The sequence below is a fragment of the Mercenaria mercenaria genome, unplaced genomic scaffold (genome assembly GCF_021730395.1).
Source record: "Mercenaria mercenaria strain notata unplaced genomic scaffold, MADL_Memer_1 contig_3453, whole genome shotgun sequence".
In the NCBI taxonomy this organism is placed as follows: domain Eukaryota; kingdom Metazoa; phylum Mollusca; class Bivalvia; order Venerida; family Veneridae; genus Mercenaria; species Mercenaria mercenaria.
Window position 1 is genome coordinate 1 of NW_026461592.1, and position 68,337 is coordinate 68,337.

The 68,337-nt window shown below is 34.4% G+C and overlaps 5 protein-coding genes across 6 annotated transcripts; 4 read left to right on the forward strand and 1 right to left on the reverse strand.

Moving 5' to 3' along the window:
• The first annotated feature begins 6 nt into the window (after positions 1–6).
• LOC128553076 (uncharacterized) lies at positions 7–5,009 on the forward strand. Of its 2 annotated transcripts, XM_053534184.1 has the most exons (5): positions 7–193; positions 1,191–1,313; positions 1,483–1,554; positions 2,443–2,524; positions 3,777–5,009. In XM_053534184.1, the coding sequence occupies exons 1-5, from the start codon at positions 13–15 to the stop codon at positions 4,468–4,470; spliced, it is 1,152 nt and encodes a 383-aa protein (XP_053390159.1). In that variant the 5' UTR covers positions 7–12; the 3' UTR covers positions 4,471–5,009. The 2 variants fall into 2 exon arrangements, with proteins under 2 accessions (XP_053390159.1, XP_053390160.1); XM_053534185.1 differs by lacking the exons at positions 1,191–1,313; positions 1,483–1,554.
• An 8,036-nt stretch (positions 5,010–13,045) lies between these two features.
• LOC128553080 (WSC domain-containing protein 1-like) lies at positions 13,046–17,004 on the forward strand. The gene is made up of 4 exons (XM_053534189.1): positions 13,046–13,207; positions 14,329–14,505; positions 16,108–16,226; positions 16,858–17,004. Exons 1-4 carry the CDS (start codon positions 13,156–13,158, stop codon positions 17,002–17,004), a joined length of 495 nt encoding a protein of 164 aa, XP_053390164.1. The 5' UTR covers positions 13,046–13,155.
• Positions 17,005–21,370: 4,366 nt separating this feature from the next.
• On the reverse strand, positions 21,371–22,114 carry LOC128553077 (uncharacterized). The gene has a single exon (XM_053534186.1). The coding sequence runs from the start codon at positions 22,112–22,114 to the stop codon at positions 21,371–21,373; it is 744 nt and encodes a 247-aa protein (XP_053390161.1).
• Positions 22,115–32,574: 10,460 nt separating this feature from the next.
• On the forward strand, positions 32,575–37,509 carry LOC128553079 (uncharacterized). Its single transcript, XM_053534188.1, has 4 exons — positions 32,575–33,251; positions 34,769–34,849; positions 35,444–35,537; positions 36,585–37,509. The coding sequence occupies exons 1-4, from the start codon at positions 33,185–33,187 to the stop codon at positions 36,814–36,816; spliced, it is 474 nt and encodes a 157-aa protein (XP_053390163.1). The 5' UTR covers positions 32,575–33,184; the 3' UTR covers positions 36,817–37,509.
• A 9,747-nt stretch (positions 37,510–47,256) lies between these two features.
• Positions 47,257–66,869, forward strand: LOC128553078 (WSC domain-containing protein 1-like; the record flags this gene model as incomplete). Its single annotated transcript, XM_053534187.1, has 5 exons — positions 47,257–47,284; positions 47,876–48,061; positions 48,434–48,549; positions 64,647–64,773; positions 66,806–66,869. Coding segments are annotated over exons 1-5 (521 nt in total), but the record flags the coding sequence as incomplete, so codon positions are not given.
• Positions 66,870–68,337: the final 1,468 nt, after the last annotated feature.

The following is a 68,337-nucleotide window of genomic DNA, read 5'->3' on the forward strand; positions in this document are numbered from 1 at the left end:
GATCAGGATGTTATGACTGTACCTGCTCCGACTCCTACAGGCCAACAGAACTTTGAATGGAATGTGGCAAATAATTATTGTTTTGATAATAAAGGACGGCCGACCTCATATGCGAGCTCATTGAATGTTACAAAAATAAAAAGTGTGTCATGGACGGGACTTTGTCGTAGTTTCATTATCTATTATTACTCAGGTATCATTTTGTTACGAAATTATCTTTAGAATAATTAATTTCCGTCGCAAAGACTTTCACGTTGTAAATGTACTGAACAAAACGCTAATCCGTCATTTGTTATTTTTCTAACACCTTAACAATTATTGAAACTAATTTCTTGAAATTAATAGTACGCTTAAAACAATCTGTTGCTAATAAAATTTAAAAATATCAAGAAAATCAAATATGAAGTCATTCATTTATTCATTTTACGACATCAATCCATTTTTGAAAAGTCGCAAAATTACACAAAATATCTAGAATTTACGAACTAACACTAAACGTTTTGAGGAAAGAAAATGACAACTAAACAAACAACAGGTCGTGTTGTACCCAATCAAAAACATCTTCTGTTATCTGTTTGATATTTTACCACTTTAAGTTAAAAAATCAAAATCTACATATCCGTATTCGTATAAATAATATACTTCCGTTTTCATAAAAACTAAGAAAACTGGATGCGGTAGTTAAATGAAAAAATGAAACACCTATGCGTAATTTAGTAGTTTCTTTGGATTTTAATTTGTCACTAACAACATAGATATATTTATATGTGTAATTTCAAAAAAGTATACTAATAAACTTTTAAGATTTGGTCTCAGTAGTAAATGGCCAGATTGTTGTATCGTGACGTAAATTTAAGACAAATTTTAAGTGTTAATGTTAACAACTGCCTCTTATTACAACTACGAACAGTTCTTGGTCCAATCCTTTGTTTGAGATGTCAAAGGCTCCAGGATTGGTTGTGACTTTAGAAATGACGTAGAAAGCTACACATGTAGAAACTCACCATATTATAGCCTGTAATTGCTTACAGGTCTTTGTAACTAAAAGTGAACAGTATGTCACGAACTGTTTAAGAAAATCGATGAAATTGTATTGTCACTTTACGTTCTAGCATGAGAACTTTCAATTTGGATGATATATCTCTTAAATTACAAACACCTCATGCATGTTTAATTCTCTTTATCCATAGAACCTCCCAAGAAAGAAGTTTATTTAGAATTTGGGTATTTAAAGAGATCTGTCACTTCTGATAAATTCCAACTCCATTTTACGGATAATAAAGGCGACAAAAAGAGGACTCTTTGCTCAACAGGTAAGGTTTCCACTAATACAATTTGATATTTATCCAGAAGAAAAGTTTTAAGTAATGAAAACATACCCTAAATCTGTTTCTATTTAGACGATGTAAATGATCACTCTGTTACAATTTGATAATTTAACTTTAAGATCATTTCTAAGTTCGACGGCTGAATCCATTACAGAAACAGGAAATCTTGTCAGTAGCAGCCAACCAACAAAGAAAGAACAGGCAGACATTGGAAGTGATAAAACAGGTACAAGTAATGCTTAGACAATTACGAAGTAATTCACAGTTTTTAAAAATCTTATACAACAATCGTTTACTATTAAACTACAAGGGGCAGCGATTAAGTTGCCCAACCGAGTGAGTAAATTTGTACTGCTTTAAGATATAGTAATTGATACTACATTGCGTTCAAAGTCAACATATTCAAAGTTAGGAAAGTAAAGCTGAATAAATTTATATATAGAATAAAACAGACACGGAGGACTTCAAACGTCAAAATAATGACGGTACACTTCTGACTGAATGCACTAGGTGGTGCTTGACTAGATTTATCATAAAGGGAAATGTACCCTTTCGAGACCTATTATGACACATTCTTGTTTGGATTGACATTTTTTGTTTGAGCAATAATTCAATATTAATTCCGCGGAGATCAGCGCTCAGGCTTAGGATGTAGGAAAGCTCAAAGGCATGAACCGTTCTTTTTGAAGACTGATAAAAACGATCAAATCCTATAAAATATAGTAGCATGAAGATATAACTTATAAATTAATCAAAGTATTTCCTATGATGATATCAACTTAAAATATTTAAGCACGTTTTGTGCAACAGAGAACTTGAAACAATGCTCTATGTATGCGTTCCGGTTTCAACAAATAAACATATTTGAAATGCAGGATTGATAATTTCGAAACGTAATCGTATCTTATTACATGTATTCTTCTTCGTTGCATTCTTTGCTTCCAAAGGATCTTTTTTACAGATTTTATTTATGTTTTTATGTTTATTGTTTGACAATTTTCATTAGACATGGTCATCTAAATAGATAAAGACTTTTAATATAAATACGTTGGTACAAAATTATTTAATGAAAGGCATCTGTATATCCTAATAAACATTGTTATTATTATTTCAGACGTAACTGCTGCTGTTGGCGCATCTGTTGCTGCAGTCTTTGTTATTGCTTTAGTGGTTGTTTTTGTGATACTACGAAAACGGTACGGATTGCATATACCTCTATGGTCTACCTATTTAGGCCTCTTACTTGAATATTGACCAGATATTTCAGCAGAACAGTCCATAATGTTAAAACTGCTAATAAACCTTTTTGTAACTTTACGATATTAATTCTCAAAAGTTTGGACTCCGATAGCCATTGTAATCTAAGACGTATAGGACAATAACAAACAAGCAACACATCGAGACTCGGTTTGATTAAATCTTTTTAAGATGTAATGAAATAAGCAGCGCTCAAAACACCACGTGCATAGATTAATTGGAAATGCATAGGTTTAATGGAAATAATAAAATAATTTTATAATCTTAAAGAATGGCCCATAAATGAAAGTAATCCTATTCTATTTATTGCATAGTGGTAAATTGAGACAACCTCTTAAAGTCCTGTTTTCAGGTTTTTGTTTCAGTGTTATTCTGAAGTACTAAAATACATTATTTCGTACATTTCTTCATATACCAAAATGGTGGTGCCCCGGTAAGATCTGTTTAAGACGGCTTATGTGAGCTGCATGCTTACACATGGAATTACGACACATTGAAGAGTAATAATGCGGAAAGATCTCATGTACACATTCTAGTTTTCCATTCCCTAAAGCGTCTCAACACTTAAGAAACAGTTAATTTCATTTTCAGATGAATCAATAAAAAAGGAAACAAAACCACGTTAGCTTAGACAGAATGTAGCGTTTAATACCACTTAGAATTAAATTGTGTACCAGTCAAACGAAAATATCACTGAACCTGGGTAGAACCACCTACCTTCCGTAAGTCAGCTGGACGGCTTCCTCACATGAAGGATTCAACGTCCCGAGTGAGGCCCGAACCCACATCGGTGAGGGGCAAGTGATTCGAAGTCAGAGACCTTAACCATTCAGCCACGGAGGCCCCAAATTAAAAATTGAATAAAGACTATAAATAAACTAGCATCATATGTGATTTTCTAGTGGTGCACAAAAATCGTCGTTCAAGCAAATCTGACATGTAATAGCAAAATGCAAAACTGACAGATTTGAAGTAGGTCAGGTTTAAAGATCATTCTGTGGGCTACCTTTCTATAATTTTCATAGATGCTACTAAAACAAATTTTCTCCTGCCCTTATTGAACAACATATAATCAACTTTGTCACGAAGGAAAATGGAGAGTACTGTTCATTAACAACATAACCTATTTTGTGTTGTTTTATTTTTTTATTCATAAGAATGTTGTTGACATCAAATTACTGTTCTTTACAGAAAGAAAACTCCAGAATTTTGCAAGGCTACCACTTCCTCAAAGGATTCAAATAACCACAATGGAAATACTGAATCATTCGATCATTTAGACGAAAAAACAAATGAGTATCATTCGTATGACCAAATTGGTGGTTCCTTCTACCAGGAGAACGCAGATTCAAATGCTGAAGCTTCGTCAAGTGACAATTATCATGCCCACAGATATTTTGTACTTGGGAAAGATGGAAAGGAAACTGACAATGCTAATGAAACATATGATTTAGCTGGGGCTGGAAAACACACACATGTTGAGGAAAGGATTGATTATAATCATGTCAAAATAGACAACAATGAAACGTATGACCATGCATATAATCAAAATAAGGAAAAAAATGAAACACATAATGAGACATATGACACAACGGAGAAGGCAGCTATGAAACCGAAGATCAGAGCTGCTAACGATTTGGATGCATTTGGTGGCACAGACGAAAATGCTTACAATCATATAAACGTTAAACTATTGAATAATAGCGCAACCGATCAGGTGTATAATGTGCCGTGCCAGCCGGAAACAGAAAGTTCAGATGTTGGCAATAGTCCTCAGAAGGAATGTCAGGATGGAGACACATATAGCCATATAAGAAATAAGCCTCCGAAGGGTAACAAAGCGGATAATCTTTATGGTGTACCTAAATGCGTCACAAGAGATTGACCTTTTTCCCAAAGCTGAGAATCTAGTATTTTGCATTGTATGTTTACATACATGTCTGACCTGTACACATTATTCTGTGTACCAAATCACGTACTCAGACGTAACTATATAATTCGTAAGATTATGTCGGGAAGAAGAACGTACCATTTTCTCTGGAAGTTTTGCCAAACAAAAAGTTACTTATATCAACACAGTCGACTAATCGATCAAAATGCCCAAAATGGTTCGAAATCGGAATACTGTGACTGTGTTTAAGGTGCTCTGTACCACCTGGAAATCTACCCTTACATTTTATCTTTTATGAAATCATTCATACACTACTGACTCATTTATTTAGCATAACTATACCATTTAAAAAATAATTCCTACCATGTTTTATGAGTCTATGATATAAAACAGGATAGTTTCTTTCATTATTTTTTTCAGAATTAAGGAAAGTTCAATTAAACATCTAAATATAAGTTAATTCCGCCACTTTGGTACATGTTGCTTAAGACCAAACTAGCTGTCATTTAATCATATATTATGGAAATATTCATAATTTTTAATCCGATTTTGATTTTTCTTTCACCGCCTTCAATGGTTTGAGAAACCAATCAGATAGAATCAATAGTAAAACAACGTTGCATTATCCATCTAAACTTTGACAGATCGAGGATCATGGAGAGGTATTTCTAGTTTGCGATGTTATAAATATGGTAATTGATTTGAACAAACTGGCTTCTAAAGTGGCATGTAATACTTTACAAAAATCTTCATAAGTTTGTATCCAGAAACTTTATACACCTATACATCTTTGAAGAGGTGTTTTAAATCTCTAAAAAGATTAAATAGAGTAACTGTTATGACTACAAAGTGATGTAAGTCACTAAGGAAATAAAATGTCTTATTACAATTATTGAACAAGGCTCACAATCAGATGTCAACCTGGAGCCCAAAAGTTTTACAGCATTTTATACATCCTTCCTTGTTTATTATCACGTCACATAATTTTATAAGTGCAATGACCATATACTGCCTAAACCACACAAAAGGTCATAGACTTTAAGTAAAGGCTTAAAACATGAAACTGTATCAAGGTTTCCTAAAGCTGTGAAAAGTGTGTTAAACACAGTAAAAGTTCACAGCTTATGTCGTTATAAGTTCTATGACGATTAGTGTCGAGCCCGCTTGCTGAGGCGAAGACATAGTTGTCCAAATGGCTGTTCGCTGTATGTGCGTGCGTCATGCGTTGTGCGGCCGCGCGCGCGTGCGTGCTTCCGTCCGGATTTGTTTGTCCGGACCATAACTTTGACATGCATGGAGCAATCTTGTTTATATTTGGCATGAATGTTAAGCTTAGTGAGACGCAGTGTCTTGTGCAAATCACAGGTTCCTGTCTAAATGTCAAGGTCACAGTTGGAGGTCAAAGGTCATGTCAAATCTTGTCCGGCCCATAACTTCCATTAAGGAATCTTGTTTATATTTGGCATGTGTGTAACACATCTGCGAATGTCTCTAAAATTGTTTTTGTACTTTTATCATGTGTAAATGTTGAGTTCTGCTTAACCCGGGGCTAGAGGGCGTAGACAGTAGCATGCATTTCCATTAACGTCCAGGAACAGGCTCAATCAATCCGAGCCTGCACCATTTTCGTTTTTGTTGTGTAGAGCTGACTTACGGAAGTTAGGAGTTTCCACTTTTTCTATTTTAACTTAATGAGTCGGAGTGTCATGTGCAAACCCAAGGTTCAGAAATCAAAGATCAAGGTCACAGTTAGGGGTCAAAAGTCATTTAAGAGCTTGTATAGACCAGAGCTTTGATAACTATGGGGAAATCTTTTTTCTTTAGCGTAAATGTTCACCTCTATGAGACAGAGTGTCGTGCGCAAACCTAGGGTCCCTATCTCAAAGATCAAGGTGGTCACACTTGGGGGTCAAAGGTCATTTTAGAGCTTGTCCGGGCTGTATTTTCGCCATGCATAAGGCAATCTCATTTTTATTCGGCATAAATGTTTGCCTCAATGAGACAAAGTGTTGCGTGCAACTCCCAAGCCCCTATCTCAAAGGTCAAGGTCATACGTAGAGGTCAAAGGTCAAAACGTGGTGCAGTTTTCCTTGTCTGGGCTGTAACTCAGCCATGGATAGAGGGTTTCTTAAATAACTTAGCACTATTGTTTGCCTCAATGAGATAGGTTGTCAGTAGTGAAAGGTCAAAGGTCAAAATTGATGCAGTTTCTTTTGTCTTGGCAGAACCGCAGTCAGTTCTGTCGCAGCCAAATAGTATCATAAATGTTAGTCCTTTTGACAGCTAGCGGGCTCGACATGTTACCCGTGGGCATCTAATTATGTTATCTGTTTATAAATTTATAAGACCTTTCCAAAATGTATAGGTTAAGTTGCATGGTAAATACGATGTTAAAGATACGAACGAATAAAGATTCACAAAGTTTTATAGGGCGCCTTAAGCAGGCAGATAATGTAAAATAAACAAGGCTAGCTTTTTTTGTAGAAGCTAGTCACCGGTTCGTTTGTTATGCTCAGCATAAATGAAACTAAAAGTTATATGAAGTGCATAGTACTGTTATGCCACTGAGCAGTTACACAAACTGAAAACAATTTTTATTTTTCTATGGAACTCTTTGAGACTCATTGGGTTTATTTACTGCAATAGCTGGTTCTCAGCTGGAAAATGTAGTTGCAATTTAGGCGGTTTTATTGTTCCATTAAACTTGGCTAATTACTGAGATCCAAACTTGTTCTCCCTTTTCAATCAAATTCGTGGCATGTAGATCTTGTTTTGTTTCACCTTCTTCGATTTGCAATTGGTTTTATTAGTTTATTACAGTAGCTCCAGTTTTAATCTAGTCAGATTTGTTCATTCTGTATTTTTCTTTGGTAAGATCACGTCAAAAAATTACGTCTTCGCTACTTTTGTTAGGATTAATACGGGCATTTATGGCACAGGAAAAATAATCATGTTCATCATTACGTAAAAAATTATTACTGAAAACCTCGTTTGCTTGTAAAAGTTTTTTATTTATGAGCACGTGTATCATTGCACGAGAAATATGAGGAAGTGAATCATTGCACAAAAGATTATTATTACTAATAGCATCATTGCTAAAGAAATTTTTATTAATTTTGTTGTTTTTCAAATAAGATCAAGTGATCATTGCAAGAAATTATTACCTAAAATGCTTTGTTTGCATATAAGAGCACGTGCACCATTGCACAAGAACTTTGTATCTGAAAATTTGATGTTTTGTTCTGAGATATCACCACGTGCATAATTGCACAAGAAATTTATAAATTGCTCACGTGCACCATCACACAAGAAATTTGTTAGTGAAAAACTAGTTGGCTTGTTGTTGTTGACATTTTTTGTTAAAATATGATCACTTGTACCACTGCACAAGAAACTTGAGCACGTGCATCATTGCACAAAAATATTATCAATAGCATCATTGTGCAAAAAAAATTGTAACTGAAAAACATTTGATATTTGCAAATGAAACATGGGCATCATTTCTCAATAAATTTGTACATTGTATGTATACATTTGGTTGTTTTCGCTTTTTTAGATATGACTACGTGCAGCATTGCACAAGAAATTCATATCTGAAAATCAGGTGTTTTTCTAATATACGATCATGTGCGTCATTTCACCAGTAATTTGACATTGATTTTTACTCTTTTCAAATACAATCTCGTGCATCATTACACAAGAAATATGAAAACGTGCATAATAGCACAAGGGATTTGTATTTTATACTAACTAAAATGCATTATCTAAAGCTATTACGCACGTCATTGCACGAGATATACGTTCAGAGGTTTTATTTATCCCATTTTCTTTTGTTAACGCGCACCATTGCAAAGAAACCTGCATATATGACTACATGCATTACATCAGAATAAACTTCACGGCTACTAAACCCTAGTGCCACCACCAAAAAGTGGTGATAAGGAAAAGAGCTATCAGCATTTCCGTGGTGCAGCTATCGCCAGTTAAAACTGTAAATGTTCTAATTGATAAAATTGATTTCAAAAATCGGAGAATGTAGTGCCGTGTAAAAACACTTTTACTACAGGATAATTGTAATTTCATTTAAATATTATAGAAGAAATGTGGTGTAATGAGCTTTTCTCCTGATTCGCCCAAGTGTACATTTTGATACATGTCTGTATTCGAGCTGTAATTTAATGCACACACTATAAGAACATTATCGCGCATGCAAATCGTCTTAATATGTACGATACTTACACAAGCAAACATTAGCAGTAATGAAATATCCCTTAAAAGAAATATGCCAGTATTTGTTTAAAAATGGTGGCGTTTTCGCACCAGTGATGACGCTATACAGTAGTGGTGGCGATGTGGCTATGGTATGTGTTTTCAGTTCAATTGCGGCTATCAACGTACATGTCTACCGTGTTTAAGATCTGAACAAATTGAACAGTTTTATTTCTCATATAACCAAAACATCTCCAATCAATGAAAATGTACACGCAGAAAAGACAACAGTTCGTAACTAAGCATTTCCGAAATGAAAGTGTCCGCCACCTAATATTTACTATGGCCATTTCCCCCCGGGAAATGTATCGTTATACATATCTAATCAGCTGAACACCATCTGTACTAAATCACTTTATTACATCTAGAAACTACATACAGCATGTGGAATTTTCCTAGCCGCGACTCTGAAATGACAGAAACTCAAGTTTTACATTTTCCTTTTCAAATATTTCCAGCATATCTATTAATACTTCTGAAATGCTTTTCTCTTTGTTGAAAAAAGGTGTCAATCGACTTATCTGCCTTATAAATGACATAGTCTTCACGTGCACCAAATTGATACAATTAAGTTTCGCACATCTCCATTTCGCTATTATTTTCAAGTACTTCTCCATATTCTTATCATGGTTAGAATCGTCTCATATCTTAAAGTGTTTCTTGATCTGAAAGTGACTGACTTGTCAAAAGTCTTTTTTACCTATGAACAAATTAAGCCCTTTTTGAGTGACTGTATTTTGGAGGAGTATGTGTTCTTGTTGTAGAACTTGCCTTCTGTGGGATGATTGTGTTCATTTGAATAAATCGCATCGGAGAAAAGGCTTGGCAAGATATTGTTCTTCTTTTAACTTGTCAGGAGAGGTCTACTTTTCCCTTTTCGCTTGTGACATCCCACCTGTAACGGATAAACAACGTCTACATGGTACAATGTACTTGAAGATATAAAAGTTTTATAATGTGATAAAAAATAAATCGTTCAATCGATATTCACACACGTGCTCCTCTTAATTCTAAAATAACTTTAAGAAATTAAATTAAAATAGATAAATGACAATCCCTGTAATCATACCTTATTTCTCATTAATAAAACTACTTATTTGTAGTCAGACGTTCTAACGCTAACCGTCCGCCACAGCGCTACCACTACTGTATGGCGCCACCACCGATGCGACAGCGCCACCACTTTTAAAAATGCTGGTGCATTTTTTTCACGGGAGATTTTATTAATACGAATGTATGTCTATGTGAGTATCATACACATTTAGACAATTTGCATGCGCGATAATGTTCATATAGTGTGTCTATGCTTCGAAATTTCGTTGGAATGCATATAGATGTCAAAATTAACAAACGTCGGAATCAGGACAAAAGCTCTTGACAGCACAATTTATATAACATCTTAACGAAATTACAGTCAGCCTATAGTGAAACATTCTTACGCGGCACTACATTCTCCTATTTTTGAAATAAGTTATATCAACGAAATTGTAACGTAAAATATAAATTGCACTCACCTGTTTACATTTTGAAACCGGTAATAGTTACACCACGGAAATGTCTTTATCATTGCTTTATGGTGGTGGCGCTAGCTAAACAGTTTTTAGGAAAACAGAGTTCATACAGTTTCTTGAAAATATATTCCACTAATATATCGTCACATACATTATTGAAAATGGATTACATGCATCATTGCATACACAATTGAAACTGGAAATCATTTGTTCAAATTTTATCACGTGTATCATCACATGCGTTACTCCACAAAAATGTGTTACTGAAAACCCTGGAAAATAATTTGTTAATCTCTTATCCTCTGCATTCATGAACTTTTAGATATACTTTTGTTGTAACGTATTTTGGCATATTAGCACAGAAAATAAACAAAAACCAAAAAAAAAAAAAAAGAAAAAAAAAGAGCCCGATGTATTTCAATTTCAGCCATATTTGGAATGTTTTACGGTCAAAAAGTTTTGTCAAACATTAACTAAATTACGAGTCCCATCACATAGATTGTTGGAAATTGAAGCTGGAAGATGGATTAGACCTGTAAGAACTCCTATTGGTGATGAAAGAAAATGTTTTGTTTGTAATCAATTGGAAGATTGGTTATTGAATGTAGTTTATTTATAGAATGTTATAAGAAACCAGTATTTACCACGAAAGCATTGGAATAGACCGAGTATGATGAAGTTATCCAGTCAGATACTGTTTAATCATGCATTTGTCTTAAGAGATTCTACATTATATGGAAATTATTGCTCATAGTTATATGTAAAATAAGGCATGGATCATGTTGATCATTACGTGGCCATCTCCGGTTCTGATACTGTTAACATGAATAAAATAACTTAAAAGAAATTGAAATTGGTTTACAGTTATTAGTTTATGCAAACGTTAAATGTTATAGTATACAAAATAACATATATGTAGTAAAAGTTCAATTTTAATATTATGATGTTAATAGTACTATTTATTCAAGTGTCCTGAAACACATAATACTGTACTTAGACGGACTGAAGTCACTGATTATGTCGATATGTTTTCACTGTTATGTGCATTATGTTGTTAAAGATATTTATGGCAAATGATCTATATTTAAATGTTACATGTTTTCACACTGTTTGTTCATCATGTATTATTGTGTGTTATTATCCTCATGTATTTAAAAATGCAATGGATTTAAGTATCTATCTACCCTTCATAATTATTTGAATTCTTCTACTGCAATTGTATTACCGTTTATTAGGCAAAATGAAATAGTAAATACTCAAAATTAAGTACTACTGGCAGCAATGTATATTTAGTATATTTCATAATATATTTTTGTAACATATGTAATATAATATGTCAATTTATTTAAATTTATTTGTAACAAAACAATAATTACACTTCCAGTAGATATAACAGAAAATATGAGGTATTTGTCGTGTTTTCGTGTCGACGGAGCGAAGTCACGATAACACGACAGCACGACAAATAAAGGACGTCAACACGATATGTTCAAACCCGAGAATAAAAAAACTTGACAGATTGGTATGCTGTGTCGGTGCCCTCTAAACGTTATATTTTCGTGTAATATGTGTTGAGTTTTCGTGTTTTTGTGCTGTTGCGGTTTCGCCTCGCCAACATATCAAGACGACATGGCAGAAATCAACCACCATGATATTTAGACCATGAAATGTATATGTGAACCACTGAAATCCTACAAAATCTTATTATATTTTGCTTTGTCGGTCTTGTTTTTGATCAATGAGATACTGTTTACCTGCATTGACTGAGTACGTGAAAATGCAAATACAACATTAACAAAATGGCGAAAAAATCATGATAATATGTTACAGTATTACAACAAATATTTTGGGAAGTCCATTCAGTAACAGTAAGGATATTTTAAATTAAAATCAGAAACTGTATTTTTATCGAAAGGGTAGTTTATTTATCATGCGTGAGTCTTTCTCGCTGTTCTGAATAAACAGTGTAAAGTCCGGTAGTTTACTTTGTACAAGGGTACCCTAAATATTAAAAAAGTCAGCTTGGATCAAACATTAAAATTGCTCGCCTGCCTGCAACCTAAATGCCAATGACAATGTGCCTTAAGTGAAATTTTGTGAGTGAGGGAACCTTACAATAAACATAATGTCTGTTTGCAGTTTTGTAATATTTGAAAGATACTGCTTTGTTGTCTGGGTAATAATTTGAGCACTTTACAGAGAAAAATGGTGTTACGAGGAAATCCAGTTTATTTATAAAGGCCACGAGCTGAAAAATGCGAGTAATAAGTAAGTAATTGGAAAGATATGAATATAAAGTATATTATGTTACCAGAAATTAACCTTTAAGAGGAATTTTGTAGCCAAAGGATAAAAGTACATGTATTGGTTCATAAAATTGCGTATTATTGGTTATATAAATCGTTAGGTTATATGAATCGTTAGTTAATTGAAGAAATAGATTATCTGCTCAGCTCATTCAGAAGGTGTATAAATGATTTCCTAATTTTCTTGGCATGCAAAGCAATGTTTAATATGACCTTTCTTAAATGAATCGTTAAATATAAATTAACAAGTCTTTATACATTTTTTAAAATCAACACATCACTTATTACTATTTCTTTAACATCTTCTCAAGATATCAGTGTTCGTCTTGAAATTCAATTTAATGTATATTTGAAGTTTGATAATGAATGACTGAAGCGGTGTTGACAAATGCAATAATGTCCTCATAATTTCATTGTAGCTATGAATTTTCTGTATTATTTAAACATCTGACTTCAGTTCATCATTAAGTTTACAGGTAAAGTTGCATGGTCACAAATCTTTATCAGTTTAGCGTGAATAAAAACTTCCGGGTATGACAAGTGTTTATAGGTCGACAAGAGTTATTTTGTGTGAATTTAGCTGAGTGAAAATTATGATTTTGGAAATACTTTTTACTTTGCTCAAATGTGTATTGGTTACAAAAGGTATTCCTACTGTTTTCTACATATATTTAGATCTATAAAGAATTTTATTTCCTTGTCAGTTTATGTATGCTGCATATTCAGTGTTGTGTAGGGAATAATCAGTTTCAATTCACAAACATGAAAGTAACTACATTTTCATTACTAAGCTATTACCTGTTACGACGTACGTGGTTTTAAAGTAAAAACTGAACGAATACAACAAAAGCCTTAACACAGTCAAGGAAGCTACACATTCTGGCTGCTTAAGACAGTTTGCTGCTTAGCAAAAGTTGAAATTACATCAAAAAGTCAATTAGAAAAGTTAGCCGATTTGTTGCTTAAGGCGTGAAGTTGCTTAATACAGAGGGTCGCTAAGGCATTAAGTATAGGTTAATAAATGGGAGAGCGGTGCCTTTAAGTGATAATGGCCCTGGGAAGGTGATAATAGCCCGAGGGCTATTATCTTCTTCCAGGGCCATTATCACTCAAAGGCACCGCGCTCCCATGTATTTACCTGTTTATTACATGTTTACCTATAATATAGTAAGAAATGGAGTTTTTGTGTCATTTATATGGGTAGGCCTACTTGCGTCTTCTGGCACAATAAATTTCAGCTTTTCAGTTTCTATATTATTTGTATAAGAGTCTATTTACTGTATAAAATCAAATACCTAGATAGTTTTACTTTCTTGCTTATTGCATAATTTAGGGAGAAAAATACGTTATTTCACGATGAATACACGATGTTACGCTCAAGATGATAAAATAAAACGGAAATATTCCTTGTTTTACCTCCATGAAACGCCATGACGTCATTTTTGTTTACGGACGTTAATTTCCCGCGCTAACGCCAGGGCCATTATCGATAATGGCCCCGGGGCTTATTATGATAATGTGATAATACACGACGCAATGCGATAATGGGAGAATTTTCAGCACAAATTTGTTACTATTTATAGGTACTCATGTAATAAGATCTGCTGTAATCATTTGACACCACAAACATCAATACGGATTCGATAACATAGTTCTACTTTACACAAAATTGTACATTTTAATAAACATTAATTACTATATCTAGTGCGTATAATATGCTATTTAAAATCTAACTGTTACAAAAATACAATATTATATTGTTTAAGCATACTGTGTATCAGACAAACCAACAACATGGATGCAAGCACGCAAAACACATACCCTTGCAACACCGGATATACATTACAACGGGCAGAATCTTTCAGTCAATCTTGACTTTGAATTGGACAATAAAACAGTTTGGATAGGATATATCAAGGCGCTAACAGCATTTGAATATTTTGGTATGTATGCTTACATATTTCAATCGTAATTTAACCGACAACATGGGATACTTTTTATTCATTTAGAGAAAGTATTTACATTTGTACTAATAAATATTTGTATAAGATTTGCTGTTAAAAGAGCACGTTGTTACAAATGAGTAGTTCAGATGTGACGGTATCATAAAATAAAAATACAACGCAATCAACGTATTTACATACCTAAAATGGCCCTTTCTACTGCAAGAAGTTCACAACGCCTTGTTCCCGGTAACATGGTATAATTTGAATGTTCTTAATAAACTGTGAGTTCATCTTGGTGTATAAAAATAAACAGCCTTTGGAAGCATAAAACGCAATTATGCAACACTTCTTTTACCTTTACCAACGGCTTAAGTGCAATTCTGTCATTGAGTGATCAAAACACTACAGAAAATATAACAACACTGAGACTAAGTAAGGAGAGACGCTTTGGTCGCAAAATACTATGTTGTGATAGCTAATACTGTAACAATTCATAAGAATATCAGCTACACGTTCTCAATATCACTTAACTAGCCAGAATTTGGACGTTATATACATAACCAATCAGCCACCGCATAAGATGATTTAGGTAAAGTAGATTTTCCTGGATGGGGCATACATTCCGTTCAACTGGACGAGGTTTTAGCTGTAATTCATGCGGAAAAGGCTATGAAGCCTGCGAGTTGTTAAAACAAATACCTTTCTTATTTGGTACTGCAAATTTTTCGATACAATTGTTCAGATATTTTGTCTGAAGACAGCATTGAATATCTATAATGATAAGTAATATTTTATATGTAGGATCATCTACTTGCTCAGATTTACAATATAATTGTCAGGAGAATGTTATCTAATACAAATAACTTTAGATATCTATTTATAATCATATCAGTTGCAAATCAACCTATATGGTCAAAGAAAAACATATATGCACAATATATACTTGGAGTGAAAATGACGACCGGTTCATTTAATACTTGGGGAGTTCGCTTCCGATTGGTATTTATGGCATTAAAGTAACGTCAAATCTCTAGATCTAATAATCTTTGCAGTTTGATCATAATTATTCTTATGATAATATGTAACAGTATATGATTTTTCATTCACTGTTTGGCTCGAATCTAGTTTTTGGCTAAATATTTATCTAGAAGTACGAGAGAGACACACAATAACATTTTATTACATGTTTTCAGTGATTTAGTATTATTACAATTGTCCGCAGTGAAAACTATTAAATCCAATTTTCTCTAGTAAGAAACTATAAAGTTATACAGAAAATAATTTTATTTCATATGTAGGATAACATAGTTAGAAGCTCACACAGTGAAAGATATCTTGATGTTACACTTAAAAAAAGAAATCTCCTCTATATATTTAACTTGAACAAAGCATATTATACATTTACTTGCAGAAAAAGCATATTATACTTGCAGAAATTTAGAAGAAAATCAAGTTTTTAAATTTCTTATTTTCAATCGGATTTTGATTTCGTTTGCTTTGCCGGATTATATTATTAACATTATTAATTTAGATTTATTTAATAAGAACAATACTTCGTGTCTGCCTATGTCTATGTCATTTTTGTATTTAAAATTTCAGGATGTATGAGAGAGGAAACGGGTAGCAGTTTAAAATCATTTAAACTAAGAAAAAATAGACCAGGACTTTGCTTTTCTGCATGTGGAAAACAAGTGTTAGTTGGTCTTCGAGGTAGAATGGTAAGATCGAATCGAAATCTAATTTGGCTAAATATTAAGATACATTTGATTTACATATCACTTTCAATTCATTAGGCCTTAGGTAGTTGGAAGCATTTGATGACATAATGGCAAATAGGCATACATCAGCATAACCATTTTTGTGACACATATTGATAAAGATAGCTAAACCACTAGCTATTTCTTGATCTATTATTTGATCTCCTCGAAAACGAAATGTTAAATGTTTTAATATGCGTTTATTGTGTAAGTGTTATCGTAAATATTTTTTCTTCACGCAGTCCATATTTAATGACAAAAGTTAGCTAGTTTTGTTTAAAGATAATGCAGTGTTCCGGGTCTTATGTTTGTTCAAAACTATGAATATAGAAAGTACAGGTGAGTTGTTTCGATTAACGTATTGCTAGTACTATGTCTCTGCTTGATATATAGACATTTAACAATATTGTTGTATTGTTCAGTGTTTATAACGGAGAAACGCGCAATGAAGGGATCTCCTTGTCACCTGGGAGAAAGAGATATTTCTAAATTATATTTGTATCACAATACAGCGGCTTTTCTTTCTTTCCTTGTTACAAATGATGTAACTATCTCTTTTACATTTACTCTTTTATCTTTTGACATATTACAGTGTTATTGTTTCGAAAATGAGACCATTGTAAATTACCGCTTGTCATATTGCGACACGGCGTGCGAAGCTGATGACGGATTTTTGTGTGGCGGAGCTAAGCATGTATCCCTGTACAAGGTCAATAAAGAAGGTATAACATTTATGTAAATTATTAATAGAAACTTCAATGACGCACGATTGCTGTGTAATGTAGAGCAGCAAATTTACAGTATGAGCTGAACATATTATTGAACTATATTGCAAGATATCAACATAAATGGAGCATAGATGGAGAGCATGGTAATGGCGAACGTTGCACATCAATGATGTCATTTCTATAGACATAATCATTTTATCAGTAAATTGTAACAAGCGTTAATCCTACCTTGCAACTCAAACCTGCAATGACGACCATACATTTTTTATGACAGATATTAATCTCTTGGTGCTATGTTCACAAAACATTTGCGGTCTTAGCCGAGTTTTAGATCTAAAGTTTGACAGCAAATTTGACCAGAACTGAGACAACATATACTGAATAGTCATTCTTCGAACATTAAAAAAATTACACAATGTCATTATACTTCTATATGATTTGGCATGTTATTTTGATGTTCAATGATGATTGGCTTTGTTTAACTGATTGTTATGTATGAAACAAGCATTAATTTAGTTTGCAATTTAAAGGTGCTGTATGTGTACTTAAAATAACAACCCTAAACGTAATTATTTTTTAAGTCAGAATAAAATTATTAAACATCCTTAAATATTTTTATGTAAATAAAACAATTAACAAATATGTCATGGACACAATTACGTTTAATCTGGATCAACCCTCACATGGAATGGAATGACAGAATTCCATTATCAGATGCTTTATACAGGGCTTCGGTCCTATTTTTACAGCCCTTCATATGCTTTATATTGTATAAGCTCAATTCTACCATATTGAACACAAGATTAAGATATATTGCACAGCGTTAAATGTTAATTTGATACGAGGACAAGGCAATGTTTTCTGATGACATTGACATCATTTCCTTCCAAAAACAGGTGATAAATGCGTCATAGAGCCGAAGGTCCTTTTGTTGGTTTTATTTATCCACGCCAGAAGTTGAAGCTAGTGAAATAATGTAAATTTAACATGTTTTCTTTCGTAGAAAAAATATTGGTTTGTAAAATTAATATGAAGTATAGGATTTGGATATTTTGCGCAGCCGGACGTGAACCTGATATTACCTATTTTATATAAATTTATAGACTTTCAAGCAAATATATTTTGTTAAACATTAATTTAAGTCTTTGATCTTTTGTCACACGCTATATTGCGAGGAGGAACGTCTTTGGAAGATAAGGCAACATATTATGCTTCTACGTCTGTGTCTGAACTGCTGGCTGAAATGAAAGTGAAAATAAATATTTCCCACTGTTTGCCCATAGACACTTGCATCTTGATTGCCCCTCCCATGCCCCTGTCAACTGTAAGTTAGTGTATTTGAGCATTTTAATACAAACTGACCATATTTGGTTTTCATAGAACATGTTTTATCACAATTTCAGCATGTTTTTAAAAATGTAATTTTTACTTCTCAATGCTCTTCGTACTAGAAGATGGGAAAGATAGAAACTGACAATTGGAAACAATAGTCGACTCAGCTTTACAGTTGGCACCTACCTATCCATGGTATCAATTGACGCGTCTGCAACAATTCTGTCAAATGCTACCGGTCCAGACCACTGACATTCGACATTCATTTGGAAAGCGATAACTTTCATAAACCGGTCAGTTTTCTTTCTATAGAACAGCTCCGTGCGAACATATACAAGCTCGGTCAATACCATTGGCCGGCGGAGCCGAGTACCAAAATTGAAAAACTTTAAGTTCCAATGAACCGGATAATTACTACACCTGGGCTTGTATTCATAGAGCTCCTAAGGGAAAATTTTCCCTAATGGACTTACTAAGGGAAAAGTTCCAAAGCATTTTGTGGACAATTGTAGAGAATGTCTAACAATATTGTCACATACAGTCTGGCATAGTAATGAAGACTATCAATAAACCTTATAAAGTCTGCTCATTCCTTTTGTGCTATGTTGTTCGGGAAAATTTTACAAAGTTAAGGATTTTTTAAGTTTTTCATTATGTGTTTGGTCATGCCACAATGTGACCTGCATATTCACTGTATTTGTTAATGGTAAACATGCATCGTGCCTTCCCCCATTATTACTAGTGGGTTTAGCGATATGCTGAACGGTAATGGTATTGTTCATTTTAACAACTGTCATTTATACAACTGTATAAATTTCGATAAAAATCGAGAAATTCAGTAGAAATATTGCTTATTCAGAAGTAATGAAATACACGTTGTGCTTACTATATACCACGATAACTTGACGTTAAACGTATCCACTAATAGTATCTCAGGACTAACATTTTAACAAATAAGTGCATACATACATGTATATTCTACCCATCTACATAAACAGACACGATTTCGCCATATTTATCCATAGTTATGCCTTTATTCAGAAGTTTATTATTTTAGTCTTTGGAGTTAGGCGGTTTCGATTTACATGTGATTTCTATCACATCCTTTACGTTTTATATTATAATAGTTTCTTTGAATAAATGTAACAGACTTAAAGATATCAGCCATGACACGCTTGTCATCTCAGTGTAAAAGACATCTTGCGACAATGGATGATCACCTAACACGTTGCTTTGTGAGCAACTATTTAAAAGTCCTGACTCGATATATTCATATAGGAAGTGTCTAGAGGTACGGATCCTTACAGTTAGAATCTGATTCTAGAGGTACCTCTAGACAATACTTTTAGGGGTTGTGTAAGGGTACGGGCCTCCATTTTCCAGATATATAGGGTTATTTACATCTTAAATTTATATGCCCTCCATACTTCATGGTACATATAGAGACTAGTCCTTAACAAAATCCATATACTCTACCCAACTACATTATAAATAGGCATGCATGATTTCGCTTTCAGTAACATTGAAATATTAAAAAAAAAAGAATTGCATGATTTACTGTATTTTTTTTCAAATCTTACTTTCCAATATTGTAAATATTCAGAACATAGACAGAAAGGAGTATATTTTAAAAACATGCTGAAATTTAGACAAAACATATTCTATTATCGCCACATATGACCAGTTCGTGTCAAGACGCTAGAATATGATAAAATCATATTAAAAGGCTAAAATATATTTACTTACAGTTGACAGGGGCGGTGGAGTGGAATTATCCTGTCCCCAAGTGTTTGTGTGTTGACCTACGCAGCATTAGCGTTTTATCACGTGTCTGAGTCATAACCGTGTTTTTCTTTGCCGTACTGTTAACTCCATAGTTTTGGTACTGGTCGTACAGACTTGAAATGCTGATTAATATTTTACACATTGTTATTTTTACAATGAACGTTAAATTACCGTATAATCTAGAAATGCTCGTATCGAACGTTAGAGAAAAATGGCAATGTAAAAATCTGAAAACCTAAAGAAGAAAAAGAAATGAAAGAAACGAAAAGGATTAAATTCGAAAGATGGTTAAAAACCATTCTTACATAGAAGCTGAAATCCCTTTAATTGAGAAGAGATACACGTTTTAAGGAAATACAAGTCTCTGAAAATCTGATTTATCCTAGTTATTGTTGAAATACCGTTATCACGTAAGTGAATTGTCTTTGAATTAAAGATCAACCTGGTTTAGTGGTGTTTAAACTTTATTTGATGCGTCATTGAGAAAGCACATGAACATGTTTTGTAAAGTTTGCTTCTACCTTTCTAGGCACTCATAAAATATATTAAATTGAATGTTCATATAACAGCTAATACTTCAACAGTTTATGAAATAACACTTTTTTGAATCTTTATGAATGTTTTACAGCTACTATGTCAAGACTGATATACGAAAGCGATAGACAGGATAACAAATGTCTTCGACTAGAGAACAGTGAAAGCGTAACTTTCAGCCAATGGCAACGTTGTGGATTCTCTTTTAAAACCTTGTGTACATTCGGTAAGTAGACTTACTGCTTCTTTGCTAATATGCTAGAGTACTTAAGGTACTCTCAACACAAATATTAAATGGTAATAAATTCAACACTTGAAATGGGAAATGATACATTTCAGCCTTTCTTGTCTTTTAGTTGACTTTGCTTAAAATACTAGCACCTACATTGTCGAAGTTCCAATGGACCGGTATCGGTCAACCATCCACCAAAGACACTTGTCCCAATAACACACCTAAGCATCAGGAGCAAATAAAGTCAGTCATTTGCAGTTGCTACAGGAACTTACTTACTTAATCCGGGACATAAGGCGTCAACGGTACATCTCCACCTGTCTCTGTCGTTGGCAGCGTGTTGTGCCTCGCCCCACGACAGCCGCATCTCTTTCAATTGGTGCGTCTCCATGTTGTTTAGGAGCGCCCTTGTTTCCTTCTTCTAGGTGGTGTCCATTTCAGTGCAATTTTGGGTGGCTGGGACTAGTCCATTCTGAGGACGTGACCTAGTCATCTCATTCTGCGTTGTTTAATTTCAATGGAAGTTTCCTGGCTATTTGTTCTCCTGTAGAGTTCTTCGTTGGCCAGTAAATGCGACAGATTCTCCTAAGGCAACCATTGTGGAAGACACTGATTTTCTTCATGTCGCTCAAGCACTCTGAACCATACAGCAGGACTGGCTTCACAAAACTGGAATAGAGCCTGAGCTTTATGGTGTTGCTGTATTGCCTTGACTTCCAAATTGGCTTGAGCCTGGCGAAGAAACCTCTGACTTTGCTGGGCCTGGTTTGTATCTCCTTTTGTGCTGCGTTGTCGTTGCAAATGACACTTCCAAGATACGTGAAGTCACTGACCTGTTCAAGAGGGGCGTCGTTTACAGTGATGAAGGTTTCATCAGTACTGTTGATGCTCAGGACTTTGGTCTTGGAAGAGCTGAGGGTAAGACCCACCTTGTTGGCAAAGTTGTTCAACCTGTTGGTTTTCTGTTGAAGGTTGGTTGCCTTGGTAGACAGCACCGTCAGGTCGTCGACGAAGTCAAGGTCTTCAAGCTGGGAGAATGGGATCCACTGGATACCTATGGGTCTGTCACAGGTCTTCTTCATCACCCAATCGATGGTGACTAGGAAGAGAATTAGTGAGATCATACATCCCTGTCGCACGCCAGACTTCACATGGAAGCATTCTGACAGTAACTGTTGTCCATCAACTCTGACACTGCATTCGAACTTCTGGTAGAAGAGTCGTATCAGTGCGACCATCTTTGGGGTAGATTCCGTAGTTCGCTGGAATCTGTCATAGGGTCTCTCGATGTATACTGTCAAATGCCTTCTGAAAATCAATGAAGTTGATGTGCATCGGGGTGTTCCACTCTATGCATTGCTATATGATGATCCTCAGTGTGAATATCGGATAAATGCACCCTCTACGTCTTCTGAAGTCAATCTGTTCCTGTCTGAGAATGTTGTCTATGGCTTTGTTGATTTTGCCAAGAAGAACTCTAGATACTTGGATGGAACTGATTGGAGCCAGTTACCACCGTTTTGAAGGTCACCTTTCTTGGGGAGCTTGACAATCAGGCCTTTGATCCAATCATCGGGGACAGCTTCCTCTTCGCATATGTCCTGGAAGAGGTCAGTCAGCAACTTACTGGAGTTGTTGATGTCGGCCTTCAGGATTTCTGCATGGATGGAGTTGTTACCATCTGCTTTCCCGTTCTTCATCGCTTTGATGGCAGCTCTGGTTTCGGCCTCGATCGGCGGGTTGGTATCGATGTCTAGTAGTTTGGTTGCAGTCAGGGGCTCAGGTGGATCATCTGGGCTCGGTCAGTTCAGTACCTCCTGGAAATGTTGTACCCATCTTGCCGCTTTCTCCTGCTCAGAGGAAAGATTGTTGCCTTTCTTATCTTTGACTGGCATGGAGTGGTTTAATGATGAACCAAGACTCCACAACAGAGCCCAGAAGGCATACAAAGCTAAGGATAAGGATGTCAAGAGAAGCGCCCGGGATGATAAGAGAGCTTAGGTGGAGGAGTTAGCTTGTGAGACGGAGCAGGCAGCCCAAAGTAGAGAAATGAGCGTGGGGTACAGGAAAACCAAACACAAAAAGCTTACTGGTACAAGCATCTTAGCTTTAAGGACCTTTCGCATATCTATCTGTAATTGGGTCAACATTTCCAGGAGGTACTGAACCGACCGGACCCAGATGACCAACCTGAGCCCCCGACTACCACCAAACTACTAGACATCTTCTAAGCTCATTGGTGAACTGCACCTTTACGTTTGTAGATCTCAGATTGTTGGTGTTCAAGCGCTTCCTGGATTGAGTCAGTAGGTCAGTCCGACGTAGCCTCAGCCTAATGCAGTGAGCATGTAGTGATCGCTATAGACATCCGCATCTCGATGGGTTCTGACTTCTCTAAGCGACCTCTTCCAGTTGCCTGTAATGATGACATGGTCAATTTGGTTGACGGTGCTACTGTCAGGTGACTTCCAGGTGAGTTTGTGGATATCTTTATGTGGAAAGATGGTCCCTCCTATCACACAGTGGTTATACAGGCAAAATTCAGTGAGACGTTCCCCATTATCTTTTATTGTTCCACAGCCCCCGTGTTTGCCTATAGCACGTTCCCTTTCTTGATTCTCGGAACCGACTTTGGCATTCATGTTTTGGTGACCAGTAGCATATCATGCTTGGGAACTTTGGAGACTGTATGTTGCAGTGCCCCATACCAGTCATTCTTGTTTTCTTCCTCCGTCTCATTTGTTGGTGTGTAACACTGTATAACAGTAAGTTTGCAGTGTCTGGAGTTGAAACGGGCTCTGAACATTCTCTCGCCGTGTTTTATGGCTACTATGAGGGCTACACCATGTATATGCTTGTTGTCATGCCCAGAGTGTAGAATGACCAACCCACTGCTGTTGATTTGTTATCAAGATCCTGTCCAGCGACATTCACTGACCCCCTGTATGTCCAGTCGATACCTTTCCATCTCTCGCATTATTTTAGCAGATCTAGATGGTTCAAACATGGTGCGAACATTCCACGTGCCGACACGAATTGTTGATTTGGGCTTAAGTAAACTATCTGTCGTACTCCTGACTTCCTGCTATAGGCTTTCATCTAGAGTAGTCGTGTTGTCGTTTAGTTGGCTCAAGTCTACTGGAGGGCTAGTTGTTTGGTATGCATTTGTATTTGTTGACGTTTCTATAACATATTTTGTTTTACATGATGGGGGTGTTAATCCCATGCCCAACCTTCTCCTTTATCCGGGCTTGGGATTAACAGTAGGAGGTGATCCAGACGAAGTTGCAACAGGAAACTAATATTTTACTCGTTTAAATCGCATAAACGAATAATGGACATGCTAAAATGACATGCAATGAAAGAGTTATAAATATCAATAATACGCGCGAACGTATTCCATACGATAAGCTAACTGTATTGTTAAAAACCGATTGAAAGTTAATTGCCCGACTGCCTCAAAATAAGAACTTTTATAATGTCACTGAAGTAAACGTGACTTGATTAATTTCAATTGTTTTGTAAATTGACCTCATAAGCAGCAGTATGATTCATAGTTCTAATATGTGCGTGTGTAAACAATGCCCCTAAAACATTAGTTAAACGATTATACTTTTCTGCCTGAGTCGACCTGTCCAAACAATGCTGGGCCAAAAATTATATCGTTTTAGACTGATATAAACATACAAAAATAATATGTAATTCTTGCACACCAGTCATTAACTTATCGCATAATTAATGTGTATTCGAAATAAACGACAGGTAAACCACAAAATACTTTGGTAACCTTTTCTGAACTTCCTTAATTTCTAACGTGGCCGTGTGCACATGTAGGCAAAAAGTAAGTATACAAAAATAGAAAGGTTTTGTATTCACAGCTTGAAGTGATGTATGAAGCTAGTCGTGTCATTTCGTTTGCATCTATTTGGTATCAAACTATCTATCAGCAGTTACTTGCGGAGTCGGGTTATAAATGGTATAGAATCAAGGAAGGCTGGTTAGGTTAACTGCCATTCGTAACGCAACTGATATGCTGTTGAAAAAAAGCGCTAAACACAAAACAAACATACAAACAAACTGAACAAAATATTTTCAATGGTAGTTTATATCATTAAATATATAACGTTGACAAAGCCATAAAGCGCATGGAAATTCTCTGTACATCTGGAAAAAAGAACATAGAAATACATTAACATAATATTGACACATGTAGTACAGATATTGGTTTACGATTCACCAATGATTATGGCTTATGGCACGTGAATAGAAAATATTGGAGGAAAACATCATAATTGTAGATTTATGTATTTATCTATATATTTCACTATTTCAAAGTTTGTATCTATTTATTAAACTGTCGTTTTATATTCTGAATAATCATCTTTTGACCAATAGTGTTGTCTGTCACAATCTTTGTTGATATCAATACATAAAAAGTATAAAATAACTTATATCTATTTATTAATCGTTAAATGAATAAATAAGGTATCATTTTGGATATTGTAAAACAAGGAAAATACCTTTACTTTTGTAGAAAACGGTACGATTCTTGCTGACAATCGGTATCAGTCATGGAAAGATGCAACACAGAGATGTTTCCAGATCAATGGATATGCAACAAGTTACGTGAACACAACATTTAATTTTCATGAGTTACCTACAGGTACATCCTGGACTGGAGTCATAAGAAGCAGTGTTATCTACAAGTATGATGGTAATCGTTCATGTAATTGGCTTTTATTTTTGATGTATCCGGAAGTTGCCATTTGATTTAAAATATGTTAATGTGACTCTAAATACAACATAAAGGAAAACAAAACAAAATAACGTAAGTATCCAAATATCTAAAATGTTCAAAAAACTGAACGTGTAGAATTTTGTATGAAGAAAAAAAAAACAATAAAAAAAACAACAATTTTGAAACAGTGAACATCGCAGACCAAAACATTGGGCATTTAACAATTTACCATGGGACAATTTACCATTTACCATTAGTCATCATTTTTGTTTGACATGACATTACATGTAAAGAGATTAAAATTTACACAGATTTATTACTCTGTTTTACCCCTGGCTTAATACCAGAAATATCCATAGAATCAAAATTTACATCTACTATACATACACATTACAAATATATTGAAAACATTTATGTCTATGTTGTGTTTTGTACATAATCTGTTAATTTTAGAGACTTCAATAACGTAATAACAGGATAGTGCACATATTTTTATGATAAAAACGTTAGGTTACTGTATGGTGATTTGGATCTATTAACCTTATCTATAAAACAACTATGGTTAGCAGAACTACGCCTTTTTACACATATTTATCTGGTTTAGTTTTCTTTATACATGTTTTCAGAAATAGATACTGGAAACTTCAGCAAGATTGAATGTGGGTATACTGTACTATCTCAAAGTGACCAAAAAGACGTTTTCTTTACAGACAATTGCAATTCCACTCTAAAGAATGCCCTATGCCATTATGGTAGGTAATTTTCTTCTAACTGAAAATGGTGGCATACTAGTAATTAGATATATTGAAAATTTGATGTAAGTAATACATAAACATGTATTTTATGCCCCGAAGGTGGGCATATTAAAATCGCACTGTCCGTCTATCCGTCCGTCCGTCCGTCCGTGCGTGCGTGCGTGCGTGCGTGCGTGCGTGAGTCAGTGCGTCTGTGCGTCCGGTAAATTCTTGTCCGGGCTGTAACTCTTCCATCCATAAAGGGATTTTGAAATAGTTTGGCATAAATGTTCACCATAATGTGATGACGTGTCATGCGCAAGACCCAGACCCTAGCTCCAAGGTCAAGGTCACACTTAGAGGTCAAAGGTTATCATGGTCTGTTTTGTGTCCGGTCCATAACTCTGCCATCCATGAAGGGATTTTGAAACAACTTGGCATAAGTATTTACCATAATGAGACGATGTGTCAGGCGCAAGACCTATATCCCTAGCTCCAAGGTCAAGGTCACACTTAGAAATCAAAGGTTAACAGGGTCTGTTTCGTGTCCGGTCCATAACTCTTCCATTCATTAAAGGATTTTATAATTACTTGGCAGAAATGTTCCTCATAATGAGACAACGTGTCATGAGCAAGACCCAGACCCCTAGCTCCAAGGTCAAGGTCACACTTAGAGGTCAAAGTTTAACAGGGTCTGTTTTTTGTCTGGTCCATAACTCTGCCGTTGATAAAGGGATTTTGAAATTACTTGGCATACATATTCCCTATAATGAGGTGAGGTGTCATGTGCAAGACCCAGACCCCTACCTCCATGGTCGAGGTCACACATAGAAGTCAAATGTGTTCCTTGTCTGGTCCATAACTCTGCAATTTATCAAGGGATTTGAAAATAATTTGACACAAATGTTAACCATGTTGAGAAGATGTGTCACACGTATGACCGAGGCCTCTTAGGTCAAGGCCACAAAATGCTATGTGATTTTTTGCGCATACAACTGTGGTATTCTTGGGCCTACTTCGGGGGTATTTGTCACCAATAGTAACAGCTCTTGTTTGAATACATGTACACAAAACAAACAATTAAATAAATCTTTCAAGATATACTTAATCAGATTTCAATTTAGATAGAAAATGTATCAATGTAGACAATGTATCAATATAACACTGATTGCTTTAGAGGCTGAAATTCTAAACTAAAGGAACTCATTTTTAAGAAGAAATAATAAACATTTATGACAGAGAAGATTATGGTCAAAAGTTTCTAAAGTGTGCTTTGGCAAATTAATAATAGAATATTCTTCATGTAGACTTTGTAAAAGATTTGACTCAATAAGATGTGAACAGCTTTATCTTTAATTAATTTATGTTATTTGTTCATGAATAAATTGTGTTTTTATCCAACAGTCAAATTAAAGCAATTTGAGTCTTTTTAGATAAATGTACATTTTCCGTAAACAGTATTCAAAGCTGTTATATTTTCTGGCCCTTTGTGATCGCGGAATCCATTCAGTTCCGCTGAAACCGGTAATAAAGCGATTGAGTGGTGTTGCACGTTTCATTGCCTTCCATAACAGTCAATCATCTTGACAAAAAATTCAGTAAATAATTAACTTGTCTAATGACCCGCGTAACATAGACTAGAATGATTATTTCAAGCGAATGAATAGCTTTTAAAGAATGTAGGATATCTTTTCTCGCATTAAATCTATTTTAAAGCTGACGTTTGATTAGAAATCTGTAGACTTTGAAGGGATCTCAAGTTTCTGAAAAGAGTTCATTTCTGACGTTTGGGAGGATATTACCGCTAGAATTCCGAGTATCGCTACCAAAATAGGAATAGATGACCCTTCTATTTAAGACAGTGTATAATGTTGGCTACAAATGTTGAAGTTATGTAACATATGACGGAACGGAAACCTATGGAACAGCTTTAGAGCAAAAACTGCATACTGATTTTTGACATCATTATGCAAGCCACAATCGGACGTACTGATTTAGCATTTTAACAACTGAAAATACATCTTGATTTCTTATACGCCCATGCCTCATAATGATGATCATATAGTTACATCGATTCTTTTTCATTTGTCTATTCAATTAATATTGCTACTCGTATGCATACATCGGGCCTTCTTCATTTGTCTATGAAACTATCTTGCTTTATGCAATGTGACATGCATCATTTAGTGTATTAGCTTGTGGTTAACATAGACACTCCTTCCCATGTGTTCATGTTGTCTATGTGCTGAATATATCAACAGAAGTGGTTCTTTGACGACTTGAATGTGCTCACTCGTACGCATGAAACAGCTAACAAAGTTCAAGACAAGAGAGCAAACACTATCTCCCTTGCCACTTTGCAGAATGCATCACAACACTAAGTATAATGAGGTTGCCATAATGTACATCTCTCATTATGATACCAGAGGGCGTTTTTATCTTCGTGCTCGGACGCTTCCTCTAACCCACGGAAAAACGCGACACTGCGCATTGTTGCTATGTGTACGGTGACCAGACATACATTTTGTAATATGTTTGATTTGTCTAGGCGTCCGGTAATAAAGTTCGAAAATGCCTGTATATCATCAAACATGTACGCATGTTATTTATTGCATTAAGTCATATGAGATACCATTCGTTTCTGAAAGTAGCAATAAAAGCTAAAACATCCATCAACTTTTTGGCAGGCAGCTACGTTTACTATTCATTGAAAATCTCTCTTTTAATTGTTAATTATGTTATATAAGAGTATTGAACTTAAAAAGTTCGGTGCTGCGTTGACCCAGCTGGTGGCACTTACATTTCCTTTTTTCTGTTTTCGTTTCATTTTAGTTTTTTAAACATGATTTCTGTTGGTTTGTTGAACAAATTTGTATTTGTTTTATTCAGGTGTACGGAAAATGAACATAAAGATGAAACATGATGAAACATGTGATAATTTCCAAATGAACTCTTGATTTTTACTTAAATGGGTTCTACGTAGCCTAAACATATTCCTTCCACAATTTTATCAAACAATTTTAATGATATTATTGTCAGATGTGTTTAGACGAAATATGTTAAACAACAGCACCAACAGGTTTGTAAGTTTAGATCACATTATAATGTATTTATACGTAATCATGTACATATATTGTGTATTACCTCTATTTGCTGTCTTTCATAATGCACTATATTAATAATATATGTCATGCATTTACGAATCGGATACAAATATCTGTCACGACAGCACCTGCGTATTGGGCGGTAGCGAGGTTTGCCGAGTTACAGCCCATACGCAGGTGGTCGAGGGACGGATATTTCTAACGCATTACTGATATTTTTCTTGCATATCGTATACATATAAGCTTTTCATTCTGACAGATTATTTTTCTTGCGTGACGTATGTTATAAATAATTGAATAAATAAAGAAGGACTCTTTCTTATAGAAGAACAAAGCGCGGGAAAATAACGGCCGTAGTGACGTTATGACGTTTCAGTGAATCATAATAACAAAGTTATACTTTAGTTTTATCGTTTGTAGCGTAACGGTATGCTCTTACCATAAAATAACGTATTTCGAATCGAGAAATATACTATAAGGAACGGAGAAAAATGGATTTTTTTCGGGTTTTACATAATGTATAATTAATGCATGAATCACTAGTTGTCATTAACAGCACGAGAATCATCTGGCATGGCGTGCCAGATGGGTATTGCCGGCATGAGTACCGGCTGGGGGTTTCGTTTTGAGGAGGCTACGTTTTTGGTGCGTGGCATTCCCTGTTTGATATTTTTCTTTGTTTTATTTTGCCGGCATGAGTAAAATCACTGGAAACGCCAGTCTGGTGTTAATGTAATTTAGAGGACTGAAAATAATTCGTCTAATGGGAATGTTTGTGTCTACATACATTTCTCTCTATACATGTAAATTTGTTTTGATTAATTTAAAGATTGCAAAATACTTTTAACATGCAATTCTTCAGCCCGCACCAAAACACGCACACGCAGGCGCATACACATAATTTTATATGGCTACCAGGAAACAAATTAGGTGACTCCGAATCACTAACCTGTGAGTTCGCTCGGACTTTAATAAAATCTGGAAAATAGATCCCTCGGAAGCAGCGAGAACAAGGCAAATAGTGAAAATTGCAGACTTGGTTTGATTGAGTCTGTTCATGGGCAGTAATGGAAAAAGCAACACTGTCCACGCCCCCTAGCACCGGCTTAAGTCATAAACATTCTTGATGAACTTAAAAGGCCATTTCACATATACTCCGAACCGAAAACCAGAATATTAGAATGCATTATGACCAATGGACCATTCAACATATACGTCAAAACGGATTCGAATGATAAACCGAAACTGACACGAAATGAAATTCTAGCTCAGTTACCAAATTCGGGCCGAAAAATAAAAGTTTTTTCATCTTCCATAAACGGGAAAGCTTACAGCCACCACTTCGTCGAGTTATTGCCCTTTGATTGTTCAACATTAGTCGCTGGCTAGAATTCAAAGAAACTTCATTGGAAGCTTTTCTTTTAGGAGGAGATATGCGTATTGTCTTTATGAACCGGTCGGATGATTTTACACTGAGATATTGCCCTTTGATTATTCAACATTCTTGCATGAAAACTTTTTTTTTCACTGGATCCCTCCATGTATTAACGGGAGAAAAATCGTGTGCAAACAAGGCAGTTTACGTGCTATTTATACATGATTTTTATTTTTGAAACGCTTTGGCATGTTTGTATTTCTGCGCAGACTGGTATTCGGCATCTGCGTCTTGTTTCTTCCATTATAACCTCTTCTTGTAGCATTAAAGAAACAATGCAATCCTAAGATATTTAGCTGTATCAGTTTCCAACTCCAAACGTACTGCCCGCAACAATGTACGCATCCGCTTCTCTTAGAGTTTACTCCCTTTACAAAGCGTCTGTTCAGTTGTTGTAAATAACCGTTAATGAATAAGTATCGCAAGTAACTTGTTCAATTGTTCGTTTTTAGGGATCATATTAATGATTTTGGTAAGTATCAGTTGGTATGTTTTAACCTGATTTTTTGAAGAATTCATATGATAAACCGTGAAAGCTAGTCACTACCTTCGTACTCATCCGTATGCCAAATGTGTTCGTACTCAAAATAATTCAAATGTAATGTTATCATTCTTAAAATTGTTCATAAAAGTTTTAGGTAATATGCAAAATTATGGGTCATGTCATGTTTTTAATAACGATAAAAAAAATAAAATGCGCAAAAACCTTCAAATCATGCTTTTGGTAGTATTATTGATATGTAGGCCCCGGTTATGGATATCTAAAACACGTTTAACGTTTCCAAAAACAACAGAATGATAAATAAAAAATGTACCGGAATCGTTAGGTCATCAAGTTGAAAACAATAAATTTAGTCATCGTGTCATGTTTTTAAGGACGCTCGCTACAGTTTCGTATTTTTTTTCTCAATAATAGATTTTGATGAAATGTTTTGTATTAAAAGATCATGTTGTGATGTATTGAAAAATAAAACAAAGATACTAGGTCACTACCTTTGTTTCAATTTAACTTGCCCCTAGATATTGTGTTATTTTTGACATTTTTAAAAATTTCTATAATCCTAAAATATATTTCAGTAAAGTACAATAATCAGCATAAATTTGATATCTAAGCATTTTTATAACGGAAAACAATATATCTATTTGAAACATGCTCAGAGAAATCAAAAGAAAATGATTTTGTAAAGAAAGGAATACTTGTTCAGCAGACCCAAGGGCTATTTTTGCATATTTTTGTCAATTTTATGTTGGTACTTCTACTATTTTATCGAATTTCATATAATAGAATTCAAACACTGCACATACCTGTGGTTATGTCTACCTAATCTAAAACAAAAAGAAAATTGATAGGCCACCATATTAGATTTCGCTTAAATCAAATTACAACGAGGTGGGGTATGGTGTGCATTTATACAATTCAGGCTGGTACGAAATACTCTTTCAGTGTTTGAGCAAATGGCTTAGAGATATATCAAATTATCAAACGGCAGATTTCTTAATAAGCGGATTTTAAGGTTAACCCAGCTAAATTTCTATGTAAGCATCAAAGCACCTTGCATTTAATTATCAAATGAACCACTTTTGTTCTTTTCATCAATAAGTATACACAACTGACGCTCCAAATAAAGCACGATGCAAGTAACCACTAGTTAATTAGAAGAATGGTTAATGTAGTACTGCATGTCCGAAAGCAACACCATATCTTAGAAAAACGAAGCAAGTACGATCCGATCGAACTAAATACCAAATAGAGACATGGGCATGTAAGATCCGAATGACAGAATCATAATGCCAACTTGTCAGATAGAGACATGGGTACGCAACAAGCCAAGATGTAATTTTGCCTCAATACTGTCACAACATCGAGTTTTAAATGCAACAATTCATTTCTCAGAACTAAGTATGTATGAATGTGCAAACATAAGATGCACGAATGGTCATGAAACAATGCAAAATGGGACGCCAGAGGGAAGCATGTGAATCACAGAAGCATATATATAAATCGCAAGAGATTTGATGTACAGAACCACAATGCGGTTTTTGCCCTAATTCTGTTCCATAGAAATCATAAGTATTACAAACCGCTACATTCTAAAGTTAAGATGGTACGATGATCTGAATGAAATCAATGTTTTGAAGAAAACGTTAAAGTTCTGGTATGTACTCATTTGAAATAAAAATTCACAAAATGATCCTTTTCTGATTATTGCAAGGTTTTCAATTTCAATCATTGTAGTAGTTTTTTCTCTCTTTGATTCAGTTAACATTTTTGTTTACTTTCAGAAACTAGTTCGACAATGACAACATCTTCAACTTCAATGCCAATGTCTGAACTATCTACAAGTGATGGAGACTCAAAACCAGGTTGGTGATGATATTGACAAAATTAAATAAAATTCTGCTTGTTGTATATACATCAAGTATTCAAATGCAGGCTGAACCCATAGAGGTTTATATCAGTCACAATGGCCAATAATCTAACATAAATTGGCATTACCATAAAATCTCGCAAATGCATAAATAATAAATAACTTATTGTTGGATAATCAATTTATTGCCCTATATGGCATAGTCGTACGTCTCAGTAAGCGAACACAAACAATTTTCTAAATAGGCAGCGAGTCTTGACACAAGCTTACAGTGTTTCTCTAAGTTTCAATCTGACTAGTCACTAGACTGATAATAAATATATTTCTACGTTTTTTCCCCTTTATTGTCAAATTCAATTTCATGGAGACAAAAGCCAGTCTATTTTAGAGACTTTCACAAAGGAATGATGTTAAAATCATCATGATACTGGACATAGGACATAGACCGGCTCAGTTCACTACATTCAATCATAAAAAATGTAAAAAGATATATCATAGTCTAGGAGCTAGTCTAATCTTAGTGCAACAGTCATATTATTCATACAGCTTCTCTATAGCAATGAAACATATTGCTTTATTTATAACAAAAAACTGTTTTGGTGAGTAGTCGAAGCTCATTGTCTGCTATATCTCTTTTACATTTGTTGGTTGCAGTTTCCATGATTGTAGACTTAGGTTGCATTTAAGAAGTTTTCCGATAGTCTACTTTTAAATTGTTATGTTAAATGAACTTGCAATACCAAAATGAATTCATATTAGATGACATTGATATAAACGATCATGTTGACCCACCTACTCCGTAACAGGATTATTTTCTGAATTACGACTGACTTTCTGGTCCTTTTGGATAATGGAGTTTACTCAATAAATGTGTAACAGAGTTCCATTCAAGCCGGTGCTAGGGGCGTGAGAGGTGTTGCACTATATTACATTACCTATGATGAACAGACTCGATCAAACAGAGTCTGCTATTATTCTGCTTGATTGCATTCTATGCTTCCAAAGGGTCTTCTTATAGATTTTATTAATCAGTAGGTCCTGGATCTTTTTGCATTTTAAGATATTTTAGTAATGTTGAATTTAGGACAAAACGCTTAACAAGATATCCGTAATGTTTTATGACAATCCATTGACAAATAAAGAATTTTGATGTCAAAAATTTGCTTATATTTACAAATGAAAATAGTCCGTAAAAATATTATTGTGAAAATTTAAAAAGTTCTATAAAACGACGTAAAGTGTAATTGCTATTATCTTACAATTGAAGAGAAATCCCGGAAATGCATTAGATAGATATCAAGGAAAATAGCTTGCTACGGTTAAGGTGAATCAATCAGTAAGTAGGAGGACTAGTACCCGAATAAAGATACAAACATTTTCGATATTTTCAAAAAAAAGAAAAAAAAGCAACAACAAAAAACTCCCCCCCCCACCCCACACACACCAAAAAAATAAAAATTAAAACGAGACTACTGATGCCAACGTCTTCTTTATTTAATTTGTTTGTATCAGATAAGACAACTTTATCTTCAAACATTTCAAGTGGCAATTGGTCTGGTACAGATAACAATGAAGAAGAGATGCAGTACAAAGGTTGGTCATTCGCAAAATTTGTTCTTTATTGGAAGCACAGGATCTCTGACAGTTATGCACGCAATTTGTGCCCTTTTTTTTAATTTACACATATTTTTCTATTTTTTATTCCTAAAGTTTTCACTGTACCCAAAACCTCTGTGTTGAGCTTTAGACAGGTTCACAACACAAACTTTAGACGACGATTTATGTAAGGAGACGTGAAATATATTTAAACACGTATATCTTTTTCATATGTTCAGTGTACTAGTTCGATATCATTTATAGGCATTCACAAGCACATTTACTTATTTTTTCCAGTAGAATGTGACTCATATAAACATACAACTACACATGAATAAGTAAATGATTTTCTTTTTATGAGAATAATAAATGAATAATATATGTCAACATATTGCTGACTCGCAAAACACAAAAATAAATTTTATGTTTTTCATACACACACATTTAAATGGAAACATATCAGACTTTCAGCGATCCTCTTTAAACTCATATAATATCCTCAAGTAAACATTTATCCATGGCAGGAATACTTAACTATTGCATCAATCTAATAATGAATATTCTTTTATATTCTGTTATTATTACTTTCAGGTTCTGACGTCGGTGCCATCATTGGTTCCTCTGTTGCATCTGTCCTGGTAGTAACTGCTGCTGTTGCTGTCATTGTAATCATTTTGAAAAGACGGTACATTTATATTTGTGGAAATATTCTCAGTTGTTATACAGTTTTACAGTGTTGTATATGTGTACATGTAGGCTTTTGAAAAATATTGATTCTTGAAAATGCTTCAAATTAGAAGATTTAAAGATTTAAGGAATAAAAATATTCAGTTTCTCGCCAGACTTTTATTGCAGCCTCAATATTATGCCTACTTAATATTACATATAAGTATAATAAAAATGCTGCTGTCAAACCGACCGTGCTTCAAGATGTTAAAGCAATATTACGATCGTTGGCTTACTTTGATTATATTCCGCATGATAACAAGGGAGACAACCAAGCTTATGTGAACAAAAGCCGGGAAACATGAACCCAAAGAATGAGTATTAAATCTATAGACAGGACATGTGAAATATTTATACGTCGAAATAGGTTCGTTAAATAATTTTAAGCTGAACAAAAATCAGAATGACATATGGCTCAGATTTGCATATGTTCCATACACTGAAGTAACAAACAATATATAAGATACAAGTACTTTATACTTCAGCCAGCTACATATCTAATAATGTTCAGAGAAATATTTGTAGAATACCGGTATAAGATTTATACAAAGTGAAATCTTTTGAAATGAAATAATGTAGTGTCAAGTAATCTCGATGCAATAAATGGTATTGACAGGTTCCAGAACACTAAGATGATACTGACTTGCATGTATAACTGTAATCTAAAAATAGCTGTCCATAGTGTAATACAGTTTCTCGGCTAAAACAAAAAATATATTTCAGATGGCATGTTATAAAACACCTAAAATGTCTTCAAAAGTCAAAACTGTTAGTACTTGACCACTCTTACCAGTTTTGACTTTTAACCTGGAAGCAACCCAGGAAGTGTATGCTACAATGGAAACATTATTAATCTAACAATTTGCGTTGGATGAATATATAATGCGTTTTATTTAAGTTTTATTAAAAAGTTAAACGGATCACAGTTTAGTTAGATTTCATACTGTAAACCGATTAACTGGTCTTAATGAAGCTACAATATGTGATATTCTCTTTTCACGAACAGACAAAGTGAACATCAGACAAAAATGGGTAACTTATCAGAACAAACCAATTATATTACACCTATTTCGACTGAAGCAGACGATAGAATCTATATAAACGTGAGAGAAAAAGATACAGGAGAAACAAACGACAGCTACGAAATACCAAATCCACAACGAAATGTGTACGAATCTTTACATGGCAGACCTAATGAAGATCATTTCTATGAAACAACGAATTCCAGTCTTAAATAATAGAGATTAGAGAGTGACACATCTAACTGTGATATACTGAACAAACCTTAAAAGAAGGGTATGAGGAACTGTCAGACAGAAACGGACATACGAATGCTCAAACCAAAACATATTCCTGCAACAATGGACTATATTAAAAGGTGTACTCAGTTATAGTTACTTAGCTAATCAGCGCTTATTTGTTTTGGGTTTAACGCCGTTTCTTTCAACACTTTTACAATTATGTAACGGCGGCGGTTAACCTAACCAATTTGCCTGGATTATGCAGAGGATACGCCTCTACAAGAAAGAGTTTCTTTTCGTCGATAATGTTTCGATTAGTTTTCTTTGGGCGAATGTGGACACCACCTTGCAACGGTCGTTGGAAAACAGTTTCTATGAAATGTTATTGCTGTTATTAAATCTAGGTCTGTTATGAACAATGTACATCATTTCTTATATGATTGACTTTGTCTTAAAAATGTTACCTTTTGAACTTAATACCGTATGTAAATCTCAACTGAAAGAAATGATACGACAAATTTAGTAGTTTCTTTTACCTTTCGTGCCCTCGAACAGAATACACAGAATTGCAGAATTATTCTTTAACCTTTACCCTGCTAAATTTCTAAAATGTGCTGGTCCATCATTCAATTGGGCAGTACCATTTATTGTTCAAAGGGTGTTCCTCTACTGACTGAATAGCGAACAGTGCAGACCATGATCAAAGGCAGAATCATTTGCCGGCAGGACGCTAAAAATTAAATCAAGATATGTTTATTTACTACATGTATATAGTTTTAAATTACGTTATATTACCAGCAGACTGTATTCAGTATGGTATTGTTTGTAACAAACATGGTATTTAAATGAATTAAGACTCAGTCAAACGCATGATAGCATTTTAAGCTTACCACGGATCTTCTTACTAATTTTATCAGAATGTCAAATTAGATGGCTTAAAAGTTTGGTGGAGAAATTTAACTGGAAAACAGTTGAATTATTATATAATCTTACATGGTTGTTTTAGCTCGCCTATAAGAATTTGATGACTGTTAGCGCTATACAGGTCACAATGTTTGCCCAATATTTATGAAAGTTGATGAGGATGTTAACCTTAACCAAATTTCGTATGTGTTTTTACTGGATTATCTGGAATAAATATTCTAAGTTGTTAGTTAAATCCATAGGGAAATGTTGTAAACGCTGTAGGGGTCACATTTTCTCCCTCATCTTCATGAAACATTGTCAAAATGTTTGTCTCTTTAAACAAAGATATAGTTTGAATCTAGGTGGTTAAACAAGGCCACTAGATCAAGTAAAAGAGAAACTTTGCGAAAATTGATGTAACTTTGCGAAAATTGATGTAAATCAGGTAAATCATGAAAACAAACAAGGCTTTTAATGGTTGGACCTAGTTACCTAGTTTTCCTAAAGTGATCCAGATACAAATTAATTTATCCTAGATTTAAACAGACATACAGTTTGACTATGTTTCATAAATATCAGGTAGAAAATGTGATCTTCTAAGGTAACAAGGTATTCATTTAATTTGACCTTGTGACATTTTATCACCGAAATAATCTAGTTTCAAATATGACCTAGAATTCATAGAGGTACACATTCTGACTATGAATTATGAGGATAGAATTTCTCGTTCATTCTTAGAAGATTTTTACTAAACTTTTGCTTTCTATAAAATGTCGTAAACTATCAGAAATTTATAATTACGAATGTGACAACAATTACATTTTCTTTATTTCTAGCGATGTCAGATATAAGTATAATTAGGTGTTTACCATCTCTTTATTATACGTATAATAGTATTTCCAACTATTAAGTTGACCATGTATAGTGTATGGATGTTGTACAATGAGGTACCTTTTGTACAAGTTGAAAATAAAACTTCTGTTCTGTTCTGTTCTGCTCTGTTCATAAAACATGGTCAGAATGTGTGTTTTATAATAGTTACACAAAATGTGTGTGACACTATACCAAGTGTTTTCAAATTATTTCAGTTTGCCGAAGGAAGGGATACCCTGTTTTTCATATATGTATTTAATTTTTCCTATATGCATATAATGGAATTTTTTAAAATTCTTCTTGTCAGAAAACGCTGATATAATTTCAAAATGCTTCCATATATATATTCCATGCGCGACACTCTACAAAATTTGTTAAAATTCTGTGAAAATCAGGTTAGCAAATAAGGCCATCATGATCCTCTTTTTCCAAATTTTTGGTAAACTATAATTCTAGCTAAATCTTACTGGCATATTCATACATTGAATATAAATTATCATTTTATCCTGGATATCGATGTTTTTAAACTTTTCTCTAATGTCCTTTCATGTAAATAAAACTTAATTTCTTTAAACTTGCGCAGGAAATCAACCGTAATAATTGCAAAATAAATTGTTTTTGTCGCACACTTAGACAAAACAAAGATTACACAGAGACTTTCAGAAATAACTAGAAACCGAGTTATCTCAATAAGTGCAGCTCCAAATAAACAAGGTTGAATGTACACAAGAAATATGAACATTTGTTTGTTTGTTTGTTTTGGGTTTAACGCCGTTTTCAACAGTTTTTCAGTTTGTTTCTTTCATGTAACGGCGGGCAGTTAACGTAACCAGTGTCCCTTGCTTCTGTGCCAGTACAAACCTGTTCTCCGCAAGTAACTGCCAACTGAAATATCAAAAATGTAAAATACGCATTATATGTCGAAACGGAATCCTATAACTTCAACTTTTGTTTTTGCTGGGTTTTACGTCACAGCGACACAGGTGTCAGGTCAGAGGGCGACTTTCCACTTCACCTTATGTGTATATGTGTAATGTGACTAAAATTTGATTATAAAAAACGTCTTTACAATACATACTATTTAAATTAGAAAATAAGTTAAATAATAGAATTTGATTTACTTCTTTTAAGCTTAACCATAATTACAAAATAAGTCAAGCGCAATTTATTACACCAACATCACACGTAAGTAAATGTAACTAAACATTTGAGACATCCGCCTTGACAATAATCATTACAGAAGTTTTTCTATGTCAAAATGTGTACAGAATACATGCATAAGATTTGACACAAAATTGGTTGACAGCTACTAACACAATGTCTGAACAATTATATCATATAAACAATTATTTAGTGTTGACAACGACTGATTTGTCATCTACATCGAATCCATATCGTAGACAAATATTTTGGATGAGTTAATTTAGATTTTATAACTGTTTTGGCATCTGTTTTACAGTTATTCTTGTTACGCTCAACTGCATCGTCTAAGTAACTCGAGTGGCGAACTGTCACAATATAAAACCTCCACAGCAATTGACTTGCTCTAATCATTGAACAGAACAAGCGTCAACTTTCTCAACTTCGACTAATTTAGATGCCATAACACCAGATTGGGAAAGACTCAATTACTCAAACATAGATCGTATTATCAGACTGGTTATCGAATGTGTCTGGGATATTATGCCCATAAACATTATGACGCAAGAGTGCCAGAATAGCCGTAATAGGTTAATGGGATTGTAGGATGGTAGGGTGGAATTTTGCAATCCCATTAACCTATTACGGCTATTCTGGCATTCTTGTGTCACTCCCAGTACAAATTTTGAAAGTAAAGCAAAGTAATGTATCTAAAATTAGCATAGCACTAGAGTCAAACTCAGAGTTTTGGGAGAAATGAGCTAGTACGGTTTCAGTTTACGACCATGTCCTCTTATTATACATATAACTAGGAAGTATATGTGCATGAATATAAGTTTTAATATTTTGTTCTGATATGGTTGCAATTGGTCGATTTAAAGAAAAGGTAAATACTACCACATTTATAATACTATTTTACAGAAGCATTTTTAAAGCTACTGTTTTTCATTGATGTAAACTCATATATCATATTTCAAGACTAAACGATAAAATGGTTGCTAATAAGCATACATATCAATTTCTAATTCTAACAGAACGCACTAATGTGATATTTTTGCAAATTCCTCCATGGATACTTTATATAAAACTTTGTTATATTGCAGAAAAATATTAAACTTAAGTTATAAAAGAATAATCGAAAATGATACTAAGGATTCTGTTGACATTAAGAAAAACATTCGATTTATTTATATAAGCAGCAACAAGTTTTTATAATTTATAGTGGATGATTATTGACAGAGTGTACAATTCCGTATAATTATAATTTAAAGACATCCTAGAAAATGAACGTTATTTTGTAAAGAATTTTGTCGAAGAATCGTAAGGCGTAATCTGAACGTGAAAAAAATAAACAAATGGAAAACAAATATGTCTAAACATTTAAATGTTTTCCTGTTACAAGCTAAAGTAAGAAAAATCGTCGAAAAACAACGGCGCAAGTATCACAATAGTTTAAATGTTTGGTTTAATGAGTTTTAAGTAACACTAACACGGTTTAGGCTAAATGGCAACCTTTGCGGCCTTTAATGGTGTGTGCAATATTAAGGACATGAGGTGGGGCATTTGTAAGAACACTTACCTCAGTAATTCAGCTAAATGGCTTTCACACACGAAGACCACCACAGTGTCGTAAGTCAGCGGTCTTTACGGACACAGAGGTCCCCTTTAAGTCATATTAGTGATTCTTAAATGTTACACTACGTCGTAAATGACCTAAAGTAATGAATATTACATATAATTTGAAAATGTTCAAATTTACATTAAATTCAAATGTGAATATCACTTCCATAAAAACAAATGCTGTTATTTGTAATATATAGATACATAGCAATGTGATCATAATAACAATAAAAAGTCGCTTTAAATCAGTTGTTTTAATGTTTTGTTCTATTTAAACTTATAAGATTTATATATATTGCTAGTAAGTTTAAATAGAATAACGCATTAAAACATCTGATTTAAAGATACTTCTTATTGGTTTAGATAAAAAGCAATATGAAAACATTATCCTTCAATAGCTTAATGTTTTCAAACTAGAATTTCCGTATAGTTAAACAAATACGTGTATCTGATAAAATTAAATACATCTGTATTTAACGCTTGATAAAGTTTACGTTTATCTTAAAATTGTTTTGTAGTTACTAACTTCCTCGTTAGGTTAGTTTACCCTTTATTTTATCGTGAAAAACAGGAAGTGTTCAGCAGTTTTACATTTTCTGTTGCAAAATGTCGCGAAGAACGGATATATTCTATATCTTCATATGGATATTCGCACCTCAAAGTAATCTTTAATGTTTATGATTCTTGCTGAATTTATAAGGTTAGAAAACTTCATCCCTTTTCGTTCAAGCATAATAATACTTTAGACTGGTAACCGCTTAGGCCCATAAGCTCAAATAACAACGTTTAAAAACATTAAACCAACTGGATTGAAAAATGAAGTATCATTCACCATATCATAGTGAAAATATTACAACATTAGTTACCTCATTTTTGCTTGAAACAAAATACCACTTTTATGAACAGGTTTGTAATGCATAACAGCTAGGATTAGTAAAGCTGTAATTATATTAAAGATTGTTTTTCAAGAGTATCTCAGTATGTAACTGCAGGCAGTTAACCTAGCCAGTGTTCCTGGATTCTGTACCAGTACAAACCTGTTCTCCACAAGTAACTGACAACTTCTCTACATAAACCAGAGGTGGAGGTCGGATGATTTCAGACACCACGTCTTTTATCAAGTCACGGAGAACATACGCCTTGCCCAGAGCTCGCGACCCCGTGATCCGTACATCTGCGCTCTCAATATTGAGCTAAGCGGGCGGGTTGCTCTACATTAAAGTATTTATTTAAGAAATGAAATGTTTTTTCGGTGTTCATGCGAAATGAACGACAGAATAGGATAGGCGAATCCATGAATCGCGCTATTCATGTTTAATTTGCCGATCCTATTCTGTCGTTCATTTCGCATGAACACCGAAAAAATAGTTTCATTTCTTATATTTACATTATATTTCATTTTCATTTGTAAACAAGATGATATTATAAATTGCACGTATTTTGTGGCATTTAACATTAAAATCAGTTTCCCGGCCATTCTGTCCACCAGACGGAACAACTGCGGCGTCATCTAAGGAACGTTCTCTCTGTCTATACGCGGACGTCGTCAAAACAGCGGTCGGTTATCACTAAGTAGCAATGACGTAACTTTCGCGCCTTTCCTTTTGCTGTTCATACGAAATGAACGTCAATCTTTTCAATGGAAAAGAATAGGGCGAATGCAAGAATTTTGTATTCTAACATAGCTTGATTCAATTACCAGTTAAACAAAGAAGAATGTCAAGCTCTATATATTCCGCAACAGAACACGGTGGAGAACGTTACGTCAATAATGGCGTCAAATCACCGCTTGATGTCCAGTTCATTACTACTCGTATTCATGAAAGCCAACATAATTTTCAATAATACGTTTTAACGAACATGTAAAAATGAAAACAATCAAAGCCATAGTCTGGTTTATTGTCTATTTTTTCATTGTTCATCATTGAGATGCTTAGATATTTTATTACCCAGGCTTATGCTCTCATTGTTCAATTCTTGCGCATCTGAACTCTGAACCGCCATTATAAATTAGACGACAAACCACTTGGAGACTTTGATTCTTTGCTAAGTTTACACCATTATGCACATTGTAATGCGGTAAAGCATCTGAAAGATATTTTCCTTTAATAGTTATCAATAAAAATGTTCAATGTCCTCAGACTGGAAGGCCCTGCAAAGGCATATTATACCATAAGTGTAACTTGTTGAACACACTCAAGTGACTTGCATATTTATCTCTGACAAAGACCATTCAGTTCAGAGGAAACAGTATAATACAGTGCAATATGGCCTGAAATGAGCCATAGATTGATACATCAATCTAAGTTCATATTTACAACCAAATGGCATTGCTTATATATTGTAGATAATAAATGGCATATATATGAAAATGTGATATTATTTTATACAAAGTTATGTCTAATCAATTGATTTTCGATTTAAATTTATGATGCCCGTTACAAATTCTACGTTCGTGGCAGTTATAAATTAAAATTCAAGTAGTTCTGCACGTTTAACCGGAAGTAATGGCGTGCCGTAATATATCCGGATAACGTAGAATAAAGCCGTGCCTCGGCATATGGAAATGAAAATCATTTTGTGAATAAAAGGCAAACCTATATGAGTAAATTTATTAAAACAGCAACGTTAGTATCTTTCTAAATATAAGTCCAAACGTTTTTCAAAATCAGTTTGAAATATACGGATTTGCTTAATCATGGGCAAATATTTCAAAAACAAGCACACGGACATAAACATTTCATTTCACCATATTATAGACCATACGTTTATTAACAACTATGAGAAGCATGTTGTAGAAAATATTTTATTCCCGAAAATGTTATCAAAATTGTAATTTTCACATAGGTTTCCAACATGAAAACTTGTGTGGGAATCAAATTTTTCAAACATCATGTTTTTATCTGCCGAATTTTCTAAGTATATTCTGAAGTTTTGAAAAATCATTCTACGCTGTAAAATATAGATTGGTCAATCTTCCCGAACGCAGTAATGAAATGATATTATTTCCTCGAAGTAAAAACAAACACATTTCTGAATAATAAACAAAACATTCTATTTGTTGTATAGAAGTCATTACGTCATAAACCAAAACGAATAAAACTTATGTACCTGTATGAAACTTATAAGCGAGTCACACTGGTACTGAGGTTCGTCGTCTTATCCAGCTTAAGGATGTACGAGCGTTCTTTTTTTTCAAGATATCGATTATCTTGAAAAATGTTTCTATGCATATATCTTTCTAAGGATATTCATGCCGAAAATAAATGTTAAATCATCAAAATATGACTAACAATTACCATTTTACAAAACAGAGTCTTCTTGTTTGCGAAAAGTTCACGCTAATTTCTGGTCGGCATTTGCCTTAATCTGATGTAAGATGAATGGAAGAGGATCGGTAATTTCAAATATATATGTATATATTTATTATGAACAAAAAAGAACCCGGAAATGATGAGCCATTCACGGCGAAACTAGTTTGTGACTTTTCTATTAGAATTTAAGAAAATCTAAGCGAGCGTGTGAAGTCATTTTATAATTTTACGATATCTATATATTGATAAGATGGACCGAGGGTGAAAAGCTAAATAAGAAAGCACTAAATGTTTACTATCTTTATTTTTAAACTCAACCTGGTGTGATAGTGTGCCATTATTTTTATACAAACAGAACTTTAAATATCAGTTTTCATGAACAAATACCTGTATGTTCTGTGTATTATTCATGGTATATATCTTTTCCTTGTTAAATTTTATCTATTTCTTTCATCAATTATCTGTCCTCTAGATAAGATTCCCAATTTGAAATTCGGACTATTTATATCAATATTATTGTTTACATTCTGACATCCTTTAGAATTCTGGAATATAAAAAAGCGGGCAATCATGAATTTATTGCAGGAGCAATTTTAAACAAGTAATACAAGATAATACATTGATTTAGATAGTAATTATGGATATTAATTAAGAAGATACATTTCTTAATGCTATTATCAACACGGTTACTAAATATTTCCACCGAGAAGTATTATTTTTGATAGAAAAGACATTACATAAAGTAGGGAACAGCACATCATTATTATACATGACAGTCACTGCTTCATATGTAATTTTCTGTGGTATTTCACCGCTTTACTTCAATCAGACATATTTCTTTTTTACTTAAATTTCTTCTATGGTTTCTTTGAACTTTTAGATTTATTTTCAAAGTTAGACACTGTTGTGGTCTTTAATAGTAGTGACTATATAATTCTAAAAAAATGAATCATTTTCACTTGATTATTTACATAATGATACTGAGCAAAGTAAAATATTTATCATCAGATTCAAATACAGATATTATCCAAACTCTTTTAAAATAAATAACAGTTTCAGTTTTGACGCTGAAATCACGTGCAATACATACATTAGAAAAAGAGTGAATATTTACTAATTCTAAATATTGAGTTGTAGAATTGCAGACTGCCATTGCTTGAAGGGAAAGCGCTGCAGAGCAGACTCGATGAAACCAAGTTTTCTATGACATTGTTTGGTCGCGTTGAATGCTTTCAAATGATAATATTGTTTTATAAAACATTTGTCTGATGAAAATATACTTATGACTGATCTTTATATATTAATTCAAAACTGATAGAACATCAGTATATGATTAGCGAAGAGTATAGAAAACTATGAATGTACTGAAAACTTACTATCGCATTAAATTTAAACATGGACCTTTGCCATCTTTTCATGTAAATTTTTAATAAATAAAACATGTCATGTGAAGTTATTTGCAACTTCCTTTTAAGTGCATTATACCCTTTATCTTATCGCGTTCGCAAAGCAGGAAGTTACAAATAAGCGGACATTGGGAAAAAAACAACAGATTTTACTGTTTAAATTTAAGATGTCGCTTATTTCAAGTTTATTTTCTGTTTTCGTATGGATATTCCTAGCACGAGGTAATCTTTAATGTATTTGATTTACCATAACATTTATTTTCTGGGTGAATGCTCTTCGTTCAAGAATTTGATCCTATTTGACGATAACGCATTATTAACAATCAAAATTGCTTTGAATTACAACTGCCTGAAACTGCTATAATTGTATCAGATTGATCGTTTCTATCAATTCAACATATTTTAGACAAGAAATTAGGTTTAAATATTGACTCATTAACACGGCAATTCAGACTATCGGGGTTTTAAATTCCCGTTTGTCGAATTGCGCTATAATATTATAAATGTAGAATCAATGACATGTGCAATCCGACAGAATCATAATGTTCACAACTTTAGAGTATTCCTAAGGAGTCACCGTAGCCGAGTGTTTAAGATCGTTAAACTTGAAACTTTAAAATATATAGTTTTCTTTTCTCGAAAGTCCAACTGTCAATTAGCAATAATTTTATGCCTTCGTAAGGCATAATACATCTTGAAATAAACTTTTGCTTGATGTTTTCAAGGGAAATAAATGACAAAAATGTCTAATATCTACATGCTTCAGTTACATGTATTTTTTTAACAATGAATATTCTCATACCTAAGCTGAGAAAATTTGTACAGCTGATTCTTATATGTTAAACACAATAAACAAAATTGACACGCCAAGGCGTCGTTGGCGTGTGCCGCAATGCATATTCATTATTTTAACAAATGACCACAAAAGAAAAAGTCGGAGAAGTACATTTTAATTACTTTCTGATAGAAAATCGTATTTTTTGTCGCAATCCAGCTTGCTAGCCCGCTTAGCTCAATAGGGATATTGTGAGTCTTTGGATTGATCACATGGTCGTGAGTTCGATCCCCGCGCGAAACGTGTGTTCTCCGTTGCGATTTTATAAATGACAATCTGTCTGAAATCATTCTTCATCCACCGCAGATTCATGTGGAGTAATTGGAAGTTATTTGCGGAAAACATGTTAGTACTGGGACAGAGGAAAGCTGGTAAGGTTAACTGCCCACATTTAAGTAACAGAGCTACTTCTGAAAAACGGCGCTTAACCCAGTACAAACAAACAAACTACACAGTCTTATCGTCAATTTTTGAGTCGAGAGGAAGCCTATTCAGGTTCGTCGAATGTCGAAAATATTTATTATGTTGGACCTTATTCCAGCTGACGTTTAATGCAACGCCTTGGCGGCGAAGGACTATTTCACACTCATATTATCAACAGTTTGACATGTTAGACTAAGTGTGCATATCAAGGTTAATACACATTAAAAGGTTATATAGTATGTATAAGAAGTAGAAAACAGTTGCATTTAGCGCCTCTCTGTATATTATGCGAAAATAAACTTTAAAAGTACTCATGAATGTTTATTCCCCTACCCCGAGCCGAAAATCATGGAACCCTTCCGGTTTCTTGCACGTCCATGGCATTTAAGGACAAAAATTATTTTCAGTTTGCTGAAAAGGAGGTTTGACAGTGACACTAAATATGATACTTATGACTTGCAACACCATATACCTTGTGTGGCAAATAATAAAAGTAAATATCCCTTAAAATCGGTAATATTTGTATATATACATTTAAGTTTCTGGAGAATATTTTGAGCTGAACACAAATTACACATGGACCGAGGCAAGCAGTCATTGCAGCTTAGCAAAGCCACCTGTGAACCTAGCAAAGTCAGGGTATTCAGTTGATATCAATTATGAGCTAAAATACCAAGAAGCATGGGTCGGATACTTCATGATGATGACAGTGTTTGAATATATAGGTAAGTACAATTAAGAAAATAAACGTGAAAATGTAGAATTTACAGTGTGTCTTTGTTATAAAAAGAGTATTTTCAGTACATCCAGTATATGCAAATAACTTTGTCTTTGCATAAATAGCTAGTAAATGTCCGTTGGCCTTTTCTTGTCATAATGGGTTCCTGTGCATTAGTAATATGATACATTTACTTGAGCTCTTTGTGTAGTTTGACCTGAAACAAGGAGGAATATTTTTAATTGTAAGTCTATATAACTTCATGCAAAGTATTATTATTGAGAAAATATTTACAGGCTGATAATCCTGTGAATGGACACATAATACGTTTTAAAGAGTTAGAGAGTAGTATGAGACTTAAAATAGTTTCATTTTACAGGATGTGCATCAGTCAACTCAACCCAGCCAAAAGCACTAAGTAAAACTACACCAGGTCTATGTTACACAGTGTGTAAGACACATACCAAACAATATATAGGATTAATTGACGGAAAGGTAATAAATTATATCCACAAAAACAGAATCTTTGCTTGTAATTATATTAATAAGGTAGGACATCATATTACCCAGATAGAGTACTCTAATACAGCAAATCTATTAAAGAGTGTGATAGTAAAACATTGCGTTAATTGGAGAGAAGAAATGCGAACTACTTTGAGTGAGTTTATTTAATTTATGATGAATGTTTTAATATAGTGAATTAGAGTAGACAATAACAAAGATCCAGCCAGATTGGCCGCGTTCATTTAAAGAAAAATGTACATAACGAATTAATCTGGCTTCCTATTAGATAATGCATAGATCCAATGTTTCTGATAAGGAACGCCCCCTAGGATAATGTTGCTTTGTCTCACAAGCTTTTTACAAAATGGCGCATACACATGATACCGCTATGACGGATTCTCTTTTATAAAGTATCTAAATCTCGTACACATTATTGTAAAAGAATGACAAAGCTTGAAGGATCACGCTCTAAATATATCATTAAATAATTACAGTTAGGGTTACATTAATTCTGTAAAGAAAAGTACAAATACAGGTGTGAAATGTCGATGTTAATAAGGTCTTCATAGATACAAAAGTCGTAGGATTAATTTTCATAAATTTGTTTATTTTGAGATCGCACAAAATGTACACAAACTTTTGATATAAAGTATAATACATGTAACAAAAGGCCAAGATGGCCGTAGGTCGCTCTCCTGAAAAAAAAACAACACCATAAAAGTGTAAACATGTTTGACCTAGAGATTTCATGGAAATAAATATTCTGACCAATTTTTATTAAGATTGGACCAAAAATGTGGTCTCTTAAGTGTAAACAAGTATTTTCTTAAATTTGACCGAGTGACCTAGTTTTTAAGACAAGATGACCTATATTCGAATTTGACCTAGATTTGATCGAGACAGTCATTCTGACTAAATTTCATCAACTCAATTGAAAAATGCAGCCTCTATCGCATACAAAACGTTTTTCTTTGATTTGTCCTAGCGACCTAGTTTTTTACTCCAGATAAACTGTATTCAAAACTGACCTTAATTACATCAAGGCTATCATTCTGAATTTTAAGAAGATCAGTTGAAAAATACAGTCTGTATTGCATACACAATGTTTTCCTTTCTTTTGACCTAGTGACCTAGTTTTTGACCACAGATGGCCCATATTCTAATTTGACCTAGATTTTATCAAGGCAATCATTCTGAGTAAATTGTATGTATATCCAGTGTAAAAGGTAGCCCCTATTGCGTACATAAATTTTATCTTTAATTTGACCGGGTGACCTAGTTTTTGATCCTATGTGAAGCATATTCAAACTCTACCAAGATTTCATGCAGAAAAAACATTCTGCTTAAATTTCATGAATATCCGATGTAAAATGCAGCCCCTATTGCATACACAAGGTTTCTCTTTGATTTGACATAGTGAACTAGTTTTTGACCCTGGATAATCCTTATTCCAACTTGACCTTGATTTTATCAAGGCAATTATTCTGACCAAACATCATGAAGATCAATTAAAAAATACAGCCTCTATCGCATACACTAAGTTGTTCTTTGATTTGACCTAATGACCTAGTTTTTGATTCAAGATAATCCATTTTCAAACTGAGCCTAGATTTTATTAAGTTGATCATTCTGATATAAGTTCATGAAGATCAGTTGAAAAATACAGCCTATAGCCTATATCGCATTCACAAGATTTTACTTTGATTTGACCTAGTGAACTATTTTTTAACCTGGATGACGCATATTCAAACTTGACCTAAATTTTATCAAGGCAATTATTCTGACAACAATTCATGAAGATTAATTGAAAAATACAGCCTCTATCACATACATAATGTTTTTCTTTATTTGACCTAGTGACATAGTTTTTAACCCTGGATGACCCATTTTCAAACTCAGCCTAGATTTCATCAAGGTAACTATCCTGACAAAAGTTCATGAAGATCAATTGAAAAATACAGCTTCTATGGCATACACACAGTTTGTCTTCTATTTGACCTAGTGACCTAGTTTTTGCCCCAAGATAACCCATTTTCAACTCGGCCTAGATTTTATCAGGTTATCAAATTTCATGGAAGATCAGTTGAAACTACAGCCTCTATCGCATATTACAAAGCTAAATGTTTCGGAACGACAGACGACACGACAGGACAGACTGACACAAGAATATCGAGCGATCAACAAAGCTAATGATAAAAACGATAAAGCTGTCTCCTTTCAAAGAGGGGCATGTCTATAAATAAATTAAACTTTAAATTCATTGAATAACACCTGCGCGTTGTAAATATATGTTGGCGCATGATATGTTTGCTTTTACGCAACCGGTTATGATTCAAGAGTTCATTCATTTCTTTATTTAACTCCCCGAGTGCCCGATATTCGTAACATACTGCTGCAGTGGATAAGGGAATTACCACCACCTGACGTCGAAGGACTTTTATAAGCATATCATAATCACACTCATATTTCAGTCAGTTGAAATCATTGCCAGGGGAAACTTTATTAACTTGGGTGTAAATTTAAAAAATTTATTACAATAATTATTCGATAGTTTGAACATAACTTTTTTTATGTTCCATATTCGTCTGTAGCCTTAAATCCAAATAGAACAAAATTTCACTTCGATTTATTCACATTTTAACACACTTACTGCGTTGTAATAGATATTTGTTCATTTTAAATTCAATAAATTGAGTGAATCATGAAACAATGATTATTTACATCGACACTAATCGAAATTTTTACAACCTTTTTTGTGTGAATATCGGTGGCGTTTATTTTGTTGTATAATCTAGTTCTAATAACATGTTATACTAAGGTTTGTCACAAATTGAACATACGGGCCTTTTTTTATATGTATTGTAATGCAGGTATTGGCAATTCAAAATAAACTAAAACCAAAAAAATCTTTTTGTTAAATTTTGAGTTTTTGAGGTAAATATTCAGGATTTCACGAATGAAATACCTCTCTTGTTTTTTCTGTATTTCATAACGTAAATTTCCATGTAAATTTCATTAAAAATTCTGTTCGTATTAGAAAGTTGATATTTTATATATTTCTTCAGTAATTTATGTTTTTTTCCCCATAACCCACTATAATGGGCATCAAATTTGTCAATTTAAATTCGCGCAAAGTAGTTTGATTCCCCGGCTATATCGGTGAATCCGTTGATAAGAGAAATAGTAAGAGTCCAAGGCTTAGCCGTGAATTCCCCATGAATATTTAGTAGTATTTGGCGGGAATTTCCCTTTAAATAGGACTGGGACTTAGATATGCCTTGCGCACACCACCTTACGACTTTATTGACGAATCCAATGTGAAGTATTTTTTCTTGCTAGAAAATTTATGCTCGATACGTGGTTAAGTATATTTATTTGTTAGATTTTGGTTATATTTTTGCATTACGATTTTTATTTGGTAAAATTTTTGTTCATTCACAGGAATTCTGTATACATTTACTTTTTCGGCTTATGATTTTAGCTAGTTTCGGTATGTCAGGATGATTATTAATTTTTCTGACTTTTGTAATTATTTCTGAAAAGAGGAATCTAAAATGTTTAGTTTATATTAAGATATAAATTTTTGGATGAATTTGTAACTGATTATTTATAAAGTAACTTTTGTTTCAAAAATTTTGTCAAACATTTTTTGTTAATTATGTGGAAAGCCATTATGCATTGGATTGTTATGTATAAAAATCTATATGGCAAGTCTAGTTACCACATGTAAGTAATAGATTATTGTAATTTGTAAATTGTGTGCCAGTCTATAGCACATCTAATTAATGTCCGTTGTAGTGTATGGCCATTTGATATTAGATGGATGCCAATATTTTGATATAAAATTTGATTTATATTTGGTTTTTGTTAATTTGTTAGTTTTGTATATAATAGCGGCTGTTTTTTCATGTCCGTGTCTATTATGTTTCCATCATTATGTTCCATATCTTTTCATTACTTTAATACTTTAGTCTTTTAAGTAAGTAATCTTTGTTATAATGGAAGTAATAAGTGAGTATTTTAATCATTGTGACGTTATGGAACTTAGTTTTGTATAGTGCAGTAGTATTTATGGGAGCCTACGAGGTAAGGTGTACCAAAAGGAGCAGTTTTATGCCCTGACTTAGTTGTTTTGCTTTGGTGATTACCTTATGTTATATATTTTATGCTTCTTCCGCCAGACGTTTTTACCTAGGTGATGTTCATAAACCCGGAAGTTACATGCCCGTGGTTTCACTTGTCTTCGACTCGCCTGGTTGTGATATTCCTGGCACAGAGCTTTCGTCCATGGTTGTGCCGTAAACCGTCAAAGGACGATGGATTTTTGTTATCCTTGAAGTTCAGCTCTGGGCTGCAATCTCCTTCCACATAGGGAGCCAACTCGGAATCATAAGTATTCACGGTTTAAAGGGACTGAATAGGAAAGCTACGTTTGTTTGTTGCTACTTTAAAAGTTCACAATTACATAAGACCTGTGTCACGTCTGATTAGAAATGGACTATAAGAACTTTTGCATCTGAGGTTACTGAACTTGTTTTTTCTTTTTTTAATCAGTTCTTTTTTTTCTTTTCATTCTATTCATTGTTTATAATCATATTATGTAAATAAAATTTGTAAATATTGTAAAGGGGTGCTTGATTTGTCTGATGGTTACTGTCGCCGGTACTGGCCTTTCCTGTACAAATGGTGTCAGAAGGGGATTGGTCGACCAGACACAGTAGCTATTCGAACGTATTAACACCCATTTAACTGCAGCAATAATTTGTATAGATTTCCTCTTGTTTTTGTTCTATTGGTACACATTAAACAGTTTTATTCATTTTTCAGAGTGACGATTTTACCTCAGACAAGACAAGGTACAGATCCATAGCCTTCAGTAACCAGCTTAGTGGTCCACAGACTGATTGTCAGTTTGCTTACGGACACTTGGATTCTGGGGGTGAGTCGTTTCCTTTTTATTTTTCGCTTTGGATTTATTTTGTTGTCACTCTATGGATTTAAAGCCAACATATCCTGTGCTGAGAGTGACGCCCTTGACAAGGAAAGAGTTATCCTACTCAATCTTAATTGTGCGTCGCCACCTTACTTCTCCCAATGATCCTATTTTGATAATTAAGTTGTATGTTTACATTCCAGATACAGTATTTTTTTTTTTACTTTGTGTGTGTGAGCAAGCTTGTTTACTTGCATAATAATTTTAACCTACTTCTTATGTTTTAGTTGCTAATCATGTTGTGTTATACCAATTCTTTATCTTGGATAAAGCACTTTGGGTTTATTTGTTTTATTTGTTACACTATATGTGTTTAACACCAGTTACAGTTGATTGAATTTGATAAGGCTAAGGTATTGTTACAGCATATGGCACTGGTACTTTGTTGATTGTTGCCTATGCAACCTTGATTGACACTTAGTATGTTGCGCAACCTTAGTGTTAATTTTAGTGAGGACGTTTTGTGCTTGTTATACGTAGGAGGTATAGTATTTTGTTTTGGCTTCAGTGGTAACTGTAGAGCCTTATGGTAAAACTAGTGTATAGTCTAGTATTCTACGATTGGTTTATTTTTAGTAGTCTCAGGGCTTGTTATTGTAGCTGTTGTACTGTTGTGTTTATAGTTCGTTAACGGTAGTGTATTTCTGACTAGTTGTAGTAGAGTTAACGAAGGTAGGATAGGAGTTAGGTTATGAAGGAGAGGTGTTACGTATCTTTGTTAAAGGATGGAAGCAGGCTAGGGAACGTGAGGAATGAATAGTAGATTAGGAGGCAGAGAAGTAGGTTAGAAGCAGAGAGAGAAGGAGGAAAAAGATAGGTTAGAAGCAGAGAGATTAAGTAGTAGAGCAGAAAAAAGTAGATTAGATGCAGATTGGGAAAGATAGTGTTAGAAGTAGGTAGCAGAATGAATTGATAGAAGATGAACGACGTTAGTAGTTTAGACGACTGAATTAGGAAAAGTTAGAGTTAGAACGTAGTTAGAATTAGATAAGTTAGGAAGAAATTGGAAAAGGAGATGTTTAATGTTAGGCTAGGAAGTTAGAAACAGAGGAAGGAGGAGCAGAAAAGTAGGAAATGAGAAACAGAGCACAAGTTAAGACAGACCTTTAGAAAAGTGAGTAAGAAAAAGGTATAAAGGTTAAAGATGTCTCCTTTGATGAGAAAATTGATTCCATGGATGCGTATGGTACTTGAATGTGTACGAAACGTTACGCTGTTGCGCTGGATTGGGGATAAAAGAGTTTTGGTCACTTAACTTACCGTTCCTTCTAAAGGGTACCGGCAAGAGAGGTTTGTGATTGGCTTCCGTTGGTAGATAGGAAGGATTATGTGATAAACTGAACGCCGCTTTGACTTCGTCAGTTCGAACTCACTGACGATTGGCTATAAGAAAAAAGTTTAGAACTGAGAGGCCTCGTGTATAGTGAGACCTTTGTGATGTTTCTAGCCAGGATAAGTTAGATATTTAGTGGTTGGCTTAGAATGAGGTAAGGTAGAGAAAACGTATGAAGGGGATTATTGATTTTATACTTAGGGGACCAATTTTTTTTAGATGTATTGTAATAGAGATCTATACCAGAATTGAGTAGTAGAAGTTAGTTAAAGCTAAGGATGTAGCAGAAGATGCTGGATTTGTTTGCTAAGACCTCGTGTGGAGGTCCCAAGTATTGTTCGTGGAATCGAACCAATAAGGACCGGAGCTATTTAAAGCCTATGAAATACCTCAGAGACACTATCCTGTAGTCGTAATGTTAGGCACTAGTTGTAGAGGTAAGTAGCAATGTTGCTAATAGAGGTAGAGGTTTTCAACCCTTTTGGTGTTCTGTAGTGTTAATAAAGTTGTGGTCGATTGGGATAGCTCATATTATGTAGGAGTGGTGGAAAGTACGGCGGTAATAGTGCAAAGTGAAGCAGCAGAGTTAGAGGTAGATCAGGAACAGGGAAAGTTAGTAAAGGGGTGAGAATAAGAAAATAGTAAGGAAAATAGAAAATAGAGGTAAGAGGCCGTGACCGATCTAGGAGCAGAGGTAGAGGAAGAAATAGAGATAGAGATAGGAGTAAGGTCAAGTAGGTACAGAGGTTGGAAAATAGATTATAGAACTAAGTGATGTAGAGGAGGTTAGGTATGCTTAGTGTAAGTACATGTCCTTACAAAAACCGGTACTTGTAATGGTGGGATGTAATCGCTATGCGAGATACAGGTTGTACATAGTGTGATAGTGAAACGGGATTAGTAGAAGAAGTCTGTTTTTAGAGAAAAACACGTAGATGTAAGTTTAATAGAGGGTAGTGAACATAGGCTAGGATGTAGGCTTCGAATAGATATTGATTGTCCGTATTTCAAGGGTTGGTAGAGGCGGTGGTTGTAGATATATTACCAATGATGTTGTAATTGGTAATGTAGAGGGGAAGCTGTGGAAACCTCAGTTTAGATAGTTTTAGCGTATGCAGTAGAAAAACTAGGGCCGCAAGCCAAAGTTAAGAAGCAAGTAAAGCTTAAAGGTTCAGTCTCTGGATTTTAGATGTATATAGAGGGGCATTCGTAGAAAAGCAACAGAAAGAATAGCACGTTAGATCTGTAGTAGACAGATGGCTGTGGAAGGTACGATTAAGCAGTGTTGAGGTAAAAGGGTTCAGTTAGGTTTGAGATAAGGAATAGTTTGTTATATAGATGTATACCGCCCAGAATTTAGACAAAAGTAGACAGTGATTGTACTAAATTGTTCTTAGAGAAACTGTTGATGGAAAGTTGCAATGATTCGTTACTTGTCAGGCCATCCATTTAGGTATAGGAAAACGGAGTGATGATAGGGTATTAGGCGATTTTACTGGCCAGGAGTAATGGGCAGAGGTTAGAAAGGTTATTGTCAGTCATGTAGTATTTGTAACGTACTATTGGCGAAGGGTAGACGTTAAGTTAAAAGTATCCGTTAGGAAAAATGACTTTGTTGATTATACTCCGTTAAGAGAGTTGCTGTCGGATATCGTTGGTCGATCGAACTATTGACTGATAGGAAAAAAAAGGTGACATTTTGACTATGGTTTGATTTTTGCTACTAGATATCCGGAGAAGCCATAAGCACTACACTATTATTGACAAACTGAGAGAGTAGCAGAGGGGATTAGTAGATATGTATAGAGATAGGAGTGCCGAGGAGTGCTTACCGATTGCTGGATCGCAGTTTACGCAGACTTATTGGCAGAAGTTGTAGGTTAGTGTCTTTAGGCAGTTAACTACAAACACCGTTTAACCCTATGTTGTTACGGTTTTGTAGAGAAGTTTAACGGTAGTTTAAAGCAATGTTGAAGCGTATGTGTAAGTGAGAGACCTAGTAGATTGGGATAGGTATTTGATGCTATGTTGTTTGCTTACCGGTGAATTCGCAAGTATGTTTGGGATTTTATCCCTGTGAGTTACTTTTCGGCCAGAACAATTCGTGGACCGATAACTGTGCTAGAGTGGAGTTTAGGGGCTGCGTAAATAATAGACGGAGATGCATGAGGTTTAAAACCACTTCAGTAATGTTATGGATTTGCAAGAAAAGTTGGAGGATACGTGTAAGATAGTCAGCAACAGTTAGCAAAAGTGTTGTAGATACAAGAAGTATTTACAATTAGGAAGGCTTGAGGATAGGAGGTTTAAGGCAGGTAGTAATGGTACTGTATTGTGACCTACGAAACATAATTAAGTTGTTGTTTTACATTGGGAAGGGTCCTTACGTAGTAGTAGAGGGAGTAAATAGGACTAGTTTAACAGGATAGATGTAGACGGAAAGTTGAGAAAACGTTTCATGCAAATCATGCTGAAACAGTACTGTGAAAGGAAGGATGAATTTGTAAGTCTATACCAGAAAAGGGTATTTTAAGTTCGGTTGGAAGCAGCTATTGTAGAGGAGGATACCAGGAGAATTATGACAGATTAGATCGAATGAAAGAAGTGATGAGTTTTCGAGTAGAGTAGAAAAGGATATAGTTTTGTGTACCTATAAAGCCCCTACGGTTCAGAACGTACAATGTGTTGAGATATATCGGGAGTTACCTGTAAGAATGTAAGCAGGAAGTAGTAGGGACTTGTTAAGAAAATTTCTCAGATGTACTGACAGATATTCCTGGAAATTTCTATACTTAGTTGAACATGAATATTCAAGGTTGTCAACTACAGATCCGATATGGAGTAAGGGGTTATAATTTTCCTTTTCATTCGCAGCCAGTAGTGAAGAGAAGTAGATATAATGTTGGAGTTGGAGTAAATCGAACCATCCAATGCTCCATTTTCCTCCCATATCGTCCTCATAAGGAAAAATGATAAACAGTATTAGGTTCTGTATAGATTTGTCAGATCAACAAACAGAAGGTTTTCGATGCTGAACCTATGCCAAATGGTGGAGATGTTTTCAAAGCTATCTAAGTATAAGATATTTTTTAAACTAGACTTGAGCAAGGTTTGGCAGGTTTCCTCCTTGACTGAAAAGGCAAAACCCATGGATCTCGGCTTTTGGAAACCCGATAGGTTTGTTCCAAGTTCCGTAGATGCCCTTTGGGATTAGTTAACGCACCAGGCAACGTTTTGTAGACTGATGCGAAGGTTTTGAAGGGACCTAGGAGTGCACTCAGATAGCTTCATTTGATGTATCCTGGTGTATACAATCACTTGGCTGAAACATGTCGGTAGGCACTTTCATGAGTTGTTAACCAGACTAGAGAGGCTAAGTTAAACCGCTAACCGATAAGGGTTTTATAGGTTTTCTGAAGTTAGAATGTTTAGGGCTATTGATAGGAGGTTGTTCAGACCTTGAAACCAGTTCCAAATAAGGTACAGGCTATACAGGATGCCGAAAGACCACACGAAAACCAAGAAAGGCAATACGTTCAATTCTTAGGAGTTGTTGGATTTTTAACAGAAGTTTATCCCCAATTTTTCCGCCATTGCAAGTTCCAATCACTGATTTGACGAAAAGCGGTCAGCCAAATCTTGTAGAGTGGGGTGTTTGGTAAGTCAAGAAAAGGCTTTCCAGACTTTTGAAGGCTTGCTTAATGGGTCCGCCTATTTTGAAGTTGCCAGAATTTAAACCGGATCGACTTTTTTTATATTGAGAGTAGATGCTTCAGATGTAGGTTTTGGCTCAGTTTTACTTCAGGAAAGTGATGGAGAAAAATACTGTACGTATGCTAGTGAAAAATTGCTACTAGGGAGCAAAAGTACTCAGTGATATAGAAAAAGGAGTGTTAGCGGGATAGTTATGGGCAGTGCTAGTTTCACCGGTATTTGTTCGGTAAAGACTTTGTATTAGAGACAGATCATCAGCCAGCTCACTTATTTGATTAAGCGAAAACTTTAGCAACTCGAGCTGATGTGAGATGGGCAGTTGCATTGCAGCCATATGATTCAGTATTAGGAGCAATTCCTGGTAGAAGAAAATGTTAGGCGCAGATTATTTGTGTAGAGTTGTAATCTGGTGGCTATATTATATGGTGTACAGATAGAATGGGGACAGTGGTGTTTTCTTTTTGTGTTTGCGAGATTCAGTATGCATTTTGCTTTCAATTTAGGAAAATTTGAATGGAGGGGGGGGGGGGAGGGGGGGACGTGTGTCACAAAATTGGGTCATTACGGGCCTTATTTTATATGTAGTAAATGCCAGGTATTGCATCATCTTTTGTAAATTTTTGAGTTATTGAGGTTAAATGTCAGATTTCTAAGCATTAAATAATCTCATGTTTTTTCTGTATTTATAACTTATATTTCCATTGTTAATTCATTTAATTCTGTTCAGTAATAAGAAAGTTTGATATTTTTAAACTTCTGTTTTATGTTTTTATCCCCAAAAACCACTTATAATGGGCCTCAAATTGTCAATTTAAAATTCGCGCCCTAAAGTAGTTAGATTACCGGCTATATCGTGACTCCCGTGAAAAATAGAAATAGTAAGAGTCCACGGGCTTAGCCGTGAATCCCATGATATTTAGTATTTGGCGGGACATTACTCTTTAAATAGACTGGACTAATTTGCTTGCGCCACACCACCTTTACGAAAGCTTTATAGGTCGAATCTATGTCTGAAATTATTTTTCTTGCTAGAAATTTATGCTCGATCGAGGTAAGATATTTTATTTGTTAGATTTTTGTATGATTTTTGCATTACGATTTTTATTTGGTAATTTTTGTTCATTTACAGAATTTGTAACATGTACTTTTCGGCTTATGGTTTTAGCTAGTTTTTTCGGTATGTCAGGGATGATGATGTATTATATTTTCTCAGCTTTTGTAAATATCTTTCGAAAGAGGAATCGAAATGTTCGTTTATATTAGAGTAAAATTTTGTACTGAAATTTGTTATTATGATATTTATAAAGTACTTTGTTTCATAAAAACTTATGTCAAACTTTTTTGTTAATTAGGAACGCCATAACTGCATTGTCATTTGCTTATGTATAAAATCTAATATGGCAATCTAGTACCATGTATGTAATATATTATTGTAATTTGAATTGTTGTGCCAGTCTATAGCACACTAATTAATGTTCCGTGTAGTGTATGGCATTTGATATTATATGGATGCCAACTATGATATTACGTTTGATTTATATTGGATTTGTTAAATTTGTAGTTGAAAAAATAAGAGGCAGTATATTCATGTCCGTATCTATATTGTTTCATCATATACTTTTTCCATATCTTTTTCATACTTTAACGTTAGGTCTTTTAAGTAAGTAAATCTTTGTTAATTAGGAAGGTATTAGGTGACCGTATTTTATATGCTGTCGTTTGAACGTAGTAGCACATATGTTTTGTATATGTAGCAGTAATTATGTATGGGAGCCTACGGTGGTATGGTTTTTTGTTACCCCAAAGGAATGCAGTTTTATGCCATGACCTTATTTGGTTTTGCTATGGTGGCTTTCCATATGTTATATATTTTGCTTCCTTCCGCCAGACGATTTTACCTGGTGATGTATAAACCCGGAAGTACAATTTTGCACGAGGTTCACTTGTCTTTCACTCGGCTGGATAGGATATTCCGCGCAGAGCTTTTCGTCCCATGGTTGTGCCGTAAACCGCAAAGACGTGATTTTGGTTTTACTCTGAAGTAGACAGCGATGCATCACCCTTCCCACCTAGGGAAGCCAACACGGAATCCAAAACGTAATCACGGTTTTAAAGGGAATGAATTCAGAAAAGCCTACGTTTTGTTTGTGCTACTTAAGTTCACAATTACTTTAAAAGACCTGTGGTCACGTCGATAAGAATGGGGACTATAAGAACTTTTGTATCTAGGAGATAAGAAACTCTTTTTTTTTTCTTTCTTATAATCCAGTTGTTTTTTCTTTTCATAATCTATTCATTGTTAATAATCATCTTTGTAAAATAAATGTAAATATTGTAAGGTGTGTTGATTTGTTCTGTTGGTTACTGTCGAGCCGGTACGGCCTTTCCAGTCACAATGTTGTGTGTTCACGCGTGAGGGACTGTTTAGGTTGTAATGTTTACACCAATTCTTTGATAAATAATTAAATTGACAATATTGCGTTTTATTTTTAATATAGTTTTAATGTAAATTATGCTTTGTTGTGTTATTTTTTATACATTTGTATCGTATTGTGTAATTAGGTGTACATTTTTTTCAGGCCCTCTAAATTTTAACTTTTTTTGACCATTCATTTGCTGATAATGGAATCGCCCCCCCCCCATCGTTGGATATATCATTCATCCGACGGAACTGATATTTCAGATCTGCATGATAATAAATAAATATTTTCTTCATTTTAAGAAAGATCTTTGGCCGACGACCTTATTTAACTCTTTTGAAATACAGTATGAACGAAACACAGCGGAGATCGTCTTTTTATTTCATTTACATTACCGCATAGTAACAGACATTTATTTGAACAAGGGAACTAATAATTAGCACAACTAGTAATTATTGCTTCAAAGAAATAACAATATCAGTGAAACATAAACAGTATACAGTTTTACAGTTTTTTTTTTTTAAAGAAATCCTTGATTGAGGACTGAACCGCAGAACACTTGTTGAACTCTTATTTGGAGGAAGATATGTACATAAAACACATGTGAATGAGTTCGTAGTTTGAATTGTCAGGCACTCGAACATCTGAGTGAGCGTTTCACACGCTTTCATAGCGTCAGACAGAAATGATAGCGGTGTTGGTGCTGGCTCGTAGTCGTGTATTTCTGGTTCACTAACATCACTGTTTTCAGCCATAATCATGTCATTCAAAATGTCACTATCTATTACCTCGTCGTCGTCGACAACGGACACAGCTAGTTGAATGATTTCACTCAGTCGGAACCCGGTGTGGGATTAGCAGTTGGTGATTGTTTAAGGTTTGACCTGGGACCACGCTGGTCGAAGATACCGTAACGCCTCTAGCACTGTCACTGTGAATTAGGTCCATGGATCGGATTTGTTTTCCTGATGATAATTTTTCGGTACTTCATATTCAGATTCTTGATTACACCCTGGTCCATCGTTTGTGTCACACTTGTTGAGGCAAAAAGCAAGAAACACTAGCTCAATGTTACGTAGACCCTTGGTGTGCCGGACAATTGTCAACAACCATTTTGGATTTGAAATTGTTTCTCCAGCTCAAGCAGCCAGTTACTGAAGATATCACCCGTCATCCATGCCTTTGTATTGAAGTCGTATTTACATGGGAGAGTTTTGAAACACCGAGGTTTGTTTTACCTATCACAAACAATGAATGTCTCCATCCGTCATGTTGGTACAATTTAAAACTGTAATTCGCCCTTTGCTAGGTTTACCTCCTACACATTTTACATTCTTAAATTCAATCGTCTTATCTGGTGTGAATTTGAAGAACAAGCCTGTTCCGTCTGCGTTATAGATGTCAAGAGCTTCAGACTTCAATATCACTGACCACTTGGCAACCTCATTCTAATCAACGGATTTCAATCACAACTAAATGTCTTAAATGCAATGTTATTCCGCTCCTTAAAACTATTGAGCCATCCTGTAGACTGAAACCCGATTGTTCAGCAAAGAAGCTGGCTTTCTGGAGTAGGATCGGCCCCGTAACGCTGATATCGCGGTCACGAAGCTGAGTGAACCAACGTAACAATGCTGATTCTTCGTAGTTGCCCTGAAAATATAAAACAAAAAATCACATGACTATCAATGAACTTAAAATAATTTTCAATAGAAACATAAATGCACATTATAAGGCTTTTAAAATTTTCATAAAATAAATTTACATTAAATAAATTACACATTTCAAATTTATTATGAATGCATTCGATATATTTTGCATATGATAATTTGATAAACAATAAAAATATTTTAAATGATTTACCGTTCTCATATTTCCTCGTTTTGGAGCCAAATTTAGCGTAACGCTCTTTAATCAACTCTAACATTTTTATCCAGCCAGAGAGCGCGTTTTTGGTACATCAAACATTTTAGCGATTTCTGTTTTTGATTTCAGACCATTTGATGATGGCGTAATATTTTGTATCTAAAGTTTTTGGATCTAATTTTCATTTTGTTCCTTGCTTTCCAGTAGCCGACTTAGCTATCCCCCGTTTCCAGGTCCTTTACGAAGTTGTTCAGCCATGCTAAAGCAGTATGAAAGTTGACATCGGATCTCCCGTTTTTATGCAGGAAAAATAAAGACAGACATTGCTCAATTTCTTTATTCGTATTAATCAAAGTCCATTAAAGCATTGCTAAAACGAAGGTCACTTTTTTAAAATTATTTGTCGTATACTGATGCAAAATTATATGAGCGTGCGAAAATCATGATCGCGCCGGTTAAAGGGGAAGCTTTACGACACAAGCCATTCCGGCGATAAATTGTCAGTTTGACTGAATAGGTGAAATTATCACTGTTACTGAGCCGAGGGGACCACCAGATAAGTTCGAAAATTTTTGAAGTTCGACCTTTTTGAGGTAGAAATATATAGAATAAAGGAGGAATGAATTCGGGACCAGACGAAGAGTTCCAGCAATCCCGAGTGTTCGAAAAATCCGAATTTGAGCCATTAATATAAATATTTATATCTATAAAATAGGTATAATTTATGTATCAGAAGAAGAATATCAACTCATGTTATCTAGGCGTTAAAGATCCATTGGCTTTGTTCTATGGCTCCTCTTGTTACTGGCTACATTTTGAAACAACCTATATCATTTTCATAACAATCTTTTTACATTTCAGTTGGTTCACGCACCATCTGCAACATTAAATTAGGCAAGAAAAATGAATAACGCATTCAACATTACTTCTGATATTTTTAAAGAGAAAAACAAAAATTCAGTCCAAGAATATTAAGCATTAAAGGTCTTATAGAAAATATGTAGAGGGTGGCCAAAATTTGAAGATCGCTGTTCACATGTATAGGTTTTATTTGCCATAAGTTCTTAGTTTCGGTTACAAGCTTGTGAGACACATCGGTGCCATAGCATTAACTTCAACGTATCGACGGATAATGCATCATCTTATCGGCCAATATTATTGGTTTGGTTGACAGGTCGGATCTGCGCTGTGTTTGTTCGTTTGTTCATGTTGTTTATTTTTAAAATCACTATTCTTGTATATTCCGACCAGACTTTCTTGGCTCTGATTGTCTACGTTTTGAGAAGAAAAGGGACATTATTATAAAAATTTGATTAGCTTCAGGAACTATCTCATGTAAACAAAATATAGGGTCTGAACACAGACTAATAACGAACCGGTGCAATTATGTAAGACAGACGATGTAAAACAAATAAATAACATGGGCAAAACAAACACCGGTTGATTGTGCACAACACCTCACTCCTCGTCCTTCCATGTTTACAAATAACACGACATTATAGATTTGGGTTTAACATCGCACCGATAATTATATTCATTGTTTATTTGGCGACATCCGTGCATTATTTCATCACGAGCGGGCACATGGGTAGACCCACCGACCTCCCGTAAGCCAGCTCGGTGGTTTCTTCACATGTAGAATTCAACGCCCCGACTGAGCATTGTAGATAAAATAATTCTCGATGAGGGAATGTTGCTCTATTGACAAAGGAAAATTGTGCGTTTTAAATCTAATATAACTAATATCATGTTCGTTTGACAGTGCTACTGCTTGGAAGATGCACCTAACGGAGACGTCCGACACCAGGAATGTAACCACAAATGTGGAAATATCGGCATAGCTTGTGGAAATGACGGACACATGGCAGTGTATAAAGTTAACATTAATGGTAATTATTGAAATGAAGTATTGTGTATTATCATATTTAATACTTATCTTGCTGTATTACAGCAATGGATTATTTCAATGCTTTCCTCACACAAAAACGTAAATTGACTAATAATTTCTTAGGCTGACAAAATTCAGAAAATGTTTTAAGATATCCGATCCACAAATATATAAAATTTCGATGCCTGGTGATCACATAATTGTTTTGATATCATTTGAAAAGGTTGTGTCTGCTGAACAAAAATTAGTAAATAATATGAAGATAAATAATATGCACGAATCACTAATAATGCTTTTGACTGCGAAGTGTAAATCGTACACTGTAATAACTGATTTTTTTTGATGAATGCTATAAAGTAAAAAAAGATTCTGTAACATACTTCTTCATGTTTATTATATTTTTCTGTTTCAATAGACAATACTCTTTTATTTAAAATACCAAAATTACTTACCAGACTTCTGATATATTTTAATAGCGCTGATAGAAAACTTGCCTGCTTATTTGTGGTCTGTTGTCCATCGGTCGTTGTCCTGCGTCAACATTTTAGCTCACCTCAGCACAAAGTGTCAAGTGGTCTTTACTAAAATTACCCGTGAGTCAAAATTGGCCTTGCAAGTATACATAGACTTACATAGACTAACACAGAAAAATACCTAAAATCTTCTTCTCAGAAACTTGAAGGCCTTGAGCTTTGATATTAGGTTAAGTAAACCCCGTTCAAGTTTGTTTAAGTCATGTCAATGGGTTTAAATTGATCCCGCCTATGGGTTCACTTGTTTTACGTGGTCCTTACATAGGAAAACAGTAAAACACTTCTCGTCTAAAACCTAAAGGCCTAAAGCTTAGATATTTAGCAAGTAACTTTTTCTAATGTTCTTCAACAAAGTTTGTTCAATTCATGGTCTTTAAGCTACAATTGGCCACAGCCGGGATTCACTAGTTTTAAATTAAAAAATAAGAGAAAATTTAAAAGTCTACCTGTTTAGGATTTCAAACTCAGATCTAACATGTAGTAATTTGGCCACTTGTTTAAATAAGAAAAAAATCTTTATGTCTCAAACCTCAAGCCTTGGGCTTTAGATATTTGGCCTGTGGCATAGTGTAGCGGTCCTGTACAATGATCTGATTACAATCACTCCTCTGTGATTAAAATTGTCTACGCCAAGGGGCCACTTGTTTAACATAGGTTTATACAAGAAAACTTTAATAATTTTCTTCTTTAAAACTGCAAGACCCAGACCATAGACATTTGTTATAGAATCGTCTTGTAGTCTTCTACCAAAAAGTCGTTCATATCTTGTATCTTGGGTGAATATTGGCCCTACAATGGAGATCACTTGTTTTTGGCCGGGTTTTCGAAGAAATATCGGGCGTATAGATTAGGCCTGTCCGGGCAGTTGGGTCGATGGGCGGATGGATGGAATAATGAGTTTCTTGTTAACCTTTTTGTTCATTCATTTTTCTCAACAACTACTGGGTCAAGTGTCAAGGTCACAGGGACCTGAGCATTGAAAATGGTTTCAGCTCAATATCTGGACAAGTATTTCACCTAGGACATTGAAACTTCATACGTATGTTGGTTTTGATGTGCACATAACCATGATTTCGGGGTCATTAGTGCTTATCAATTAGGAGGTTATTTATTGTATGCCTTTATTAGAACTTTAATCAATTTTCACCTAATTCGGAAAACCCGGCAAAAACGCAGTCGAGCGTTAGCTGCTTGTACATAGAATTATGTGGGAAACAACATCAGAAATCATCCTGTCTATAACATCAAGTCCTAGAACTTAGAACTTTGGCATTGCGTTAAAGCTTTTGCATTGTGTAAATGTTTACCAAAGAATCATGTGCCCGTACGGTAACTGTCAGGTAAACGCTAGAGGGTCGTCATGGCCCTCTTGTTATGAATCATTGAAAAAATTCTGCAGTCTTTATGCGTTTTAAATTTCCAAGATGGCGTTTGATATGGTTGCAAGATCATACACAATATTAATGTTATTAGTAATTTTCATTTTTGTTGTGATAATAGACGATAAAACTATCATGTCAACGTTGTTTATAAATGAAGAAAACTGCAAACTGATGATTGACTGGTGAGTTTCAGTTTGACAAATATTGATACATATATGACCACAAGTGACTGGAATCATCAAACATATAATTCCATGTTGCCATTGAACAATTGTAAAAGCTTTTTCTTTATTTCATTTATGTCCATATGTCCAGTCTGTAACTTCGTCATGCAAAACAGGATTTGAATATCAGTTGGCACAAAATTTTCCCTGGATGAGGCAACCTGTCATGCACAAAACCCGGGCCCTTCGCTGAAAGTTCAACATCACACTCGGAAGTCAAAGGCCAAATAGGCTTTTTGTTCTTGTCCAGCCCTTTAATCTTTAAACAAACGTTCACCACCATGAGACGGAGTGTCATGCACAAGAACAAGGTCCCTAGGTCAAAGTCACACCCAGAGGCCAAAGGTAACGAGTTTTGTGTGGACTTATATTATATAGATTTTTCGGCGAACGCCGTCTAAATTCGTTTTCGTTACCTATGCCACGTGACTTCAGTTTGCAAATCAAACTACTTGATAACGCATTATAGATAATTTATCAAAATGGAAGATTTGTGCAACACTGCCTGATTGGACGAGAATGTCAATTTTTTTCACTCTGTTAATTGTGCTACGCTGAGTAAAATATAGACAAAACGTTTATCCTAAACGACGCTGTTCACAGTTTTAAAGCTAATTTTGGCTCAGTATATTTAGCAAGAATATTGATATATCTCAAAATGATAAGTAAGTTTAATAAATATGATAAAAACCTGTTCAATTACCAACATATATCAAATTAAAGAAAGAGCTGAATACGGTCTGCGTATCACATGAATAAGGGTGTGATAAGAGTCTTTTATGTAGAGAAGTGCTTTTTAAAAGATTTTCCTTGTTACAATTGTCGTCTGTATATGAAAAGGTTTCTTGCTTTTGTGACTTATTCAGATTGCATATTAAAATGAGTACTTGTTTGCTTTGATATATTTGTTATAAATTATTTAACTGATTTATTATATATGAATATTTTTCTTTAGTATGGTATGCAAATATTGAACTCAGTTGAAATCTGTTTTATTATATATATGCTATATAATGACTGAGTCTCATTACACTGAAATGAAGGTACGCTGCATACAGTTTATATATGTGATATGACTACGGTCAAACTTTGCTTATGAAACAGAAATATTGAAATAATTACAATTGTATGTTTTGCTTGACCTTCACTTTTTTATAGGTGTGACGTCATTGTCCAAAGATTCATGAATAGCGAATATGCATTTGTTAAAGCGGGATCAGTTGGCCTATTTTAGAAATAAATAAAAATAATAAATAAAAAATCCTTTAATTGATTTTTTCTCATGTATTCTAATCAAACTTGATTTGTAGCATCTTTATTAGGCACGCAGCCAACTTTGTTTAGCTGGGACATTTGACCCCTTTTAGGGGCTGCTAGAGCTAAAACTAGAAATGCCTTTATACAGCGTCTCATGAACAGCTTGGTG

Excerpts from the sequence above, each read along its gene's own strand:
- LOC128553080 (XM_053534189.1), top strand. The coding sequence starts at position 13,156 with ATGATTTTGGAAATACTTTTTACTTTGCTCAAATGTGTATTGGTTACA. Across the intron at positions 13,208-14,328 it reads ATGTGTATTGGTTACAAAAG|CATACTGTGTATCAGACAAA; the intron begins GTATTCCTACTG and ends ATATTGTTTAAG. Across the intron at positions 16,227-16,857 it reads TTGGTCTTCGAGGTAGAATG|TGTTATTGTTTCGAAAATGA; the intron begins GTAAGATCGAAT and ends GACATATTACAG.
- LOC128553077 (XM_053534186.1), bottom strand. The coding sequence starts at position 22,114 with ATGGTCGCACTGATACGACTCTTCTACCAGAAGTTCGAATGCAGTGTC.
- LOC128553079 (XM_053534188.1), top strand. The coding sequence starts at position 33,185 with ATGACAACATCTTCAACTTCAATGCCAATGTCTGAACTATCTACAAGT. Across the intron at positions 33,252-34,768 it reads TGATGGAGACTCAAAACCAG|ATAAGACAACTTTATCTTCA; the intron begins GTTGGTGATGAT and ends TGTTTGTATCAG. Across the intron at positions 34,850-35,443 it reads AGAAGAGATGCAGTACAAAG|GTTCTGACGTCGGTGCCATC; the intron begins GTTGGTCATTCG and ends TATTACTTTCAG.
- LOC128553076 (XM_053534184.1), top strand. The coding sequence starts at position 13 with ATGACTGTACCTGCTCCGACTCCTACAGGCCAACAGAACTTTGAATGG. Across the intron at positions 194-1,190 it reads CATTATCTATTATTACTCAG|AACCTCCCAAGAAAGAAGTT; the intron begins GTATCATTTTGT and ends CTTTATCCATAG. Across the intron at positions 2,525-3,776 it reads TTTGTGATACTACGAAAACG|AAAGAAAACTCCAGAATTTT; the intron begins GTACGGATTGCA and ends TGTTCTTTACAG.